This window comes from Xyrauchen texanus, chromosome 25, assembly GCF_025860055.1.
Source record: "Xyrauchen texanus isolate HMW12.3.18 chromosome 25, RBS_HiC_50CHRs, whole genome shotgun sequence".
Lineage (NCBI taxonomy): Eukaryota > Metazoa > Chordata > Actinopteri > Cypriniformes > Catostomidae > Xyrauchen > Xyrauchen texanus.
The window spans coordinates 7,039,068-7,103,887 of NC_068300.1; the positions used below are offsets into that span (position 1 = coordinate 7,039,068).

Below are 64,820 nucleotides of genomic sequence, written 5' to 3' on the forward strand. Positions count from 1 at the left end.
GCGCTATATAAGTGCAGACCATTTACCATTGTTTTGGTAACATCAAAAAGCTGGTTACGACACACTAAAAGGAACTACATACATTTTCATTGACAAAACACAGTTATACCATGACCAAGTATTAATGTTAACTCTTGTGTGACCCCTTCCAAAAATAACCGTTTAAACCGAAGAATGGACGCTGTGAACTTATTTTGCCAGAAACCAATGAGATGTCTTCACCTAAAGAGTTTGGCGCTGTTCCTCTCTTATAATTAACAGTGACTCATGAGTACCAAAGAGGAAGCACCTTTTTTCTGTGAGGGAAATAAATGTAATCTCATTAAACTTTACTGCTTAAGATGAGCTGCGACCCTGTTTGAGAAACACATTTATATTAGAGGCACAACTCCTTGCCTTTAATTTCACACTGAGTGCGTCTTTACGTGACAAAAATAAGGCTTAATTTTCTGCCAAGATTTTTAAACCAGTGAAAACGAAAGTGCGAGTTTCGAAAAGAGAGTGGAGAAATATATCAAGTTTGTTTTACAATGCAACAGTTCAATTTGTGGTCCAATTATATTTTACTACTGCTATAAATAACAGGAAACTGAACCCGGTAGTGATTTATGTGACAATGTTGCTAGTTAAGGCCATCATTATCCACTTTGCGCAACAATTTTGAATGTAACAGGGCTGACAACAACTATGTTTTTTGGGGGGGGGTTTTCCCCAAATTTGGAAAGCCCAATTCCCAATCCGTGGTGCCGTAGTGACTCGCCTCAATCCGGTGGCGGAGGACGAATCTCACTTGCCTCCACGTCCGAAACCGTAAATCTTCTGAGTCTTCTGAGATCTCATTCAGCAGATGCTTCTTGTGAATAGCAAACTCAAAATGTTTGAGTTCTTTTTATAAGTCAAAGTATCTCTAACCCACACCGCCAATCTAGTTTCGTTAATTGGTTGCCCGGTTTGCCAACTCGTGACTCTAATTAGCTTATGTCAACGTTATTACCATAGGGGTTCACATACTTTTTCCCTACTACACTGTGAATGTTTGAATGATGTATTCAGTATGTACAAGTACAATACAATCATTTGTGTTTTATTAGTTTAAACAGATTGTGTTTGTTCATTATTGTAACTTAGATTAGACAAATTACAGTAAATGTAATGTACAGTAAATGTTCACATCAACCATCAGAATGGGGAAAAAGATGATCTCAGTGATTTGGACTGTGGCATGATTGTTGGTGCCAGACGGGCTGGTTTGAGTATTTCTGTAACTGCTGATCACCTGTGATCTCTAGAATGGTGTCAAAAACAAAAAGCATCCAGCAGGGCAGGACTGGTAATCTGGCATACCGGGCATTTTCCCGGTGGGCCAACACACTTTTGGGTCGATCAGGGGCGGACTTGCCATTGGGAGAACCGATCATGCCGGTGTATCGGCCACGAAACGTGCCGAATAGGCCCAGATAAGCTCAAATCAGCTGCCACGTTTAGAACGGACCACAAATCGGCACCACGATATGCAGAAAAGGACAGCGAACCGCCCCCCGCTCAACCCACCCCATCCAGACTTCCCAGTCCAGCCCTGGCATCCACTGAGTGGCAGTTCTGCAGAAAGAAACGCTTTGTTGACGAGAGAGAATGGCCCGACTGGTACAAGCTGACAGAAAGGCAATGGTAACTCAGATAACCACTCTGTACAATTGTCGTGAGCAGGATAGCATCTCCGAATGCGAACCTTGAGGTCGGAAGGGCTCCAACAGCAGAAGACCACGTGGTGGTGGCGTAGTGGGCTAAATAGCAGAACTGGTAATCAGAAGGTTGCTGGTTCGATCCCCACAGCCACCACCATTGTGTCCTTGAGCAAGGCACGTAACTCCAGGTTGCTCCGGGGGGATTGTCCCTGTAATAAGGGCTCTGTAAATCACTTTGGATAAAAGCGTCTGCCAAATGCATAAATGTAAATGTAAATGTCAGGTCACCCTGGCACCATCTTTAAATGACTGTCTTTTTCCTCTGTATATTCATTTGAATATATGTTCAATCCTGAATAAACAGCTGACATACACATATGGTTCATGGTGTTTGTTTTGTCATTTTTGTCGCTGAAGAGCCCCTGTGAACTTTCATTGTATGCTAAAACGCGATCAAACATTATGAATAACATCTCCTGTTTCTGACCAACATGAGGGTGAGTAAATAATTACAGCACTTTTATTTTTGGTGACCACACAACAGCATTTCTGAAACAGTTCATCTGCCCTCATTTCCACAGTTTCTGTCTCTCTCTGTTGTAGTATTAATCAGCGCTGTCACTCTCAGGTGCTGTTGTACTGTAATGTGTGAGTTCAGGTGAGGGCGCGTGTTTTCGGAGCGGGTCTGTCAGTGCGCTCCTCTTCCGTCCGGCCCGCTTTAGTTGTGGGTGTTTAAAATTAGATTTAACATCTATCATTTCTGTTGGCTGAATGGCTCGGTGTCAGGGTTTGGCAGAGGCCATCCGTCACCGACCGCGTGTCTGCCCTGTACCACCACACCATCCGTCATACAAGCGAAATCTAACTAGAGCTGCACAGAGGTGAGCGGAAACGTCACAGCAAACGCGCATGCGCAAACACGCACGCGCACGCACACACGCAGGCTTTGGTCTATATTACTATATTTATTTATTTTTAAATAAATCAATAAAATAATGAGGATGCGCCATAGACTTTTAAACTATATTATTTGTATGTAAAAAAAAAATTAAATGAACGAAGACATACCATAGACTTATCCAAACATTATTTGTATTAAATAAATACATTTATAAAATAATGAGGACATACCATAGAATTAGCTTATACTATTTTAATATAATTAAATTAATAAATAAAATAACGAGGACATGCATTAGACTTTTAGCCTATATTAATTTTATGTAATCAAATGTTATGTAATAAAATTAAGAAATATAATTATTTAGCTAATTACATCTACTATACACTCACCCTAATCAGCCTCAAAATAAATAAAATGCATTTCTAGAATAAAACTCAATAGAATTTGCTGTATTTATAAATACATTTTGCTGAATGTCCCCAAACAGAGGTTTTGTCCCCAGACTAAAGCTAAGCACACACACACACTTTTGTTTTTCTGTCTATAGACTCCAATTGTTATACTGAGTTAATGACATTTTCTATCATCTAAACCTAACCCTCACACAAACTTTTCATCCTTTTAAAACAATAATTGAGACATAATGTAGAATGTAGTACATTTTACGCATAGGGACTGGTTCCATAATGTAAACACACACACACACACACACACACACACACACACACGTTGTGTTTCCATGTTTTATGGGGACTTTCCATAGACATAATGGTTTTTATACTGTACAAACTTTATATTCTATCCCCTAAACCTAACCCTACCCCTAAACCTAACCCTCACAGAAAACATTCTGCATTTTTACATTTTCAAAAAACATAATTTAGTGTGATTTATAAGCTGTTTTCCTCATGGGGACCGACAAAATGTCCCCACAAGGTCAAAAATTTCAGGTTTTACTATCCTTATGGGGACATTTGGTCCCCACAAAGTGATAAATACACGCTCACACACACACACTCACACACACACACACACACACACATACACACACACACACACACACACACACACACACACACACACACACACATGCATTCTTGAGGGGAGATTCAAACACACTGTGAAATATTTCTGGTCATTGTGGCCCAAATATAATGGACAGAGCTGAGATCCACTGACGACCAATGAGACGTTATGAGGTGATGTGTCTATTTCACAGCTGTGCTAGTGTGAGTTTTAGATGAATGAATCGTGTCTCTCGCCTCCATGACTGCAGAGATATTACATCAGAAATTCTTTATAGAGCTTTATGGGAGAAATCAGTCATGGATAAGCCCTCCAGAACCTCTGAGGAATATCAAAATAATGCTCCAAATGTTCCCATTTACAGTCAGTAATGTTTCAAATGAAATGAGTATTATTAGCTTATCAGTTCTGCCTACAAAATAAAGAAACTTTTCCTCTTATTAGTTTTTTAAACTTCTATTTTTGACCCAAAATGATTTCCTGTGTTGCATATATATGACCACAAAGATGTAAAACGATTGTGTGGAGCAGTGCACGCTTATTCATTATGGACGAAGCATGTCCCGTGCATAATAATCACAGGAGCGGATTTAGTGTACGGAGAATGACTTCACAGCTGTAAAACACCAGCACACTTTGCCCAACTTTTAATTACAGGATGTCCACTGATTTTATGGCATGTATACATATAGAGTGGCAAGAAAAAGTATGTGAACCCTTAGGAATTAGCTGGTTTTCTGCATTAATTAGTTATAAAATGTGTTCTCATCTTCAAGTTTCTTTTTAACCTCATTGAGCATTCTGCATGTGCCCTTTAAATCATCTTAACTGGACGGCCACTTCTAGTGAGAGTACCTATAGTACTACATCACCTCCATTTATAGACAGTTTGTCTAACTGTGGACAGATGAATATCTAACAGCCAATTCTAGTGAGGGTACCTACAGTACTAAATCATCTCCATATATAGACAGTTTGTCTCACTGTGGACAGATGAATATCTAACAGCCACTTCTAGTGAGAGTACCCACAGTACTAAATCATTTCCATATATAGACAGTTTGTCTCACTGTGGACAGATGAATATCTAACGGCCACTTCTAGTGAGAGTACCTATAGTACTACATCACCTCCATTTATAGACAGTTTGTCTCACTGTGGACAGATGAATATCTAACAGCCACTTCTAGTGAGAGCACCTATAGTACTAAATTATCTCCATATATAGACTATTTGTCTCACTGTGCAAACTCAAAATGTTTGAGTGCTTTTTATAAGTCAAAGTATCTCTAACCCACACCGCCAATCTCACTTCATTAATTGGAAGCCAGGTTTGCCAACTCCTGACTCTAATTAGCTTATGCTATCATTACCATAGGGGTTCACATAAATTACTAAACCTTCACTGTGAATGTTTGAATGATGTATTCAGTATGTACAAGAACAATACAATCATTTGTGTGTTGTCAGTTAAAACAGATTGTTTTTGTTCATTATTGTAAATTAGATGAAGATCAAACCAGATTTTAATACAATCATTTATACATAAATGCAGGTAATTACAAAGGGTTCACATACTTTTTCTTGCCTCTGCACATTCATCAAAAATGTATACCTGTAAAAATGTGACTGATGAACTTTATCTGCCACAAACTGAACATTTTAACGATGACTAACACATTTCTTGCTTTTTTGAGACTATATAAAGAGTATAAAAATATATATATTTATGATTATATTTGAATGTTTCTTTTAATGCACAATGTACCGTGATTAATTGCGATTGATTGCAGAAAATTGTCGAGGCTGAGATGAGGCTGTCTTAAAAGGTCACGGAAAAGTACTAGACGTTACTCTAGTGTATATGTATATTTTTCGAATTATAAAAAGATTCAATTGCAAGAAATTGCTCTTCGTGAGTCAAAAAAATCAAGTAAATATTATTAAATATAATTACTTTGTCTGGAAGTGTCGTGCACTTAATTCAAAAGTGCATTCAAATATTTGTATTAGTATTTTCATCAAAAAAAGTGGAAAATCGAAGAGTGAAAAGCAATTGCAGTGCTGTGGTTATTGACAACATACAGGAACACGACTATACATTCAGTGAGAAGAGAGAGATGCGGTATTGCCGGCAGTGCTGTGCTCCAGCATTCGTGCTGTGCTTGTTGATTAAATCAGTGTGTGGTGGGGAATCTCTCTGTGTGATATGGAGGGCAACACTGGTTCTACTTGTCCAATCAGACCACATTAAAAACAGCAGCAACACCTCTTCCTGAAATAACACACCTGTGATGAGCAGCTCCTCTGATGAGTGAACATGAACTCAGCGTGTTATCTCATCTGAAATTGCTGAATGGTGAAGAATCCCTACAACCAGACCAGTTAACCTGAGAAGCAAAATTGCATTAGAAATTCAGGATTCTTCCAGATATTAAGAATATATATATATATAATAGATCTCACTATTTAATCTTTCTTTTTATGCTTAAAGGGACAGTTCACCCAAAAATGAATATTCTCTCATCAACGCTCACCTTCATGCCATCCCAGATGTGTATGACTTTCTATCTTCTGAACACAAATTAAGATTTTTAGGAGAATATCTCCGCTCTGTGGGTCCATACAATGCAAGTGAATGGTGACCAATATGTTAAAGCTTCAAAAAGCACATAAAGGCAGCATAAAAGTAGCAATCTAATCGATTATGGTTGAGAAAAGTCCAAAATGAAACTCCTTCTTCTGTGCATCTTACTATTGCAGTCGCTATGCACGATCACGGTTTCAAGCTCGATTACACTTCCTAGTGCTTGACGCATGCAATAGATGGTGCTAGGATGTATAATCAAGCTTGAAATCATGATCGCCAAGTTTTATAGTGAAAAAGGTGATGTAGTTTGATGTGTTCTTACCCCAAACCAACTGGATCTCTTCTGAAGACATGGATTAAACCACTGGTGTCTTATGGATTACTTTTATGCTGCCTTTATGTGCTTTTTGGAGCTTCAAATTTTGGTCACCATTCACTTGCATTGTATGGACCGACAGAGCTGAGATATTCATCTAAAAACTCTGTCTGCGTTCTGCTGAAGAAAGAAAGTCATATGGGTTTGGAACAACATCAGGGTGAGTAAATGGTTACAGAATTTTAATTTGTTGTTTAAATATTGTTATTTTCTATTTCTATTATTTGTATGTACTGATTGTCATCTCTCATGTGGGAATGATTTCTTCATGATGTTCAATGGCTGTTTTCACACTTCTGTCATTGCTGTCATTGGACTCTTTGGTTTCTCTGCCAGAAATACATGGACATAAAAATTCAGTTGACATTTCTGTTTCCTATTTTCAGACGAGTCTTCCATTTACGCTCAGAACACACCTGCAATCATCCTGAAGCGCGGTGCGTGTGATACGTGTCATTTCACCTTTGATCTTTCTCTTTCGTTGCCAAATAAGTTTTTTTCCATGTTTTGTTCACACCTTTTTTCATATGCATATTTTACATCAATCTCTGATTCCATCCCGATGCAGAACCACATTTCCTTCAGTGAACGTGTGCAGAATTGGGGTCAGATTGGGCACTGACTGGCACCAACGCCGGCAGCGTGTCAGTGGAAAAGAGGTATCAGAAATGTCATTGAATTTACATTTACATTTCATCCATTGTGCATTGCTCAAAGTCATCCATTCCAACACATGTCTACTATCATCAGTGAGTTGTTCGGTCGTTACATCCAGTTGCTACATGTTTTTTCTTTATAGTGGCTTTTAGATTAAAATGAGTCGAATAAGGTGTGTGGTTAACATCATTGTAACCCAAATAAGTGAATTTATTATTTATTTTTAAGAAAATGCATTTTTGAATTTCCGTGATGTGAGCGTGAAGTGACCATCTGTGTTCCGCAACTGCTTTCAGGTCCTTGAATAACATATAACATGCGAGTAAGGGCACCCAGTGGACTTTCTAGTGCCCTCCTAGGGTAAGATGGTGCCCCGTAAGGGAGCTGGTGCCCTACGCAGACTGCGTAGTCTTCTTATAGGGAGCGGTGGTACTGAATGCACACAACAACAAGGAGCACGTGACAAGGTTCTTTCAACTATCTCAAAGAGGAAGCGGGAGACGGGTAACAATTCAACGCTTGTTGCATCTTTTATTTCCCACACAAACTTCAAAATGCTTTCCAGCTTCGACAAAATGACCTCACACATGAACACACTGCTGCGTGCAACTCAATTCCTCTCCGCTCTCACTGCAAACACAAAACAGCTGATAGAGGGGATTTTCCACAGGTGTCAATCCTTACCGTACTCACTCTCTCTGCCTCGCTCTTTACAGACGTTGCTTGGCCACGCCCCCAATCATCATTTGAAATAAGTCTATTGGTTCTCTCCGAAACTGTTTATACAGATTCCTCAACAGAAAAGTGATTCTGTATCCTGCGGGGGTTTATGGCTGCTGTATAAATTCTGCACACAGCTTTGAGACACAAAAGCTCCTCATGATGCTGCAGTTAAGCAGACCAAGCAGCCCAGCCGATCGATCGCTTATAAATTGTTGATCAATGGCTGTGTGCAGACTCTCTCAACCGATCTTTACTGATTCTCCTGAGATGCTGCCTCCATAAACCAGAGAACAACACTGCCTCTGAAGCAGGGAACAGACCTGAGATGCATGCGCAAACCTCTCTCTCTCTCTCTCTCTCTCTCTCTCTCTCTCTCTAATGTGGCAGTGCTGTGAAAAGTCCAGTGACCACCATCAGTGCTGTGTAATGTAGAAGGACGAGGCCTGTCTGGAGCATTCTCAAAGCTCTCAGCTCTTTTTCCACTGACACACACCAATAGAGCTGCTGAAAGAGTGAGACGGGTCAGAAGTGAGGAGATTTATATGGGTATAGATCAGTTATAATGTCCATTTTGCTTGCATACAGTATGAAAGAAATGATCTTTCAGTTAATGCTGTCATTTATTACACAGGGGACCTTCTAACTTGTTAAATTACGGACATATCAATTTTAACACTGTTATTTTATCATTAGTAGTGTACACATGTAGTCCATGTATTACATCAATTAATATGGTGTGTTAATATTGCATATATAACAGTATATTTTTACATGTTTGTTATTTACATGCCTAATTTGTACTATTTACAAGTATTTACTTAGATGTGTAGAGCAAGTGCTAAAATGGTACTGTGTCTTTAAGACCTGTGGCAGAGACTTTGACAGTAGTGTTCGTTTGGTCGAATGGCTTCTTTGAAGCATCCATGCTATGTGCGATTAGAATTAAATGTTTTTATTTATTTATTTTATAATCAGGACTGGACTGGTGTGGTGGGGGGTGTTCGCTGTCCTTTTCTGCATATCGCGGTGCCGTTTTGTGGTCCGTTCTGCACAATGCGGCGGCTCATTTTAGATTATCGCAGCCCGTTCGTCCCGTTTCGCGGCTGGCACACCGGACCCATCGGTTCTCCAGATGGCCAGTCCTCCCCTGATCGGCCCCAAAGTGCGTCGGCCCACCGGGAAAATGCCCGGTATGCCAGATTACCAGTCCAGCCCAGATCGCAATATATAGTTATTTGATTGTATCGACGCAGCCCTAGGGGGCAGTAAGCGAAACTTCAGCCATATAGGTAACGCACAGCTTACATAGAGAACAAACCACACTCACCGACAGCAGACAGGACAACACGAGGACACATTCTTGCGGAGCGCAAATCCGGACACAGGGATCTCAAGACTCTTTTTCTACATTTTAAACTATGCTCAACAAAGCCAATTATTGTATTGTCTTTTTTAAACATTTGAATCGATTGGCCGACCCTATGATTGTCTTTAACTGACTTGCTCTTGCTCACTAGAATTCAATGGCCCTCATCAGTGCCGCATTGTGGTCTGCTCCGCGACATCGAGGTAAGCCCGGTTGATGCACGCATGCTCCAGAAATACAGGAGGTTAAAGCAGAGCAGACACCAGGCTTCAGAGAATGAATGCCAATGTACAAGCTACATTTGAAAAATCTAAATGTTGAAATTTTGAAAGGGCTCCAAGCTAATCAAAATGAATCAAGCAACGATTCATCCGAGGAAAGCTGGGAAAAGGACAGACATGAAAGGCGAGGGAACGTTCAGTCCAGTTCTCTCTGTAGTATGTGCGTCAGCTTCAGGTCAGTGCATCTGCAACCGGCACAAATACACAGCAATTAAATCCCAGAATGATAGAAATCAATGTGAAATGTTCTGGAGTTGTGGAAGAGGTGAAACAAATTAATCAAATAATGTTGGGTAAGTGGTTTCATTCTGCTGGCGGCAATTTATCATCGTTACTGGCGAATCAGGAGAGAAGGGAATCAAGGTAATTGGTGTGGAACGCTGACAAGACTACGCTTTAAAAACGCCACAGACTCTGTGAATGTTTTATTCTTTCCTGACAACGAAGAAACTTTACTCCAGTGCTGATGGGTTTACTTAGCTTTTAAAAACGCTACGAAAGTATAAATTCGATCATCTGTTTTTCAAGTAAATGTGCTTGAGTATATATCTTAATTATTTAGTCTAGACAGCAGTGAGATTAAATGGAGAGCTTCTTCTGAGAAAGAGACAAGAATTATCCGTTAGCATTCACATCAACAGCAGTTGCTCAGCTGGCACATTCAGCCCAGTCAGCAGAGACGTTATAAGGCCTTTTTGATAGAAACATCGCAACAGTGGACTTTTTCGAAGTTCATAAAAATGTCGCTTTGCATTGTATGTGAACGCATGTTTTCAAAACAGCTTTCCGAAAACGCCACTGACCAGCGTTCAAACAGTCAGATAGCCCCGCCCCCAACTCATGCCATTGGTCGAGTAATGATGTTGGATGGGATCTAAGCAGGGCGTTCAAAACAAACGCATACATTTTTATAGCGTCACAGAGACACTGGGGCAGATTCACTAAACAGTTCTGCTACCTTTGCGTGTGGTATTTCAGCACAAATACCTGCGTTATATTCTCTTACCACCCGCAATCAAGTTTAGCGGGCGCAACCAGAGCTAAAATTGCGCTGCATCTTCAATATTTAAATGAAGTCATTGTCATTCCTTTCTGTGCAAACATGCCTCCTTTCTATGTAAATTAGGCTCATTAAACGTTGCGCTTCATTCACAAAACTCCTGCACCTGCACAATTTACATCACGCTATTACCACCAAATGAAAGTAGCCGGTAATTAATTATTCAAATATCATCAAATGACGTTAAAGAGCGTTATAACGTCTAGGTTACGTATGTAACCTCCGTTCCCCGATGGAGGGAACGAGACTTTGTGTCGGAGAAGCTACACTAGGGGTCTCTCTTGAGCGCCGATATATACCTCTATGAAAAAAGGCCAATGAGAAGTTGGCAGACGATATTTGCATATCCCGCCCCCGGACATACGGGCATTTAAGCGGGGCGAATACGGGAGTTCATTCAGGATTTTTCTGAGGAGCCGGAAATGGTCCGGCCACAACAGTGGCTCGGCTCAGCGACGTGGCGGGGAAGACACAACGTCTCGTTCCCTCCATCGGGGAACGGAGGTTACATACGTAACCTAGACGTTCCCTTTCTGTCGCTCTCTCCACGTTATGTCGGAGAAGCGACACTAGGGGTCCACTTCAATCATGCCATGTGCTGAGCCGTGTACGTGAACTGCTGATACAAGCGTTGTCGTGACAGCGTGTCCGCTATCACATTGAGGTTGCTGGGGATGTGAGTGGCGCGCAGTGACTTGAGTCGCTGCTGGTTCCAAAGGAGGAGACGACGGGCGAGCTGTGACATGTGGTGGGATATTGGACAGCGAAATGACTACGGGGGACTACCTCAATCAGATGTAGAAGGAACCCTAAAAGGCCCAGATATCTGAATCATTTGGTGCCTTTCAGCAATTTCAGAACACTTATACAAGCGCTAGAGAAAGATTTAATGATTTGCAACTGCTTCTGAGGTTGTACTTTTAATCCTACTTTATTGTGTGTTGTATTGTTTTAATTGTTATATGTGTGTATATGTGTTTGAATAATTGGGCTGCCTATCTTGGCCAGGACACTCCTGTAAAAGAGATTTTAATCTCAGTGAGGTTTTTCTCCTGGTTAAATAAAGGTAAAAAAAAAAAAGAAATATATACTTAATACAAAATCAAACAATGAACGTATATGATGTCATTTTACATTTATGCATTTGGCAGACGCTTTTATCCAAAGTGACTTACAGTGCACTTGTTACAGGGACAATCCCCCCCGGAGCAACCTGGAGTTAAGTGCCTTACTCAAGGACACAATGGTGGTGGTTGTGGGGATCGAACCAGCGACCTTCTGATTACCAGTTTACCAGTTATGTGGTTTAGACCACTACACCACCACCACTCCACGTCATTTAGAACTAAATCTGGCCAAAATGTGTTTTTGCGTTCGTTTCGGTGGAGTGTAACTGCTCGCCTGGGCAAGCTTTTAGGAATACTTCTAACCGTCTGCTAAATGCCTGCTTACTGCAATTGGTCCGTGTCATCGGTAGGTGTGACCTGGAGCACCACCTACTACTTTGTTCACATTTTTCAGTCAGTATTCAACATGATCATATCCTTGGCTATATTACGCTCAGAATCGGACCGCAAGGTCAGAATTGCGCATGCAAATTGCATTCACCAGTGATTTTGTGGATGCTGCATTACCTGACCTGCATAATTCCTTTAGTAAGTCAGGCACTAAACGAGCGCAGTTAGCGCGTCGCAATTCATTCTTAGTGTAGGGAAGGGTTAGGGTAATGTAGGGTTAGGGTAGGGAAGGGTTAGGGTAATGTAGGGTTAGGGTAGGGAAGGGTTAGGGTAATGTAGGGTTAGGGTAATGTAGGGTTAGGGTAGGGAAGGGTTAGGGTAATGTAGGGTTAGGGTAATGTAGGGTTAGGGTAGGGAAGGGTTAGGGTAATGTAGGGTTAGGGTAATTTAGGGTTAGGGTAGGGAAGGGTTAGGGTAATGTAGGGTTAGGGTAATGTAGGGTTAGGGTAGGGAAGGGTTAGGGTAATGTAGGGTTAGGGTAATGTAGGGTTAGGGTAGGGAAGGGTTAGGGTAATGTAGGGTTAGGGTAATGTAGGGTTAGGTTAGGGAAGGGTTAGGGTAATGTAGGGTTAGGGTAGGGAAGGGTTAGGGTAATGTAGGGTTAGGGTAGGGAAGGGGTAGGCTAATGTAGGGTTAGGGTAGGGAAGGGGTAGGGTAATGTAGGGTTAGTGTAGGGAAGGGGTAGGGTAATGTAGGGTTAGGGTAGGGAAGGGTAGGGTAATGTAGGGTTAGGGTAGGGAAGGGTTAGGGTAATGTAGGGTTAGGGTAGGAAGGGTAGGGTAATGTAGGGTTAGGGTAGGGAAGGGGTAGGGCAATGTAGGGTTAGGGTAGGAAGGGTAGGCAATGTAGGGTTAGGGTAGGGAAGGGTTAGGTGTAATGTAGGGTTAGGGTAGGGAAGGGTAGGGTAATGTAGGGTTAGTGTAGGGAAGGGGTAGGGTAATGTAGGGTTAGGGTAGGGAAGGGTTAGGGTAATGTAGGGTTAGGGTAATGTAGGGTTAGGGTAGGGAAGGGTTAGGGTAATGTAGGGTTAGGGTAGGGAAGGGGTAGGGTAATGTAGGGTTAGGGTAGGGAAGGGTTAGGGTAATGTAGGGTTAGGGTAGGGAAGGGTTAGGGTAATGTAGGGTTAGGGTAGGGAAGGGGTAGGGTAATGTAGGGTTAGTGTAGGGAAGGGGTAGGGTAATGTAGGGTTAGGGTTAGGGTAGGGAAGGGGTAGGGTAATGTAGGGTTAGTGTAGGGAAGGGGTAGGGTAATGTAGGGTTAGGGTAGGGAAGGGTTAGTGTTAGTTTTGTGCATTGGGGAACGCATTCTGACTGCGGAGAATGTTACCGTCCGATACTGTTCCCCCCCTTACAGATCTTCAGGGAGGAAACAAAGTTCGACTCAACACCGGCTTCAGTACATGGTATATCGCCGTCTTGTGGTCTCCTACCGCTATTACGCCAGACTGTTCAACAGATGCCCAACTGAGTGAATTGAAAAGCACGTCAATCGGGCTTGTATTTTAAATGTCGGCTAATTTTAATATATCGATGCCTCAGAGTATATCAATAAAATAATGTATGATCAATAATCAAAATATCAATATTTTTAAGACATCCCTACAAATGAAACATTTTCTACTGCATATTACTTTAAATCACATCGATGGGTTAAAACAGCTTCTTTTACTGATCTAGAGTGAATTTTCCTCATAGAATGAGATGAGAGTTGCTTAAATGTAATTTTGCCAGTGTTTAGGAGCAGGGCTGGATCTAGGGGGTGCTGGGGTTGGCTTTGCCCCCGAAATTATCCCTTTGGCCCCCCCAAGTGCAAGTGAAGCAAAGGGTCGAATTGTATTATTATGGCGCTAACCTAACCCTAGCGAAATGTGCTGGAACTGAAGATCCACACAACATCCAGTGGCCATGGCAACCTCGTTCACGCCAAACAACTGACCCGCTGTAATGAATAGGTCAAATGGTTTCTGCTTGGCGTGGAGTCAGATCATCATGAAATTTTCAATCTTCTCCACGCAGCGGACGGGCGAAACCGCGTAATGTGCCGAAACGGAACAAGGAGCAGTTTTTTGATTCCTATTCTAGAGATTTGTTTTCTATGATAATGAAAAAGCCCTCTCAGATAATGGAATGGCTTAATATATATTGATTTTATAATCTAGTGGAAAAGGTTGTTTGTTAATAAGAATTGAATTGGTTTCTTTCTCGACTCATGACCCATCCGTGGCTGTGAGAGGCAATCAGAAATAGCCATGTGGATCTCCATTAGTTGAGAGAAATTTACCCACCATACCCACCCACACACACACACACACACACACACACACACACACAGATGCAATTTATCTCAGTGCAAATGAAAACCCACTGAGAAGGAAAATAATTTCATCACAGCACCCTCAGTGGTCCTGAGAAGAGAAATCTGTAAGTTCATCAGGGGTTAAATATTATCACAGTTTAACTGCAGAGGATGGGATCATTCACTGTCCAACCAACACTCTTAAACAACGGACACAACTAAAAAGTCATTGCATTAGGAAACAAAATATCTCAGTCGTGGAACAGAAAGACATTCAGGTTTGGAAGAACTTAAAGCGAGTAAATGACCTGAATGTCAGCGAGTTCCTGAATGTCATTCCTCTCTTTTATTTTTGCTATTTGTCTTTCATGTTCAGTTTTTTTAATGCAACCAAACATAGGTCTTGTCGTTTACGTTTGTGTGGCAGTGCCTTCTGTAATTAACACAAACACTCGCGCTCTGATGAGCACCTATGATTTAACAGTTGAAGTTGGGACTTGAGCCCTTAACAACTTCAAACCAGACTTCACACACAGCTCTCATTTACATATTAATGACATTTTCATGCAACGTTTCACTTTACGCGGTGTCACTAACTGAGGAAATACAGAGAAAGAGAACAGAAGGAAGCCAGACACATAATAGCAAGCTGTAAAATGCTAAAGGTAACAGTGAACAAACTCATAATTGCACGCTGGTGGATTATGTGAATGTACTACAGATGTGGACAAATAATGAAAATTATAATGGAGACAAAACAGGTGTTAACTGTCACAGATAAACACAAAGAGTGACTAGCATGTGTTATATGAATGAGCGGCTGTCGGCGTGGTTATGATAACGCTAATCCACAAAACACAGTGTTTTGTTCAGCGGAGGAACGAGCAAATGAAAGCGAGGGAAGAAATTCTACATTTTGAATATCTTGTTTATGCAGAAGTGTTCAAAACTTCCCCTCCCCAAAGATTTACCATGTTTCTGCAACATTCTTACATGACTCTCTGGAATACTTGATTCTGATTGGCCAGTGGTGACATACTGCAGGCAAGTAGTTTTGTATTATGATGCTAAACTGTCTAATTGACAGTAATTGACCATTATCGTAGACTATCAATTTAACAAATAGCTATGCTAGTTTCATGTCTCTGGTACAGTGTTGGGTAAGTTACTCAAAAAAGTAATCTGTTACAAATTACTTCTCTTAAATTGTAATTGATTGTTATCGTAGACTATCGATTTAACAAATAGCTATGCTAGTTTCATGTCTTTCATACAGTGTTGGGTAAGTTACTCAAAGTAATCTATTACAAATTACTTCTAAAATTGTAATTGATTGTTATCGTAGACTATCAATTTACTCAATAGCTATGCTAGCTTCATGTCTCTGGTACAGTGCTGGGTCAGTTACTCAAAAAAGTAATCTGTTACAAATTACTTCTCTAAAATTGTAATTGATTGTTATCGTAGACTATCAATTTAACAAATAGCTATGCTAGTTTCATTTCCCTAGAACAGTGTTGGTTAAGTTACTCAAAAAAGTAATCTGTTACAAATTACTTCTCTAAAATTGTAATTGATTGTTATCGTAGACTATCAATTTAACAAATAGCTATGCTAGTTTCATTTCTCTAGAACAGTGTTGGGTAAGTTACTCAAAAAAGTAATCTGTTACAAATTACTTCTCTAAAATTGTAATTGATTGTTATCATAGACAACCAATTTAACTCAATAGCTATGCTAGTTTCATTTCCCTAGAACAGTGTTGGGTAAGTTACTCAAAAAAGTAATCTGTTACAAATTACTTCTCTAAAATTGTAATTGATTATTATCATAGACAACCAATTTACTAAATAGCTATGCTAGTTTCATGTCTCTCGTACAGTGTTGGGTAAGTTACTCAAAAAAGTAATCTGTTACAAATTACTTCTCTAAAATTGTAATTGATTATTATCATAGACAACCAATTTACTAAATAGCTATGCTAGTTTCATGTCTCTCATACAGTGTTGGGTAAGTTACTTGTATTGAAAGTCAGTAACTTTAATCTGATTACAAGAATTTAAATGACATGTGTTACACTACTTTTTGACTAAAAAGTAATTATATTACAGTAACTGATTACTTTATAATCAGATTACACTGCTCTTATATCACTTGGCGATCTCTTCTCATGTAAAACAATTGCAATTCAAATCAATATTTCATTTCTAATTATTCTTTATTATTGATACAGTAAGTAGCTATGGAATAAGCAGATTATGTACCGTTAATCGTTCATTGTCACTATCCAAATCTTATTACCATTTGGGGTTTATTTTGTGATTATGACCAGTTGACTACATTATAGCTTACATCCTTACTACAGTGACATCATCATAAATCAGTGTAATATTACTGTCAAACTCTTCAAGAGTTCAGAGAAGTGTGAGGGCAAAGCTTTGAGATAACTTTAACTTTTAAGTGCCGTATTTGAATTCAGGCAGGTCAGCGCTGACGCTAATCAGACCATCTCTGTCTCGTCCTCATGCTGATTTACCCGATCTGTCAATCTCTCCAACCTATTTATCAATACTTAAGAAGAGACCCTGTCATTTCACAGGTCAATTCACTCTAATTATGCTGTGGTGATTTCATCTGTTTTTAACCTGCCAGACGGACACATGAAAAATGTCATTAACCTCACAATTTTCAATATCTGCTCTTTATTGGACGGAGCATCCGCTGGCTCGCTGATGAACAAAAGTGATTTAGACTCTAGACACTGAGAGAGAAAGCAAGAGAGAGGGATGGAGGGGAGACTGAGTCTCTGTTACAACATCTGACACAAAGGCTGTTCTTCAAAATGTAAGGCAACGTCACACATTGTCCTATCGGAATACAAATATAACAATAAAAGACCACTGTGCAAAAAAGTGTAATTCCTGTACTGCTGTTTAGCAGTGGTATAAATGAATCATTCCAAATGACTCACCAGCTCATGAGTTATCGGTTTAGAGTAGCCCGATTCACGAATAAATGACTCTTATGAACCTGTTCATGGGAACGAATCATTCCAAACGACTCTCCAACTCACGAGTTATCGGTTTAGTATAGCCCGATTCACGAATAAATGACTCTTATGAACCTGTTCATGGGAACGAATCATTCCAAACGACTCTCCAACTCACGAGTTATCGGTTTAGTACAGCCCGATTCACGAATAAATGACTCTTATGAACCTGTTCATGGGAACGAATCATTCCAAATGACTCTCCAACTCACGAGTTATCGGTTTAGTATAGCCCGATTCACGAATAAATGACTCTTATGAACATGTTCATGGGAACGAATCATTCCAAATGACTCTCCAACTCATGAGTTATCAGTTTAGTATAGCCAGATTCACGAATAAATTACTCTTATGAACCTGTTCATGGGAACGAATCATTCCAAATGACTCTCCAACTCACGAGTTATCGGTTTAGTATAGCCCGATTCACGAATAAATGACTCTTATGAACCTGTTCGTTTGGAACGATTCATTCCAAATGACTCACCAAGTCAGGACTTATCCATTTAGTAAAATCTGATTTAAGAACAACCGACTCTTATGAACCGGTTCTTTGGAATGAATCACTCCAATTGAAAGACCAAGTCACGGGTTATCGGTTTGGAGTATAGTCCGATGCACGAACAAATGACTCTTGTGAATAAATTGTCATTTATTTTGAATAAATTATTCCAAATGACTCTCCAACTCACGAGTTATCGGTTTAGTATAGCCCGATTCACGAATAAATGACTCTTATGAACCTGTTCTTTGGAATGAATCATTCCAAATGACTCTCCAACTCACGAGTTATCGGTTTAGTATAGTCAGATTCACGAATAAATGACTCTTATGAACCTGTTAATGGGAACGAATAATTCCAAATGACTCTCCAACTCACGAGTTATCGGTTTAGTATAGCCCGATTCACGAATAAATTACTCTTATGAACCTGTTCTTTGGAACGAATCATTCCAAATGACTCTCCAACTCACGAGTTATCGGTTTAGTATAGCCCGATTCACGAACGAATGACTCCTGTGAACCGGACCTTTGGAATAAATCAATTCAAATGACTCATCATGTCAAACGTTATTGGTTTAGTGTAGTCTGATTCGAAATATTCACTCTTATGATTCGAATCTATTAAATTATTCTTCCCAAAATACACACCAAGTCGGATGAGTACGGCCGGCCGTCCCACCGAGCAAAGTCCTGGATCTCCCGATGGCCAGACCGCTTCTGTCATGAGCTATTGGTTTAATATAGTCTGATTCACAAACAAATGACTCTTGTGAACCAGTTCTTTGTAGTAAATCATTGCAAATGAATCACCAACTCACTAGTTATCGGTTTAGTGTGGTCGGATTTATGAACAAATGAACATTGTGTACCGGTTCTTTTGAATGAATCATTCCAAACGACTCACTGACTCACAAGTTATCACTTTGAATCATGTCCGAAAATCGAATCGAAAACAAAGCAAGAATTGTTTTGTGTATTTAAAGGTTTGTAAAACAAATAAATCTGTCATTAAACCTGTTGTTCGTATGATAACGTGGATTTAAAGATACATGCAGCACAATAAATTATATAGTAAAAACATTAAACATTTAGTAATTTCTAGGTGAACTATCCCTTTAAGTTATACACTTTCTGAATTTGCAAGCGGTTTCTTCTTGGTTGGCATAAATCTATATATCAAAGTGATTTGACAGGTCAGAAGAAGCACATGTAGAGCAGATGAACAAACGCACCTCTGAACATTCAAGGTCAGATTTGCATTCGTCCATGTTATAAACCTGAGGAAGGAACACAGCCCAACCCAACGGTTCCTTATCAGGCTGTTGTGCTTGTTGGATTTTTAATTGAATTTCCAGCGGAGGTCTTATCAAACATTCACACACCTGATCACCTCTGTGACCCTTGAAGCTTGACAGCATCAGTAAAACCCGCAGGGCTCCAGAAATCTTCTAGAGCAAACTCAGATTCTAGATCACTAAAACCCTAAAATGACTGTAAAAAGTAGGATTTAAACAACTTAAGAGCTCAAAATATGTTAACAGAAGATGTTTTTGAGTGCTAAGAGTGCTTTTATACATTTATAAGCTTCACATTTCTGCCTTTAAACCCTCCAAAAATGGTCCCATTCCCTTCCCTTGTAAGTGCGACAGAGTAACCATGATTGAGTCTAAATTAATCAACATTATGCCACAAATGCTGTCGACTGATCTCAACTTGTATTGAACCCGGAATAAATGAAAAAAATGTTTTTGTCCAGTAGGGAAATTTCTGGTTTGAACTGCACTACCCATGATCCAGAAAGATCGACCAATCAGAGATTCGCGGCAAACAAAGTGCGCCAAAGGTGCTTTGCAGCGACCGCCCACTTTCACGACGCACTGTGAATGACACAATCCCAACACTCTCAAACTACTTATGTAATATTTTACAATAAAATATATTGTTTCCATACTTCAGATCAACAACTTTAAATCAATAGTTTTATATTTTTTATTGGATTACGTCATTCGCGATGCTTCATGGAATTGTAGTCCTCATTAAAGACGTTACGCACACAGTCTTGTACTTTCGCCTTTTTGTCTAATTTTCCAATCATATTTTGCTTCAAAACAAAGCGTGTAATGTTGTTATTCACCTGGTTAGTTTGATCCATGGCTTAAAACTCTTTTATTATATATTTTATGTAATCCCATTGGAAAAACATAATTGAGGAAAATACCTCCTGAATGATGGCTGAAACAATAGTCGTGCACCATTGAACTCTTTTGTAAAGGTAATGCAGCATTTCTAAAATCTTGTCAATAATGAACACAGTCATTTAATGCTAGTTCCTGTAAATTTGTAAAAGGTTAAACATTAAAATAACGATTTGGAACAGTAGATTCATTTATTCTGTTAAAGCGTTTGTATTATTTGAGCTGTAAAGTTGTTTAAATTGTCATTTTTACATTTACACTATTACATTATTATGGCAACACATTTTTAAAATTGGATATAACTTTACACAGAATAGTTTAGTAAGCAATTTTATTTCACTAAAATCATGATAACAAGTTTATTGTTTACGTCAGCCCTCTACACTGTGAGTAAATCACTCAAAATGCATACAAATGTTGCGCTATGTGACTAAAATATACCCGTTATTACTCACCGGCTAGCAAATATTCAGGATTTCACACGCTCTCGTGAGCACCAGCACTCTGAAGGAAATTAATGTTTTATTTTTTATGACTTATTTGGCTGCACTGGGTCTGAAAGTGTCGTAATCACACTGTCACCATTGCTTTAGTTGAGCCATGATATGCCATAGTTACATTTATATTGCATTTAACAACGTCAACTCTTATTTAAACTTTTCCACAGACTGTTTTCACAACATTCTCCATTTTGGCTACAGAGCAGTGTATTCGCCTGTTAGACGTCTGTTAGAGGGTAAAAGTGTTGGAAAACTCGAGCTTGTACATTTCGAATTCATACTCATTGTGCAAGTAAAGGTTTCCTTTCGGCTTGTTTCATGTATTTTGAGTCCAAAGACGAGATCCACACACTCCATTTATATTTCTTGTCTCTTTTGATCAAAAAATAAATAAAAACGTTAATTCCAATCTTGCATTGCACGGATGAGGGAAAACCACCATGCAACTTCTCTCTCGTTAATGTGCGCTTTGCTAATTCATCCGTAAACATTTGCTTGCGGAGCTGCCGGTTCTCTTAAAGAGACAGTACCATTTTATCACTTGTTATACATATGAATGTAAACTCAGTTAAATCATGCAAGTGCATATAAACAAACATTTAACAAAATGTAGTAATTTAAGTGTAATTAATGTGTAAATCTAAATATTTATATACATAACAATCATACATTATGAAATGTCTTAACTTCAACAAACATTGTAATTATGGAAGAATTTGATACTTTTAACATATTAGCACTTAAACTATTATTTTTATAATATTAGTAAATTATTGTTATATGTGTAGTTCTATTTCATTATTAGGCTCAAACCTTGTGAATGTTTTGCTAAAAATGTTGGAATTTTAAACAGTGACAACAGCTTGCATCATTAATATAAATGCAGTTTCACGAGATCATAAGAATAGATTGCATGTGAAATTTATACTTTTTTATAAAGCTAAAATGTGATTGAAATGATAATAAGGAATTATGAACTAAAATGTACAATCTTGCATACTTTATATATGTGAAGATTCCCCCTTCTCAGTTTTCATCTGCATTATGCTTGCATGTCGTCAAAAGTCTGTCGAGTAAAAACAAAAATGTACTAGTCTCGTGGCTATACTTTTGAAACAGTGACTATTTTAACGTTTACGGATCGGCCCGCCATCTGTAAACGTTAAAATACTCACTGTTTCAGAAGTATATGGCCAAGACATATGAGTGGTATTATGTGTCTTAACATGATTTTAGTGTGATAAAATCGCACACTAACCTTCTATGTGTGATGTTAGGTCCAGTTTTGCAACTTCGTTGCCATGACGACGTAACACTGTAAGCCTTTAAACCCTAAAACGACGATTTAAACAACGTTACAGCTCAAACAATACAGGAGTTTAACAGAGGAATTAATGTAAGGGATATTATAAAATCATAAGCTTCACATTTCTGCCTTTCAACCCTCTAAAAATTGTCCCCAATCACTTTCATTATAAATGTACACAGATTTCAGTCTTTTTATCTATTTATTTATTTATTTTTAAGAAACGAAGGGACAAGTTATTTTTTGGATCATTTCAACATTATGCCACAAATGCTGTCGATTGAGCTTAAAGGTGCTGAAAGCGATTTTGTCATGGAAAGGTATGCAAAAAATGAGAGATTTCACAGATATCTCACCTGTCTGTCACAGCTCTAGACTCTGTAAACAGCAAATAAAAATGTGTCCACGGATAATGACGCTTTTGACCTGTCAATCATTTTGCACATTCACATAGTGTTGAAGCTGCAGCGAATTATTAAGGCTTAATGCCATTTTTAAGCCATGTTGTTCATTACAGTTGTCTCTAGAGGGCGCTATTTTGCTGCGGTTTTAGACAACCATTTCTGCGCGAGCTAATTTGTTATCTGGAGTACTTGGCGTGGCTATTTCAACAGCTCGGTCTAATGGAAGCAGAACGGCGGCAATTGCATACAGCACCTTTAACTGGTAAACCCGGAGTGTTTCTTTTAACGTTAAAACATTAAATGTGCTGTACACGCTTTTTTCGGATGGAAAGGTATGCAAAACAAATTTCCTACTCCCTGAAAGATATCACTGAAATAAGTGTCGTGAGATATCTCACCGGTCTCTGTGACAGATCTAGACTTTGTGAACAGTAAAAAAATTTGTTCACGGGCCGCAGTCTCTGACGCTTTCTGCCTGTCAATCATTTTGCTCGTTCTCATAGTGTTGTCATTGCAGCAAATGATTTAGGCATAATGCCATATACGGACTCATAATTTGTCAGTTGAGGGTGCTATTTCTCTACTGTTGTGTTTGACAACCGTGGGAACATGCTTTGTGTCGGTTTTTAACGGTATCGATGCAGTGCTTTGAAAAGAGGCGTGGCTAAATCAACGGCTCAGAATTAAATTAAATTTTTTATATTATTTCAATCTCAATAAATTAAAGGCGGTACTAATTCTCAGAATTTGAATTGATATTTTTGATCTTCTGTATTTCATAAACGTCTTTGGAATGCTTTTCAAAATAAAGGAAACATTCTCAAGTGTGAGTGATTTTATTTGAAAGATCTCGGAATTACATTTGAGAATGTTGCTATAGTAACCATTCACTTGGACGTGCTTAAACAGGAGGTGACATGCAAATAACGTTCTATTTCTCTCCCGCCCTCGCTTTCTCAAACTCTCTTTCTCTCTCTCTCTGCAGCACAGAGGTGTGTGTGGGTTGCTGGTATATATATGTGGTGTTGTGTTGACAGGCTTGTATGATTTAAAGGTCTCTGTCTTAATTTTTCACAATACAGGCATTCGTTATACATGAAATAATTCACAGATTTTCAAATGTAGATGTTTTTACAGCCCACTGGAGCTGTGTGAGTTTTATAAGTACATGGACTCAAAGAAATAAAGCATAAAATGAATTTCAGTCACTGCTTAAAGCACATCATATCACAAAGGTTGGGAATACAGCATCATTTATGCCCGTAGCTCTGTTTCAAACCCTAGTGAGTTGCCTTGCATTCTACTGTCTACGTAGGGAACTAACTTATTAGGCAACATCATAACAGCCACACAAATAGTGAATAATACTTTTAATAAGATTGAATTATATACATAAGTATATTTTATACTTCTGTCCATCATCTTTCCTACAAACTGGTTACTACAACAGCTGTGTTATTCTGCTATTTCCTCATTATGAGTCATTACCGTGGTAACCAAAGCCCAACAATTATGCTCACACTGTTAAAACACATTTTGGGTTAATACAGAAACACAGAAAGATAAATCTACATATTTCCCTGCACCACAGAAAATGAACATCATGTGGGTGCCAAAGCAAATTAAATAAATATGCACAACTATAATTTGCATATTTATGTGCTTAAATGCATATTAATTTGTCACACTTGCACAAAATACATGCTTATTGGATGTGTGGGTGAATCTCACGAAAACATGTCCAGGTCACATTTTACCCCCAAATGAAAGTAAATTAACAAGAAATTGTATTTAGCTTAAAAAAAAATTATGCATATTATTTATATACAGAACATCATGGTAGAAATTGTTTGCCTAAGAATTAGTACCGCCTTTCATTTATTGAGACTGAAATAATAAAAAAAACCACATTTAACAATAAATATAATACAATGTTTTATGTTAATTTTATTTTATTTTATTCAAAATAGTAAAATTACTGTATTTTAGTCATGAAAATCTAATGATATTCACCTTCGAGTAATGGAAACAAAAAACCCTCAAAAGTAAAATGTATGGATGCATTGCGGTAATGAACATTGTTATTTTTTTTTTAACAATTACTGTAATACAATGTTGTTTATGTAAAACAAACAATGTTTTTAAATATAAAATAGTAATATTACTGTATTACATTCATGAGAATCACCATTGAGAATAATGGGAATTACAAAAAAAATGTTGACGCATTACAGTAATGAGAATTTGGGGGAATTGTGCTTAATTGTCATGAAAATATGTCACAATGCAAAATTATCTTAATGGCCTTTAAAATAGGCTTCATTTTCTTTATAACACTTTATAGCAATCTGATGCAATATGTGCAAAACACATGAAATATATGTTAATTCAGATATGGTTTTTACTCACATAAAAAGTCACATACTTGTATTGACAGTATATGTAACATATACTTTCGAACAGCGCTGCTGAGTATTCATCTAGCAAATCTTCCCTCTCTCCCTAACAAAACGGACGAAATACATCTCCTCACCTGTACAAACAAGGACTCTTCAAACTCTGCTGACTTGTGCTTCCCAGAAGCATTGCTGATTTAACGGGGGAAATGAGAGGTGGTGGAATGTGCATTTACAACAATTAAAGTCGGTGTACATTTGTAACATTAAAGAAGATACGTTTTCCTAATTTGGAAGCGCTCTTTATCAACTGTAAGCCTTTCTACTCGCTGCAGGAGTTTTCCTCGTTTATTCAGGTGATTGTTTATATTCCTCCACACATGTGTGAATGCAGCACTGCAACAGCTGGCTGATCAGATCACAGACACAGAGCAACAACACCTGGACTCACTTATTACTATTCTCTGCGATTTTAACAAAGCCAACCGCACCTGTGAACTGCCAAAATACAAACAGCACTTAACATGCCCCACCAGAGATAGAAATATTCTGGATCACTGCTACATAACATTAAAGAATGCATATCGCTCTGCCCTTAGAGCAGCTTTGGGACTCTCTGGTCACTATCTGGTTCACCTTCTTCCAACCTATAGAATCTAAAATCAGCTAAACTTGTAGTTAAGACTGTAAAGAGGTGGACATATGAAGCAGAGCTGGAACTACAAGCCTGCTTTGACTGCACTGATTGGAGGGTATTTGAAGCTGCAAATACCAATCTGGACAGCTCAGAGATACTGTGACATCATATATCCGTTTCTGTGAGGATGTGTGCATTCCTACTAGGACTTATTTAACGTTCAACAATGTGAAACCAAGGTTTACAGTTAAACTCAGACATCTTCGTCATGTCAAAGAGGATGTCAAAGAGGATGCTTACAGAAGCGGAATAAAATCTTGTATAATCAGGCCAAAAACACACTGACTAAGGAAATTAAAGTGAATAAAAGAAGCTACTTTGAGAAGCTGACAGACTTGCATCAGTGCGGAGAGGCCTGAAAGACATTACTAACTTCAAGACACCATCCTCCAACACTGTAGGGAACGAACAACTGGCTGACGACCTGTATGTGTTTTACTGTAGATTTGAAATGCCCCCCCCCCGCTATGACCTTCACTTCACCAACACCTAATGCAACCCCCCCCCCCCCGCTACTCAACCTGTACTTAAGATCTGTGAAGAGGAGGTGTGCCAGGTCTTCCTGAAACAAAAGACAAGAAAAGCATAGGGCCCAGACGGTGTTTCTCCCACTTGTCTAAAATCCTGTGCTGACCAACTGGCCCCCATCTTCACACAGATCTTCAACAGATCACTGGAGCAGTTTTAAGTTCCCTGTTGCTTCAAACGATCCACTTTCATCCCTGTCCCAAAGAAACCCAAGACCAAAGGACTTAATTACTACAGACCCATCACTCTGACGTCTGTGGCCATGAAGTCATTTGAGAGACTGGTGTTGGCCCACCTGAAGGACATCACTGGACCCTTTCTATATCCCCTTAATTTGCTTATCGAGCAAACAGGTCTGTAGATGGTGCAGTCAACATGGGAATGCATCATATCCTGCAACATCTGGACAGACCAGGGACATACGTAAGGATCCTTTTTGTGGACTTCAGTTTGCTTATAACACCATCATCCCAGCTCTCCTATGGAATAAATTACACCATCACTCTGTTCCCATGTATATCTGTCAGTGGAATACCAGCTTTCTGACGGACAGGCAGCAGCTAGTGAGACTGAGAAAATGTTATTCCAGCACCTGTAGGATCAGAACTGGTGCCCCCCAGGGATGTGTGCTCTCCCCACTACTCTTCTTCCTGTTTACCAATGACTGCACCACCAAGAACCCCTCTGTCAAGCTCCTGAAGTTTGCAGATGATAACTACTGTCATCGGCCTCATCCAAGATGACAATGAGTCTGCATACAGAAGGGAGTTTGAACGACTGGCCATCTGGTGCAGTCAAACAACCTGGAACTCAACACGCTCAAAACAGTGGAGATGACTGTGGACTTTAGGAGGAACACCCCAACATTGATCCCAGTCACCATTCTGAACAGCACTGTGCCATCAGTGAAGTCATTCAGGTTCCTGGGCACTACCATCTCACAGGACCTGAAGTGGGAGAACCACATTGACTCCATGGTGAAAAAGGCCCAGCAGAGGTACTTCCTTCACCAGTTGAGGAAGTTCAACCTGCCACAAGCGCACTTCAACAACTGTCTGGTTTGGTTCAGCTACGAAATCGGAAATGGTGGTGGCGTAGTGGCTAAAGCGCAGGGCTGTTAATCAGAAGGTCACAGGTTCTAGCCCCACAGCCACCACCATTGTGTCCTTGAGCAAGGCACTTAACTCCAGGTTGTTCCAGGGTGATTGTCCCTGTAATAATTGCACTGTAAGTTGCTTTGGATAAAAGCGTCTGCCAAATGCATTAAATGCTGAAATGGAAATCAGCAGACAACAAAGGACAGTTTGGACTGGTGAGAGGACTATACTTCCCCTATACTTCCAGAACTGAGGAAAAAGGCTGGTAAAATCACTCTGAACCTCACTCACCCAGCCCACTACCTCTTTGAACTGTTGCCTTCTGGCCGATGCTTCAGAGCACTGAGGACCAGAACCATCAGGCACAGGAACAGTTTTAACCCTCAGGCTATCCATCTAATGAACAGTTAAAACTGCCCCATTGAGCAATAATAATGTGCAATACACAGCTTAGTCAATTATATTATTTAACATATCCTACCTCTTCTGCATTACATTCCCTTGCAATGTATATAACAGATTTGTTGTACTCATATTTCTATTCGCTTTTTATTTTTAATAAATGTTTTAATTATTATCTTTGTCTTGTTTTTGTATTGTTTCTGCAGTGGAAGCTTCTGTCACCAAGAAAAATTTCATTCTGATTCTGATTTATTAAAAAATATTACAAAAATGTCCGTTTTCATATACTGTATGAAACATTTTCCCAAATTATAGTGGAATTTGAATATGTAAATACGTTTAAATATGAACAATATATATACTGTATATATATATCTTTAGATTTTTGGTTTAAATGTGATTTAGATGTGTTTGAAATAGCTTCACCCATCTTCTGTATGTCTTTATGTGTAAATATCATGCATGTGAATTTTAGCCAAATTAATTTTCAATAGCAGCTGGTGTAAAAGTGTTTCAGCATATTGAAATATGTCTGAAATAGGAGCAGAAATGTTATGTACTCAAACATCACAGATCTGCCCTTCAGTATGGATTAATTCAGTGACGGAATGAATATTCCATGCAGGTTGGCTGAGGAGGTAAGCGGAAAATCACCTGTTCAGGCAGCATCGCTCTGGATTTATGAGTGTTGTCTCGATAACACCTCTGTCTTGTCAAGTCTCACTACGGCCAGTCATGTGTGACATGCAAAACAGGCCGGACCGAGACGACTAGGTCTGAGAGAGACAGACAGATACGGCAATGAGGTCTTTCCAATCGTTGCCAAATCTATGCATTATTTAAACTTCTTGATTTAGACTATCTGCCATATAGACTCAACATTAATGATGAAAAGAGACTCTATCACATCTAGGCTATGCATACATCTAGGCCTACTACACATTTTATTTCAGCAGTGTGCATACTTAACACAGTATGTGAATTCTTTGTATGGATAGAATAGCATGTGCAGTATATGAATTTAACATCCTCATTGGCCTGCAAAATTAAGTAATGTTACACAAAATTGGATTATAAATGCAAAAAAGTCCAATTTATTTCCGAGATGATAACTGGATGCCACTCATTGAACTAAACAAGCAACAACGAGATCAAGCGACCTCAATGAACCTGTTTACATGTACACTAATACCCCCATAACTCCCAAAAATCAGCTAATTTAAAAAATCTGACAAAGCCAGAAAACTGCGTTTAGTTAATTTATGCTTTTGACATCAAACCGTGAAGAGGTGTGCACAAAACACTTGCGATCATTGGACAAGCCCTTAAGAGTGCCAAAAGGTGTTTACATGAAACGCAAAATCTGAGGATTATGGGCAAAAATATACCCGTGTCTGTCGGTTTATTTTTAAGTGGTTTATGACTGTACACCGATAAAAGAAAGCCATTTAATGTGTTTACATGACCACATATATTGTCGGCTTAATAAGCATAATCGGTGTAAGAATGTGCATGTAAATGTGCTCACTGTAGCATAGGCCTACTACTATTTGAAAATGCAGAATACAGTATATAATGCACAGTAAGCACCATACTAGTACTTAATTTCAAACACAAACCTAGTTTTGGTTAATCTGATCTCATGAAAAGTCATACATAATTTACGAGTTGGCTATTTTGTATGGTCTCGCACAATGTTATTCGCATAAACTCGAACGACGTCATTATGTGTGTGGAAATAAGCGTGAGTTCCGCACACGAGGCATTAAGGACATTCTTATTAATATTATGCCCTTTCCCAAACCATTTATCTAAACTTAACCAAAGATTAGAGTGTGTAAAGATGATAGGAAGCTGTTGTGTGTGATAGAAGCAAGTAATTGTCGTGTATTAGATGGAAACGATGTCCAGCGACGTCATTGGCTGTAGTGAAAGTTGAAGGAATTCAAACTAGTCACAGGATATCCTAAGAATTAGCCGAAAGTCGTACTAATCCTGATGATTGCTGTGGCAGTGTGTTGGGTTTATCATAGACTAACTTTGAAAAAAATTGTGTGAATAAAGAGAAATGTAGCTCTTCTGAGATAAAAATAAAATTAAACAAACCTAAAAAAGTACTGTAATTAGTTAATCTACTAATTATAAATGCAACATTGCTGGAGAGGTTTTTTGGCTAGCCATTTACCTAAGTAAGAAAGTTGAGAAAAGCATATGAGCCAAAAAAGATAGCTAGTATCTTCTTAGCTAAGAAAGCTGAGAAAAGTGTATAGGGCCAAAAAGATAGCTAGCTACTTAGCCAAGTAGCTAAGGAAGTTGAGAAAATCATAGCCTATGGGGCCAAAACGATAGCTAGCTACTTAGCTAAGTAATATAGCTGAGAAAAGCATGTGGGGCCAAAAAGATAGCTAGCTACTTAGCTAAGTAAGAAAGCTGAGAAAAGCATATGGGCTAAAAAAGATAGCTAGTAGCTATAGCTAAGTAAGAAAGCTGAGAAAAGAATGGAGCTAAAAAGATAGCTAGCTACTTTATTAAGTCAGATAGTTGAGAAAAGTGTATGGGGCCAAAAAGATAGCTAGCTACTTAGCCAAGTAAGAAAGTTGAGAAAAGCATCGCCTGTGGGTCCAAAAAGATAGCTACTTAGCTAAGTAAGAAAGTTGAGAAGAGCATAGCCTATGGGGCCAAAAAAGATAGCTAGCTACTTAGCTAAGTATTAAAGCTGAAAAAAGCATATGGGGCAAAAAGATAGCTAGCTACTTAGCTAAGTAATAAAGCTGACAAAAACATATAAGGCAAAAAAGATAGCTAGCTACTTAGCAAAGTAATAAAGCTGAGAAAAGCATGGGGCTAAAAAGATAGCTAGTAGCTATAGCTAAGTAAGAAAGCTGAGAAAAGCATGGCGCAAAAAACATAGCTAGCTACTTAGCTAAGTAATAAAGGTGAGAAAAGCACATGGGGCTAAAAAGATACTAGTAGAATATAGCTAAGCAAAAAAGCTGAGAAAAGCATGGGGCTAAAAAGATGGCTAGCTACTTTATTAAGTAAGAAAGTTGAGAAAAGTGTATGGGACCAAAAAAATAGCTAGCTACTTAGCTAAGTAATAAAGCTGAGAAAAGTGTATGGGGCAAAAAAGATAGCTACTTAGCCAAGTAAGAAAGCTGAAAGCATGGGGCAAAAAAGATAGCTAGCTACTTAGCTAATTAATAAAGCAGAGAAAAGCATATGGGGGAAAAGATAACTAGCTACTTAGCTAAGTAATAAAGCTGAGAAAAGCATGGGGCTAAAAAGATAGCTAGTAGCTATAGCTAAGCAAAACAGCTGAGAAACGCATGGGGCTAAAAAGATAGATAGCTACTTTATTAAGTAAGAAAGTTGAGAAAAGTGTTTGGGACCAAAAAGTTAGCTAGCTACTTTATTAAGTAAGAAAGTTGAGAAAAGTGTGTGGGACCAAAAAGAGCTCTACTTAGCTAAGAAAGAAAGTCCAGAAAAGCGTATGGGCCAAAAACAAATAGCTAGTAGCTACTTAGCAAAGTAAGAAGAAAGATAAAAACATAATTCTTTCTTTCTTCCATCTTTCTCGTGTATGGATGGACAGAAAACTGTTATAGCAATCACATATGGTGTAGTGTTTCAGTTCGTCCTCCGCAGCTGCAGGTGTCGCTAATGAGTATTTGTGCTCTCGTATCTCGCTTGTTCTTTCAGGAAAGAACAGGAATTAAATCGTTTTCTGAACGTGTTGTGTTTAGACACTTTGTTAAAACATTCCTGATCTGAAGGATTAAAAACACACAGAGTTCATCATGGATGTCGTTGAGCTGTTGAATTATCAGGTACAGACGGGATTAATGTGTTTGAGGGATGCTGCGACTCATTATAAGCAGTTTTGCTGTTCTGAGAAAGTCTCATCCATAACAGTCTATTTCCAAACGCGTATAACTGTATTTTATGTCATTTTAAATGTGTTTAAGATGATCTTGTAGGTCTAGAAGAACATTATTTTCTGATTTGTTAGACGCGTTCACATTATCATATTTCTGACATGTAACATGGTATATATAAGGATGGTATTACTCATTGTTGTACCATAGTATGTATTTATTTGTCTTATTAATATTTATATATGCACAATTTTATGTTGTTTTGAAGAAATTTGCTCAGAAACATCATTAAATGTCAAGAATGATTGACATAAACCATGGCATTTACATGGGACTCCTAGGTACTACATAGGTAATAAGATGGTACCACCATCAAATGTAAAAAAACAAACAAACAATCAATCAATCAATCTGTACCTCAATCTGATCAGAACTGAAAAGCACGTGCGAGCAAGTCGGCCTACAAACCGGACTCAGTTACACCAGTTCTGTCTGGAGGAATGGGCCAATATTCCAGCATCTTATTGTGAGAAGCTTGTGGAAGGATACCCAAAAATGTTAACTTGGTGTATGTAAATGTCTGACCCACTGGGAATGTGATGAAAGAAAGAAATAATGGACCAAATGTCCAGTTCTGCTATTATCTGACCTCATGGTCAAATGTTGCGTGGAATCTCATTTACCATCATGTGATCTAATTTTACCAGCCTGATCGAGGTGCCAAGAGACTCCGAAAGGAAGACAGCCATGAAGAGTCCAGAACTAAACACAGGATGACTGGCAGAGACTCTGGACCGGCTCCTCTGAAGGGAGAACCAAACATTGAGGAACAGAGAGGGGGAGAAGCGGGCGAGAAGATTCTCGAGAGACTGATGGACAAAGATGGAGAAGAACCAGAGGTGAGACCAAATTAGGGCTGCAAGATTTGGACAAAAAAACTCATATTGCGAATATTTTGAAAAATTATAGACTGTGATTATGATTGACAAATTTCCAGCCAGGTCTCCATAGTAACCAAATTGGCCCGGTTGCTAGGGAAGGTAGAGTCACATGGGGTAACCTCCATGTGACATATAATTATTAGCCAGTGTAGGTATTAATTTGCTCTAAACCAAGTCTATCTAGAAATCAATATCAATAAATGATCACGTTTATCTAGAAACATTGTTTGTGTGTATATCCATTAAACCCCGGCAGATAGAGACACGGCCCCGAGCAGCTCAGCAATATGAAATAATGCAGTACACTTGAAACACCTCACAGAACAAAGCAATAATTAGTGATCTATCTGAATCATCATGGCAAAAGGAGCGCTGGATGTTTGATTCTCCCATATATAGCCTCTCCGTGACTTGAAATGAAGCGCCCATAACTGTCACATAACTAATGCTTTTTTATGGGTAAAAAGAAAGGAGGCCGTTCATCAACATGTGCACGCCGAGGTCAGTTCTGGTCTTAAGTCGGTGTATACCTGCATGATGGACGAAGCTGAGCTTCAGTCACACTGCGTACAATCGTACTGGAAATATTACCATGTTATTCACGTGTCACGTTCATTTGGAGCGCGCACACACGTGCAGCTGATCAGATCAGGACCAGCATTAAGACAAGTGCTGTGAATTATTTTTCTCCTCCTTATTCAGCCTTTGGTGGATTTACAACTTATCTAACTAGAGCGTTTATAACCAGAAACTTGCAGGCCGCACTGTTTCAAAGCGAAAGCATGTCACGAGGCTCAGTGCATGTAGTCCATTGCAGGAGAATAGAGTATTTTGCATAATTATTATGATACCTGTGCGTGGCGGAGACTGAGATGCTGCTACCGCAGATGAAACTTAAAACCCTTTCACACAGGATGTGCCAGTTTAGTGGAAGTAAAGCACTTGGTGCACGTAAGCAAATGGATCTGAACTCTGAGCACTTCTGTTATTCTAAGCAAGAGATGGAGTTGTGAAGAACAGAACTGCTCTGAAAACACTGTAATAATGCTCTTAACTTAATAAGAAGAAGCACAAATAAGCTTTGAAGCTGTTTTGAAATTGTAGCCCTATGCTGTTTAAAAATCGCACAAGGTCAAATCGCGATTTTAATTTGATTAATTGTGCAGCCCGAGACCAAACTGATATGGCTTTATTTTACACATCCGGTGAAGAGGCTTATGCCCTGGGATTGGGCTATAAAAGCATTGTCTTTTTTAAACATTCACACTTTATCAGCAATTTTACATGATTCGAGTGAAAACAGGCATTGATACATGCATTTTTTGATATCCATAAAAGATGGATAACTGTTTTGTACTTTTGTTTGTTATATGTCGTTGGAAAGCTCTCAAAGAGTAGAATACAGCCTGTCTGTTTGTTTTACTCGCAGACAAAAATATAGCAAATAACAGTGAAGTATATGTCTTTGAAATACATGTTACATGTAAACCGAGTGGCTTATAAGCCGCTATTTTGCTTCTAACGTCACAAAAATAAACAGAACATTAAATATCGCATCACTTTTACATAGAAGAGGCGATTATCTTTAAAACAAGCCCACGCACCGCATAATCAGATGCATAGATCATTAGATAATCCACATAAAGCTCAATATGCACACGGCACATAATGTGTAGTATGTTGTCCAGCGTCATGGAACACTACACCAATCATATTAGGATTCAGATCGTTGTAACCAGAGGTGGAAGTCATCCAAATATGGGTAGAGAGGAATGTTCACTCTTATTACATATGGCCACCAGGAGATGGCGCCAAGTACACAGACTCAATGATGACTCAAATGACACAGAATGGAAGTGAATGAGATCTCGTTACTCTTGCCTGCATGCGTTGGAGAGAGAGCATACCTTCAGTAATTGTTGTGTTTGCATGTGAAACTAGTTCTTTGGTACAATTATTATGTTTGTTTGTTTGTAGACATTTTTGGACACTAGTATAAACTATTTTGGTAATGCTGTAATGTTTGATTGCTTTGTTGTATCAACACAAAATTGTTGTCAGCTACAGGTGTCGTGATTGGGAAGAAAACAAAAGTTTTTCAGAGCCACCTTATTTAGACCCTGAGATATATAATGTCGAATAAGAAAAATAATAATTCTGTGATATTTATTTATTAAATTTTTTCAGCAGTTTCTTAAACGGAGAGTCTCAGAACGTATCAATTTATATCATTAATTGTTTTTTACGTTTTCTTTAAGATTATACCAATCAATTGACCCTCATCGGTTCTTATGTGAAGTTACAAGCCTTTAATTTTGGGCATGCCACTAAAAGAGTTTACAGTTTGATTTAAAAAAAGTAAATGTGATATTAACTGCTTCGGTAACACTTTACAATAACACAGCCTACAACTTTTAAAGTAAAAATATTGGTTTTCGGCCACAAATTATTATTATTATTATTTTTATTATCGGTTATCGGTCATAACAAAAAATGTAGCAAGTATCATTTACATTTACGTTTACATTTATGCATTTGGCAGACGCTTTTATCCAAAGTGACTTACAGTGCACTTATTACAGGGACAATCCCCCTGAGCAACCTGGAGTTACGTGCCTTGCTCAAGGACACAATGGTGGTGGCTGTGGGGATCGAACCAGCAACCTTCTGATTAACAGCCCTGTGCTTTAGCCACTACGCCACCACCACTCACATTATCAGCCAAAAATAAGAAATAAAATGGGTTATTGGCCACAAAAAAAATAAAAAATCAGTTATCGGCTCTAAAAAAAGAAGTAATGGTTTTTGGCCATAACTAATAAAAAAATGTTGGTTATCAGCCAAAAAAAATTAAACATTTTATCGGTTATTGGCCATAACAAAACAAACAATTGGTTAACGTCCATAACGAAAAACGAAGCTGTTATCGGCCATAATAAAAAATCAGCTATTACTTCGTAAAAATCGTATTTGTATTTGTTGAAATTAACCTTACCCAAGAATAATAAATGCTGTATTTTTCATTGTTAGTTCATTATACCCAATATAGTGACGAATGTAAACAAATACAACCTTATTGTAAAGTGTTACCACTTCTTCGAATAGACATATTATAGGTATTATATTAGTTTTTACAATGTTTAACATGTTGTGTTTTGTTTATCTATTATACTGTTTATAATTGTTTGATAAACATATGATAATTGTATAAATAATGTGAGAAAATCTACTTTTATTTAATAAAATAAAAATATTTGGTAATAGTTATTTTTCTTGTTATCATCAACTAAAAGTTGATACTTTTGTCGACTAAAATTTTATTAATTGTAATTGCCGTTTTAGCCTTTAAATTAAATAAAACATTTGACAAAATGACAAGATATGATTTAGAGATATATTAGAGATGTGTGCTGTATTACAGAGCAGTATATTTAGGAGTCGTAATTAATGTCTGGTGTTATAAGCAAGTTTTGTACAGAATAAAATCTCTTGACCTTGTGACCTGCTGTGTAAACAGGGGGAGATTGTGGATGAGGGCACAGTGAAGAAAATGATCCTGACCTTTGAGAAGAGGTCCTACAAAAACCAGGAACTGAGAATCAAGTTCCCGGACAACGCCGAGAAGTGAGTTTTCCAGAACGTCAATTTAACACTTATTCAGTGTGAAACAAACAATTCACTGCAGAATTCACAGTGGCTAAGTGGCACAAAGAGTGACATGACTTCACTTTCCTTTGTTGCAGATTCATGGAGTCCGAGCTTGATCTGAATGACATCATACAGGAGATGCATGTCATCGCTACTGTTCCAGAGCTGTATCATCTGCTGGTGGAGCTTAACTCGGTTCATTCACTTCTGGGTCTCCTGAGTCACGACAACACTGATATCCTGATCATCACTTGATCTTCACCTTTACATTAATGCAGTAATCCACAAGAGACAGTCTTGTATAGTGATTTTACCACTGGTAAAAAGAATTAAAAAACAAAACCTATCCGTGGTAAAATCACTGCATTGTACAGAGACTCTTGAGTTTTCCTACTCTTGTCTATTCTCTCTAAAGTTATACTTCTGGTCTACTGTACTTTTAGTGTTGTAATACCTGATTTCACTTGAGTTAATTTCACAATTATGGATTGTGGCTCTAGTGTGAAAAAAATTATTATCGATTATTGCCCATAACAAAAAAGTTATCGGTTACTGATGGCCAAGTACTGTAATTGGCCAGTCAGTTATCAGTCATTACTAATAAAAAATATTGTTTATTAGCCTAAACCAAAAAATTATTTTCTGTTATCGGCCATATATATATATATATATATATAAAAAATCTATTATCTTCTATAACGTGAAAAATTTGCAGTTATCAGCCATGATAAAAAAAGTTATCGGTGATACCATTTTATTTATGGTTTTTGGCCATAATTAATAAAAAAGTTTTGGTTATCAACCACAAAAAAAATTATTACAGTTTATTGGCCATAACAACAACAAAATAATATTGGTTATCGGCCATAATAAAAAATCTGTTATCAGCCATTACTAACAAAAAATATCGGTTATCGATTGTAATTTTTTTTAATGGTTTTTGGCCATAATTAATAAAGATTACAGGTTATCAGCCACAACAAAAATTTTTACAGGTTATCGGTCATAATAAAAAATCAGTTATCGGCCATTACTAACAGAAAAATATCGGTTATCGGCCACAAAATAAGAATAATCTGTTATCATTGAGATTGTTTTTTTTTTTTTTAATAACAAATATTAATAACAAATATTACAGGTTATCAGCCACAAAAACAATAAAAAAATATCGGTTATCGGTCACAAAAAAATAATAATCAGTTATGGTTGAGAATTGTTTTTAATGGTTTTTGGCCATAATTAATAACAAATATTGGTTATCAGCCACAACTGAAAAAAAATTATTACAGTTTATCGACCATAACAACAACAAAAATATTGATTATCGGCCCAAAACAAATAATAAAAAAATACGGTTATCGGCCATAACAAACATTGTAGCAATTATGAGCCAGAACTAATAAATAAAATCGGTTCATGCTACAAAAAAAAAAGATCAGTTTAAAATGAGAGGAATGGTTTTCATCCATAACTAATAAAAAATGGTTATCGTCCATTACAAAAAATAAATGCATTGGTTATCTTCTATATATCGAAAAAATACCTGTTATTGGCCATTCCAACAACTGTATCATATATCAGCCAAAACATATAAATAATGTGGTTATCGGTCATTAAACACATGGATGATTTAAGTTTTTTTTTTTTCATTACTAATTAAAAATACTCGTTATTGGTCACAGCAATAAGAAAAATAACAGCAAGCGAAAACAAGAGTTTATATCTGTATCGACTTCATATTCATATCTACTTTATATGGCTTTTGTCTTTTAAAAAAACATTTATTTCATGCTTTTTATTAAGTAATTCAGCCCTTTTCCTTTTGGTCCATATTATAAGTCCTTAACATGAGTCACATATCAGCATCGCTGTGGTGGATCTACTGCAGGAACTGACCGACATCGACACCCTTCATGAGAGCGAGGAGGGAGCGGAGGTGCTCATCGATGCGCTGGTACAAAAATGTTTATTTCATAATCAGAGAATAAACATCATCAGTGGTGTTAGAGGAGCTGATACAGTGTGACAGTGAGATTATTATGAGCAAATGACATGATTTACTGTGTGTGAGGAATTCAGCTGTTTATTGGCCTGACATTTTTGGGTTCAGCAGCGAGACAGCATTAATATTCAGGCTGTTTTTATGGCTCTGTAAACCGACAGTTTGAATCAGGAAATATGAGCAATCAGAGGTTTATTGAACCGTGTGGGTCTGATTGCATCCATCTAGTATTTAAGTTTGTGTGCATCCATGGAAAAGCATTTACACACCAGAATAACTGTTTATATGGACACATCTCAAAAGGACTGTGTTGTATGCTCAGAAATAGAAAATTCTGGGTAATCAAAGAGACACGTTGCATTTCATCGGTGCGTTTGGACTGTTCGTTTTGTTGGCTCTTGTTCGTTTTACATGAGCAGAATTAATTTATTTGTCACTCTTGTAAAATGTCACTTTCAGTTCAATGCAACAATTGATATAAGAATGGCTTTATAAACAATTTGCACTAATTTTGGTGTAATATTATAGTTCAAAGGTGCTGTAAGGGATTTCAGCCGCTATACATCCGCGAGATTGAGCCGTTGGATTAGCCACGCCCCCTCTTTCCAAAACCGTGCACTATAGACATAACAAATGAGCTTTATTGAGACAGACATTGTGCAGAAATGGTTGTTAAATACAACTGCAGAAAAATAGCGCCCTCAACTGGCCACTGTAGTGAACACAATGGCTTAAAATTGGCAATAAGCCTCAATTTGCTGCAACTACAATGTTATGAGAACGTGATTGGCAAATTGATTGACAGGTGAAAAGCGTCGATGACTGCGGTCCGCGGACACATTTTTGTTTGCTGTTTACAAAGATCTCACAACACTTATTTCATTAATATCTTTCATGGAGTAGGAACATTTTTGCATACTTTACCATGAATGAATCGCTTGCAGCACCTTTAATGTAGGAGATTTAATGCAATAGTTAATGCTGCTGTTTTTTACTGTTATTGATTACGTAATTATGTCAAATATTAATACAATTTCAGGCCCAAACTTGCAGTTCACTTGCTATTTATTTAAAAGATAAAATCAACACAACCAAAACGGAAGGTCTTAAAGGTGCACTCAGTATTTTTTCCTCATTAAAAAAGTTACATTCACGTCTCCTAAATAACCAATATATGCAGTAACCTTATATAAGATGTTTTATTCTACATGTGGAGGGTCCGCACATGGGGGCTGCCATATTAGGATCACATGACCAGCCAAATTCGACTTGCTTAATCTCAGTAACCGTCCTGTTATTTGACACTTTCACTCGTTGATTAAAGTAATCATGGCTGACTGTGAATACTTATAAAGCTTATAAAGTGACTGTCTTGTCACTTTATAACTGGCTGCTACCTCAATAACTGCTATGTGCATAGAACACCATCTCATAGTATGTTATGTTTACGTTTTTTGCACTACTGAGTACTGGTCGGCGCTGCACTGTGTCTATTGTCCTGTTCATTGTCAGTAATTTGTTGTACTGTCCCATACTTTGCACATGTTTGCACGTGCACTTTATATAGGTATATATAGCTATTTTATATAGGTATTTTATTTCGTTGTGTTGTCTCATGTGGTCCTATGTTGGTCCTTTGTTGTTTTTATGTAGCACCATGGTCCTGGAGGAACGTTGTCTCGTTTTGCTGTGTACTGTACTAACTGTATATGGTTGAAACGACAATAAAACCACTTGACTTGACTTAATTTCTACAATGGCATCTGAAATTGAAACTATTGATTTTAAATGATGCTGCATCCAAGCCACTAGGTGTCAGCGTAAGTCCAACATGACACAAAGACAAAAGTTACTGAGTGCACCTTTAAAGTAGAAGTAAATGGTAAATGGTCTGCACTTGTTTAACCTTAGCGGTTTTGAAAGCGCTTCACACGGTGATATCACAGCATCACATTCACACACCAATGGTGGCAGAGCTGCCATACAAGGTGCTAGCCTGCCATTGGGAGCAACTTGTGGTTCAGTGTCTTGCCCAAGGACACTTCGGCATGTGGACTCGTGGGCTGGGAATGGAACCACCAACCCTGCGATTAGTGGCCGATCCGCTCTACCACCTGAGCCACAGCTATATCAGGATCGTTCAAATAAAGATCATTATTAATTGGAAAATCGATCTTTTTACCCGCCTCTAATTCCAACATGTCTCCTAAACCGTTTTACAGTTAAATAATTTACAAACGTTTACAAATCGTTTTGACTTTGATTTGGTCACAAATTGGATATCACTATTTCAACACATGGTGTTTACTTTGAACTACTTTTTGTGTTTTAATTTGGTTTGTTGTTTGTTTGTTTTTTAGTTGGAGGGTCAGGTCGTCGCTCTCATGGTGCAGAACATTGAACGTTTAGATGAAACGGTGAAGGAGGAGGCAGATGGAGTTTACAACACTTTAGGTAAGACATAAAACTTTCAATAGTCTAAAAAAATACCAAAGTGGCAAGAACTTGATAAAATCACAAGCTTATTGAAATATTCCGGGTTTAATGCAAGTTAAGCTCAATCGAAAGCATAATCGATTGAGACAATAATGGAGTAGAGTGGTGGCATAGTGGCTAAAGCACATAACTGGTAATCAGAAGGTCGCTGGTTCGAACCCCACAGCCACCACCATTGTGTCCTTGAGCAAGGCACTTAACTCCAGGCTGCTCCAAGAAATCTGGGTTGCAGTGAGGCACCTACAAGGGAAGTAAATGGCGTAAATTTCAAAAGTATAGCCACAAGACGTAAACAAAATGCGTGTTAACATGATTTAAGAATGATAAAATCGATTACTAATCTTTTCTTTCTAAAGCTATAGCCAATTTTAAAACGTTTTTGCCATGAAGACAAGCACTATAAATCAGTAATCATGCTTTTATAAAATTATAAGCTTCATATTTCTACATTTAAACCAAAAATTGGCCCTGTTAACTTCTGTTGTAAGTGCATCAGTGTAACCTCAAATGTAGCTTTACTTTTTAAAGAAAAGGAGGGATGAGTCACAATATTTTTGTGGTAATCAACATTATGCCACAAATGCTGTCGATTGAGCTCAACTTGTATTGAACCCGGAATAGTCTATTAAATCTGATTGGTTGGCTTTAAGCAACTTCTGGAGTCAGGGTTTATGGGTTTGCATCAATCTGCTGGGAACCAGTTGTAGTTATAAAAAAAATTCCCATTAATCTAGTCATTGGATTTAACAAAGTTTGCAAAGATCTTGTGTAATCGTTAGCTGCATTTCCAAAGGTCAGCGACAAATGGGTAAAAGTTAAAGGAATATCCCAGGTTATCTCATGTTAAGTTCAATCGACAACATTTGTGGCTTAATGTTGATTACCATAAAAGTTTATTTCGACTCGACAAATCGAAGTTACAGTGAGGTAATTGCAATGAAAGTGAATGTGGCAGATTTTGAGGCTTTAAACACATAAATATTTTTTTATAAAAGCGCTTGTTAATTAATTCTGCTTTTAAAACTCATGTAATATTTGTTTAAGTTGTTTAAGTTGTCATTTTTACAGCCGTTTTTGTATATTAGGGTTTGTTGACAATTAAAATTTGAACATTCATTGAATTTAAGAAACAAATGCACATTCGAATGCTAAAACGGTGTATTCTGGGCATCTGGGTAGCTCAGTGAGTAAAGACGCTGACTACCACCACTGGAGTAATGAGTTCGAATCCAGGGCGTGCTGAGCGACTCCAGCCAGGTCTCCTAAGCAACCAAATTGGCCTGGTTGCTAGGGTGGGTAGAGTCACGTTGGGGTCACCTCCTCAAGGTCGCTATAATGTGGTTCTCGCTCGCTCTTGGTGGGGTGCGTGGTGAGTTGTGCGTGGATGCCTCGGAGAATAGCATGGATGCCTCGGAGAATAGCGTGAAGCCTCCACACACGCTATGTCTCCGTGGTAACACGCTCAACGAGTCACTTGATGAGATGCGCAGGTTGACGGTCTCAGACGCGGAGGCAACTGAGATTCTCCGCCACCCGGATTGAGGCGAATCACTACGCCACCATGAGGACTTATAGCGCATTGGGAATTGGGTGTTACAAATTGGGCATAAAAAGGGGAGAAAATATGAAAAAAAGCTAGACACAGTGCATCAAATACAGTTTAACTGGAAGCAGGTGTCTCACGATGCTATTAAAGTTATTTTTAATTAGACACACACCTAATAAAACAGCGCTCCTGTACGAGACGCTGAATAAACAAAAACAAAGTGAAACAAAGACGTTCGTCTAGCACACGTTTACATACAAAAACAAATGGATGGTTGCAAAAGCATTCAGTGTGAACAGCACCTTACAGTTGGTGGAGGTCTTTGGCTGTTGCGTCTTGCACTCTAATAAGTGTTTCTCAGATTAAGCAATGAGTTGTTTAAATGCTTTGTCAGGAAATATGTTCAACTTAGAAATGTGAAATCCTCACGCTCGGTTGCAGTCTGCTGTGTTTTGTCTGATTGAACGGCCCCTGACCTGTGCTCATAGTCTGAGCCGCTTCACCACCGAGTTCAGCCGGATACCACTGCTATCTGAGAATATTGCTACTCTACATACAACTGTACTGAATAAAAATGATATGGTATTTCGCTGTTATTATGAAGCTTGAGTAAACTTGGCAAGTGTAGCACCATGTGTACTGCATATTGAAATTACAATATTATTACAATTTTTTAAATATTTAAGGTCAAAATTCAAACTTAATTTCTCTGCCCAACTGACAGCCCTAGTTGACATTACATTATCATGGCAATGAATTTGTAAAATTGGTTATAACTTCACACAGAAAAGGTTAGTAAGTGAATTTTTTTGTCATTTAAACCATATACAGTTAGTACAGTACACTGTGAAAAGAAACAGTGTTCCTCCAGGACCATGGTGCTACATAAAACAACATAGGACAAACACAGAACCACATGAGACTACACAGAACTAAATAAGACCTACACATTACTACATAAAGTGAATGTGTGCAAGACGGTGCAATAATTGCTAAATGTGCAAATTGCAAAGGGAGTCGGATGGTGTTCTGTTGTGTGTGTGTGTGTGTGTGCGTGCGTGTGTGTGTGCGTGCATGCTGTTACACAGTCTGGCCGTGAGGGCCCGAATGCTTCGGTATCTTTTGCCAGACGGCAGGAGGGTGAAGAGTTTGTGTGAGGGCTGCGTGGGGTCATCCACAATGCTGGTTGCGTTGTGTGGAAATATCCATGATGGAGGGAAGAGAGACCCCGATGATCTTCTCAGCTGTCCTCACTATCCTTTGCAGGGTTCACCGAAACGGTGCAAGTCCCAAACCAGGCAGTGATGCAGCTGCTCAGGATGCTCTCAATAGTCCCTCTATAGAATGTAGATGGGGGGTGGGAGATGTGCTTTTCTCAGCCTTCGAAGAAAGTAAAGATGCTTCTGGGCTTTCTTGGTGATAGAGCTGGTGTTGAGGGACCAGATGAGGTTCTCCGCCAAGCTGAACACCAAGGAATTTGGTGCTCTTGACAATCTCCACAGAGGAGCCGTCGATGTTCAGTGGAGAGCGATCAGTCTGTGCTCTCCTAAAGTCAACAACCATCTCTTTTGTTTTGTCTAAGTTCAGAGAAAGGTTGTTGGCTCTACACCAGTCCGTTAGCCACTAGACCACCTGACTCATCGTTCTTGGTGAGACCCACCACGGTCGTGTCATCGGCGAACTTGATGATGTGATTCGAGCTGTGCATTGCTGCTAACAAGCATATTGTTTAAGTCTTGTGGCTATACTTTTGAAAGAGTATTTTTCTTATTATTTACGTTCTCTTGACGGTCTCTTGAAGTTGGCTTCGATTAGCTCGTGTTTACAGGTTCAGTTCTGGAAAGATGCTGCTCGTCTGCAGGAAGAGATAAATACTGTGCTCTGAATGAACAGATTTAAATGCCACAATTCCTCCCTATCTTCCCCTCTCTGTCTCTCGTCCACTGTGATATTTTGCCTGAGATTGAGTTATTGGGTCTCTTCAGAGTCGTTTCTAATACAGCTGTGTCTCAAACTCCCCTGTGTCGTATAGAGTCGTCCACTTCCTATGTCTTTCTCTGTCTTTCTTTTGTCTCCCGCGCTCAACCGTAAGGATTTTCTTTGCCACGTTTTCTATAAAAAGCTATTTGTCCATTTATACTTGCCTTGATATAATTTTTACTGGCCCTGAGAAATTGTTTTAACATTTTGCTAATTATTAGAAACATATCTTTAAATTAAGCAAAGAATATTTTTATAAAACTGCAACTGTTGGTCTGCGTCAAACTGTCACGATTCTTTGGCCGTCACATCGCAATGAGCTTCGTTTATAAATGCTGTATGAAGTTTTAAAAATGTGAATCAGATTAATTTCACTATCTTAACTTTCTTTAGGAACGTGCATTCAAATAATTGTGATTTTTGTGGTTTCGCTTAGTTGTGTGTCACAAAATCGTTGTGAATAGCGCTGAGCATTGATTCGGGTTTCCCGATTGTTTCTGATTCACAAGCTCACGATTCGATTTTGAGTCGATTCAATTAGATATTTATTAATTTGGATATTTTTCAGTTATAATGCCCATTTTTGTGACATTTGAAAGACATTATCTCCCAATTAATGCTGTTAATTAAACAGGGGACCTACTAACTAGGTTACCCTATTCCAAAGCGATGGGTGCTTCAGGGTAAGAAGGGAAGTGCATGATGAATCCGTCATGCATAGTGCCCAATGTACAAGCCTCTGAAGGCGGTGTTATGATCTGGGGTTTCTTCCATTGGTCAGGTCGAGGCACAGCAAAGTTATGTGAAAATAAAATGAAGTCAGCTGACTTCATGAATGTACTGAATGAACAGGTTATCCCATCAATGGATTTTTTCTTCCCTGACGGCACAGGCATTTTCCAGGACGACAATGCCAAGATGCATCAGGCTCAAACTGTGAAAGAGTGGTTCAGGGAGCACGAGGAATCATTTTCACACATGAATTGGCCACCACAGAGTCCTGACCTTAACCCCATTGAATTATTTAAACTCTCCCAATATCAATACAAGATCTCGAACAGCAATTAATGCAACTCTGGATGGAAATAAAGGTTGTGATGTCGCATAAGGTTGTCAAAACAATGCCAGAACGAATGCGCGCAGTAATAAAAGCTAAAGGTGGTCCAACGACATATTAGAGTATGCAGCTTGCAAGGCAGTGTATATTGCATATTATATTTTGTTCCATGTTTATTGTATTTACATTGATTTGTAGAACATATGCTAAAAATCAGTACTGTCTCTTTAAGAAAACCAGCAGTTTTGTAAAGAGCATCTGGAAAGGAACGCATATCTGTTCTGTTTGTTATTAGATTTAAATGTATTTTTTTTTTTTATTGTTTTTGATCAATTGACTGTAAAGAACAGAAAGGGTATTAAAAGAGACATAAATCAATGACAAATTCATTGAGTGGATCTCATCTTTGGACACAAATTACACAAAATGAGTCCAACCAAATTTTTACTCTCAACACGCAGTGAAAGGTCTCGCTGCTGAATTCACCGCAAGACTACTCAATCACTGGCGAGTGAAATCTGGACATTTACCAGCCAGTGGCGAATCACAGGCATTTTAGTCGCATTGTGCGAAAATTGTTCACAAACGCAAGTGATTTACTCACATTTTATAGTGTTGCGCGTGTAGTAAAAGATTGATCTGAGCCTCCAATTTAGCCTGAACAAACTTGTCATACATCTCGCTTTGAAAACAGAAATTGTTTACGGTCAATTGACAAATCTTTTGTTAGATGTTAGAATTTATATAAGGGAAATTTAACACCTCTTTATCCAAGCAATTGGTGTAATTGTAAAACTGCCAATAATTGCCAATTATGGGGTGATTAATTGGCCTGGCCGATATACCAGTCAATCACTAATCTCTAGGCGATATTCATTATATCAACCAGCCGTGGTATGATGTGTTCTCCTTTCACTGCAGTTTGCATACGTTATCATGGCAACTGGGTGAAGCTGACATAGAAAAAAACTAGGTCACAACACGCAATTCACCTAATTGTTTGTGTGTGTACGACAAGCTTAGAGTTCACTCTTTCTTTCTTCCTGTCAGCGGTGATTGAGAACATGGCAGAGTTTCGGCCTGGTCTGTGTACAGAAGCTGCTCAGCAGGGTTTGATGCAGTGGCTACTGAAGAGAATCAAGGTAAGACGATCCATCACATCTGCTCAAGCAACCTCACAACATTGATGAAGAGTAAATAACTAAAATAGTGATGTTACTAACTTCATTTTCCGGTAATGAGCTACATTTTCCAACACGAAGAAATTGTAGCGTTACATTTGTCATATTATATTGCGAACGCAGCAATGGAGCCGAGAGAGTAATCAAATGCGCTCATTTAAACCAACCCCTCTCTCTCTCTTTATCAGTAACGCTGGGAAAACTAATTATTTAAATTAATTGGTTCTTTCTTTCGTGACATCATCTTAAACACGACACAAACTGACCAAAACAATAACACGACCACTAGCTGTTAGCTGCTAGCTCATTGTGCTGCATAAAGCAATTGTTGCATGGTGATTTTACACAAGTGTAACAGTTAAATTGTCCTGGTTGTTTTAGAAGCTTCCAGTAGCTGCTCAACTAAATAAAGTGAAGCTTTCAAGCAGAGTATCGAGCTAACGTAACAATACGTACCATCCTCCATCATGGATCAACGCCAGTCCAGGGCACTCTCCCTCCCATTGCTCGCCGGTCTAGAGAGTGTCCATTTGGTCGAACCACTTCCACTTTCTTCTGTTTGAACCACTCTGGCTGTTGTGGTCCTTGATGGTTCTGTAGTCACTTTTAAGTGTTTTTAACTTTTCCCTTCACTGTTGGTAGGTCCGGTGGTAGCCGTGTGCGACCAACAGCTGAGACGCTTCCTGAGAGACTTTATCGTTTTGCTCATCGCTAACGAGTGGACCGTCTGCACCTCGTTTATTGACCATGGCGTGGTTTTGCGCACAGCCATTTCTTTAACCATTCGAAAGTTATTTTTAATAATTTAATAATTATTTTCATAATTATTATTACTTTCCAGAGCTCCATGTTTTAAAGTTGCATTTAATTTCATCATCAAAAAGGTATTTTAATTGTTCAAATGTTTAGCAAGTGAAAATAGAACTTTTCAACATGTCATTGCATTTATTTAACAGCAGTCTCGCTTATGATATATTGCTTAATATCATTTTTATTATTATTACATTGAATATTATATTTCACTATACAGTAATATATTTCTGGCACTATGTCTTCCTGTTCAGTCATCTAGCTTTTATTATGAATCATACTTTTATTGTGACATGTTTTCTTATTTAAATAGTTAGATGTATTTAGATACTTTTAGTAGCTTAAGGTCTAGCTAACTTTTAAAATAGTAGCTTGACTGTATTTAACTACTTGCAGTTTTGAGTAGCTTGGTATTACCAATCTAAGGGGTGAGAGAGTATTAAAAACAGGAAATAATTCCAGCTCAACTGCCAGCCCAAGTAATGCGATAGACAAGAGGTGTTAACTCTGTTATTTAATTTTATTGGGGCAATTCTTTAGAATTAAGAGTAGCAGGTTTTCTTTTGGCTTCAGAGCAACCACAGGCTCAAAACAACAAACAAAATCCTGCCTAGAAAAATAAGGTAAAATAAATAATCTATCAAATAAAATAAAAATTACATTCAACTTAACCTGTCTACACTAAACAGTTCTCAAAGGAAAATGGGCATACCAAGCTGCATGGTGGTGGCGTAATGGGCTAAAGCACATAACTGGTAATCAGAAGGTTGCTGGTTCGATCCACACAGCCACCACCATTGTGTCCTTGAGCAAGACACTTAACTCCAGGTTGCTCGGGGGGGGGGGGATCGTCCCTGTAATAAGTGCACTGTAAGTCGCTTTGGATAAAAGCATCTGCCAAATGCATAAATGTAAATGTGAATGCATTAAACTAGTAAAGTGACAAGATAAACATGATTGAAAACAGCACAGATCTCTCTCGATCTCTTGACGTGGCACTGTTGGTCTGATGGTTGATCTGGAAGCGAGATGTGACCAGCCCAAAGTCACACACAACTCGTCTGTGTCAATCAGATATGGCTCTTTTATGCACGCCATGTCAATTAGCCATCAACCCGCCGCTGAGAAGTGGAGCTGTTCAATAAACCTTTCAATTAATCAATCAGGAGTCAGCAATCCGTTCCTGAGAATCGCACGGCAGAACAAGAGAACACACTTTAGAAGAGTGAACAAAAAATACAAAACGAAAGCAAATCACATTAACACTGAATCTTTACACTTGGTGAGCTTACAGTTTAAGAATAGCTTTCCCAACACTGCATCACAACCAGGGCTGGACTGGTAATCTGGCATACTGGTCATTTTCCCGGTGGGCTGACGCACTTTGGGGCCGTTCAGGGGCGGATTTGCCATCGGACCAGTGGGTCGGCCGCTATAAGCTAAAATGAGCCGTCGCGTTATGCAGAACAGACCACAAAACGGCACCGCGATTTGCAGAAAAGGACCGCGAACACCCCCCGTTCCTGTCTATTCCATCCATTAATATCTTGAAATTGCATACATTAAGTTGCATATATATTTTTGTTATGCATTTATTGTTTACTTGCATTATTTGTACAATTTTATGCTGTAAGTAATTACATTGATATGTAGAACACGTGCTTAATCGGTACCGTCTCTTTAAGACTAGCGGTATCAGCCAGTAAGCGCATATAATGACAGAGGATGTGCATGATTTCTTTAATGCATCTATGTGTGATTTAGAACGAAATGTTTCTTTTTTGTTGTTTTAATAAACAAACGACTTTAAAGAATAGAAAGAGTAAACGTATATCAGTATATCTGAATTATGTTGGAATTATAATTGTTTCCAAACAGGTTTCCACAAACACTTTGTACCAATAGTTGGCATGTCGGTGCTTTCTTATGGTTGCCTTAACCGCTGTGTACTTAACCATTTGATACAAAGTACTTATTATGTACATACATGTTGTTGCATTGTAATTACATTTAAAGTACTTGCATTTAATTACATTTGTAGTTACAGTGTTAACTTGACCTCTAACCCACCCTTACCCCAAAACCTAACCCCTAATCCTAAACTTAACCCTACCCATACCTCAACCGCAGGTATGGGTAGCAGCAAATGTGTAGTTACTCAGTAAATACATAGTCTTGTATATATTTAATGTTGGTACATAGTAGTTAAGGCCACCTAATATATAAAGCGTAACCCCCCTATACTTGTCTTGGCATATTAAACTGTGGTAGGAGAACATATTTTAACATCCAAAAAATGAAACACTTAGCCCTTAAGATCATTTCAGGAACTCAAGTCAAAGTGAAGTTGGCTGTACGTTATAATGGATTTCATTTGAAAAATGTATGAGCTGGATTTGAGATTTCCGTAAGCGCTGTAGGGATCACACCAGAATTCACAGTTGTAATCCAAGTGAGGTGAAATCCCTTCAGATTTAAGACTGCACGCTGACGATAGAAACACCGACTGAATGGGACTCTGCTGCCAAACCAATTGAAAATGCGTGTTTGTTTCTCTCCCAAACAGTCCAAGATGCCTTTCGATGCCAATAAGCTGTACTGCAGTGAAATCCTCGCCATTCTTCTGCAAAACAACGACAGTGAGTTTAAAAAGACATCTTTAAAAGAAAGAGGAACTGCTTTTGAGTAATCCCGCTTTCCTTCTCTATGTCAAAATGTTTTGTTGCCTGGTTTGTTATAAAGAACTTAAGAATCTAAGTTGGAGATTAAGAGTGAATGCAGAAACAGATGAGACCGGATTGGTTTATCATTTCAATATAATAATTATTGGCTCTAGTTATCTTATATGACAGTCACATTTAAACTGACTTTGAAACTTTTTACCAAGCCTTCATCAGTTCTTTAGGGTACTTTTTCAAATGCATTTTATGTGTAGATTTTATTGTTTTAGTCCCACACCCAGACGTTCAATGTTAAACTAAGAAAGGGGCTTGGGTAGCTCTGTGAGTATTGACGTTGACTACCACCCCTGGATTTGAGAGCACCAGGGCGTGCTAAGTGACTCCAACCAGGTTTCCTAATGCCTCCTACACACTACACGACTTTCAAAGACGTCGGATCGTGGCACCGTTCATATTACACAACTGTATGTCTTGTCAATGAAGTCGTAGCATTTTGAAATTACACGACGAATCTGCGACGGGTGAAAACATTTCACTATTGACGAATCTCCGACGACTCTGCCTGGACTCCAAAATAAGTTTGACAACAGAGTACAAGCCGAGAAGTGATACGAGATATGAAAACAAATGCAGGATCATATGTTATGATCGTATGTGTATGTTTTTAATCATATATTTTATTGGTTACAATATGAAAACGTTCCTCCTACTGTATAATCTGCCTATTTGCTGAGCTGACCGTCCAAGAGAATTGGCGATTTCTCTCCAACTCTTCTCTTTCTCCACGTGCTGAGTGACTCCAGTCAGGTCTCCTAAGCAACCAAATTGGCCCGGTTGCTAAGGAGGGTAGAGTCACATGGGGTAACCTCCTCGTGGTCACTATAATGTGGTTCTCGCTCTCGGCGTGGTGAGTTGTGCGTGGATATCGCGTAGAATAGTGTGAAGCCTCCACACGCGCTATGTCTCCACGGTTACGCGCTCAACAAGCCACGTGATGAGATGCGTGGATTGACGGTCTCGGACGTGGAGGCAACTGAGATTCGTCCTCCGCCACCCGGATTGAGGCGAGTCACTACGCCACCACGAGGACTTGGAGAGCATTGCTTCTTTCTCTTTTACATGTGTAAATAAACACTAGATAGCATGAAATGCTTGAGACAAACATGCCTTAGTCCATACACGATAACCAGCGTTATCTGCACTAATGTTTTCAAAAGTATGTTGGAATTTACAATAAAACTTTGTTCAACTTTTCCAACAAAATAGCCATAAAAAGTCTTTATTGGACTGTTGGTAGCCTATAATATGACTTTATCTGTTTTGTAGACTTGCTATGATATATTTAGTTTTACTTTTACATAAACTAATTTTTTAACCACTTCACAGATTTCATATTAGCAAACTATAGTTTTGGCAAGTCGTTTAGGACATCACCTTTGTGCATGACACAAGTAATTGTTCCAACAATTGTTTACAGACCGATTGTTTCACTTTTAATTGTCTATATCACAATTCCAGTGGATCAGAAGTTTGGAAAATTCCAGAAAAGGATATCAAGACTTTAGGCAATTAGTCAATTAGCTTCTGATAGGAGATGTACTGAATTGGAGATGTACTTGTTGATGTATTTTAAGGCCTACCTTCAAATTCAGGGCTTTGCTTGACATCATGGGAAAATCAAAAGAAATCAGCCAAGCCAAATCAGACCTCCACAGGTCTGGTTCATCCTTGGGAGCGATTTCCAAATGCCTGAAGGTGCCATGGTCATCTGTACAAACAATAGCACTCAAGTATAAACACCATGGGACCGCACAGCCATCATACCACTCAGGAAGGAGGCGCATTCTGTCTCCTAAAGATGAACATAGTTTGGTGCGAAAAGTGCAAATCAATCCCAGAACAACAGCAAAGGACCTTGTGAAGATGCTGGAGGAAACAGATAGACAAGTATCTAGATCCACAGTAAAATGAGTCCTATATCGACAGAACCTGAAAGGATGCTCATCAAGGAAGAAGACACTGCTTCAAAACCGCCTGGTATCTTTCCATTGGCTAACATCCACTTCAACACCCGGAGAATTTAAAAGACTGTAAATAATGGGCTCACAGGGCAGATTCACTTTTTTTTTTTATATCATCATTTTTTTATATCGAGCTGTAATTTGGCAAAATTAGGCAAAAAAGTGTGAGAATATAATTTAATTGTGTGTATTTAGGATATATATATATATAAATGTTAACTATGAGCCTCGGTAAGACAAAGGAGTCAGATATTTTATTACAAAAATGTTCAAATGTGATTTCCATACAGAAATTGAGACGTGCTGGAAACGACACTGTGACGGGAATTTTCATGACAAAAATGACAAATGTCCTTTGATGCATGTACAGACACTGTTGGACATTGTTAGTAAACAAATTAAATTAACTAGTGAGAGTGTGAAAAATGTTTTAACAAGACTTTCTAGACTTCCACAGGGCTTAAAAGTGCCCGAAACCTCCATATACAGTTTAATGATACTGAATGAGATGTCAATAAAATTGCAGAAATTAAATTTATTTGACACCATTTCAAAATATTCAGAAGTAATATATAACATTTTGAGTGACTTCAGTGATTCATGTTTAATTCACTTGTAGCTGTTTTTGTGTGTGTGTGTGTGTGGGGGGTATTGCTTTTCCTGTGGTGTGTAATTTTCCTCTTGGTCTAGCTTAGCTCACTCTTTCTCTCTCTTTTTAGGATATTATTATCACACTGAGCTATCATTTATCTTTTCTCTTTATGTCTGTCTGTCTCTCACTCTCTCACTAATTTCTCCTCCTGTCTCTCTCTCACTAATTTCTCCTGTCTGTCTGTCTGTCTCTCTCTCTCTCTCTGTCTCCTCCTGTCTCTCTCTCACTAATTTCTCCTGTCTGTCTGTCTGTCTCTCTCTCTCTCTCTGTCTCCTCCTGTCTCTCTCTCACTAATTTCTCCTGTCTGTCTGTCTCTCTCTCTCTGTCTCTGTCTCCTCCTGTCTCTCTCTCACTAATTTCTCCTCCTGTCTCTCTCTCACTAATTTCTCCTGTCTGTCTGTCTCTCTCTCTCTCTCTCTGTCTCCTCCTGTCTCTCTCTCACTAATTTCTCCTGTCTATCTGTCTCTCTCTCTCGCTCTGTCTCCTCCTGTCTCTCTCTCACTAATTTCTCCTGTCTGTCTGTCTCTCTCTCTCTCTCTCTCTCTCTCTCTCTGTCTCCTCCTGTCTCTCTCTCACTAATTTCTCCTGTCTATCTGTCTCTCTCTCTCGCTCTGTCTCCTGCTGTCTCTCTCTCACTAATTTCTCCTGTCTGTCTGTCTCTCTCTCTCTGTCTCCTCCTGTCTCTCACTCACTAATTTCTCCTGTCTGTCTCTCTCTCTGTCTCCTCCTGTCTCTTTCTCACTAATTTCTCCTGTCTGTCTGTCTGTCTCTCTCTCTCACTAATTTCTCCTGTCTGTCTCTCTGCTCTCTCTCTCTCTCTCTCTAATGTCGTCTCCTGTCTCTTTCTCACTAATTTCTCCTGTCTGTCTCTCTCTCTCTCTCTCTCTCTCTCTCTCTCTCTAATGTCTCCTCCTGTCTCTCTCTCACAGAAACAAGGGAGCTGTTGGGAGAAATGGACGGTATTGACGTTCTGCTGCAGCAGCTTTCAGTAAGACCCTCTGTCTGTCTCTCTCTCGTCTATCAGGGCAGCAAACCTCTTTAAATCAGCTTTTATGTGAAATCTCAGTCTGTGAGACTCTTCCGAGTCCATCATGACCTGGAGATCATTGGCATTTAGTATACAGTTATCACACCCATGCAGGTCACTTGGTTATGCAACATTAAACTGCCTTCTAAGATACCTAAAGTCCAATTTATAAAGCTCAGTGAAATAATTCAAAATAGCAGATGAGTTGATTTACCTTAAATTTAGTTTTAAAAAAATTGTTCCATCTAATTAAAGGAATATTTCAGGTTCAATTCAAGTTTAGCACATTTGTGCCTTTTAACCCTTTATAAATGGGCCCCATTCACTTGCATTGTAAGTGCCTCACTGTAACCTTGATCTTTGCTTCTTTGTTTTTTTTTTTTTTAAAGAAAAGGCGAGATAAGTCAAATTTATTTATTTGTTGTAATCAAAATTATGCCAGTAATGCTGTCGATTGAGCTTAACCTGCATGGAACCCAGAATATTTGTTATTTAGGCTTCTTACAGTATCATGCTATTAGCTTAGCAACATGCTAACATAACACCCTTAGTTAGCATAAAGAGTGCAAAGGTGATTCTCAAAAAAAAAGTCGTATTTAAGCCCAAATCAATGTGCCAGATACGGGTCAGGAGCTTCAGTTAATGTTCAGATCAACCATCAGAATGGGGAAAAGATGTGACGGTGTCAGATGGGCTGGTTTGAGTATGTCTGTAACTGGTTTACATTGTTTAATTGTTGATTTTACCATAGAGTGAATATTTATTTATTTTTGGCCTGATCAAAAAAGGTTTATTTACTTTTATTCGTCATTAACAACATGTTTTAATCAGTTATTAACGTTTTTGCCACAGGTGTTTAAACGCCACAACCCGTCCACGGCAGAGGAACAGGAAATGATGGAAAACCTGTTTGACGCTCTCTGTTCCTGCCTCATGCTGCCGGCCAATCGCGATCGATTCCTCAGGGGGGAGGGGCTTCAGCTCATGAACCTCATGCTCAGGTGTGTTTCTGATCATTTGGGAGAGTTTCCTCTAATTTCAGGAAGAGGAAAGCATTGATGGGCTGTTCTCAGTTTTTAAAACTTAGTTTTTTGTCCAGACGATATAAACCTGTGCACTCAGACTCGAGGAAATTGCGTTCATATCATAACGTGACTATTATGGGATCACTTTTTCCGTAAAGCTTTAATAGATTTATAGATTCATTTTTTAAAACCGATTGGAATTGAGTTGATATTTTATTTTCAATTATCACGTCACTTTCTCTGTGTTTTTATAGTCTCCTAAAAACGTTACTTTTTATATATTTTGTATTTTATTGTACATTTTTTATTACATAAAGTCGTCTAAAAAAACATTTTCTTTTTTATTTGATTTGTTTTTATATTCATCTGTATGTTTCATTTTTCTTTTTTCAGTTGGCACCTTTTTTCCATATTTTAAATCGATTTTAATGTAATTATTAATTTTCACATCACAATTTTAAATAGATTTTTTTTTCTTTTTTTTTATTTGCCAGGACAATGCATATTAACAACAGTACGCCTGTAACATGCCAGAGTTAGCCAAAGGCTAATTTTCATCTGTAGTCCTGTTTGCCAGTTGTACAATGGCACCCTAGAGAAAATATAATTTTAAAAGTTTGTAAGTACATATAAGTACAGCTCTGTTTGTCTGCTACAGCGTAGCTGCAGTGGACAATAATTATGAAAATGTAAAATCTCATTAAAAAAATTAAATTCTGAGAAACAACATAGTTATACGCACAGGCAGTAGCAGCAAATAGCATGCACTGTCAGTGCAACCAGTTAAAACATTTGTTAGATGCATATAAAGATAATTTTCAACATCATTGGCACGGTCATACAAATAATAAACAAGGAAAGATTCACGACTAACACAAACGGTCAACAGTAAAACTTCAGTGTTGACAAGTCTGATTACTAATAAGCCAACATTTCAGATGAAATCGAAATTATCACGTCACTTTTTCAGAATTATTATAATGTCCTAAAAACTTTCATTTTATATTTTTATTATATTTAATAATTTTTTTTATATTAATCTGTAAGTTTCTTTTTTTTTATTTTCAATTATGTCACCTCCGTAATTTTAATAGATTTAAATGTTATTAGTCATTTTAAATAAAAAAATATATTTTATTTTCAATTATCACGTCACTTTTTCTGTATTTCCTAAAACGTAATTTTATTTGTTATATTTTTTATTTTATTATAGATTTTGTTATTATATGGAGAATTTTTATTTAATTAGTAATTTTCACGTTTATTTTCAATCACGTCACTTTTTCTGTATTCATATAATCTCCTAAAACGTAATTTTATTTGTTATTTATTTTATTATATTACATTTTTTCATACTGAGTCTTCTAAAAACTTTCATTTTATTTATTTATTTTATTATATTTAATTTTTTTATAATGAGTCTTCTAAAAACTTTAATTTTATTTATTTTAATTCATCTTCAAGTTTAATTTTCATGAGGTCATTCTCTGTATTGTTAATAGATGTTATTTTCTTTCAATTTTCACATCACTATTTTTAATAGATTCTTTTATCAATTGATTTTGTATTTATTTCTAAAATGTTCTCTTTTTTTGATTATTCTCTTTTTCACTTCTTCTGTCCTGCCTGGACATCTTGAATATTTTCCCCCAGTGTAGATAAACCGTGTAGTTTGTCATTGGCGAATGAATGAAGTGCCAGAATGATGGACAGCTACATTTCCCCTGAGCGGTGATAGTCGTCTTCTGTCCTCTCTCTGGGAACTCCAGTTTTCATAGTCAAAGCTGGTGTTTAGATCAGTTTCCTGTTTTATACACGAGAGGCCTTGGGATTGATCAACCATTTTTAATTGACATTTTTCTAATCTGTGTGTTTAAATTCAGAATTAACAAACAAAGCACCCAAATTGTGGTTTAAATCATAATTTTTAATTGCTATACACACAAATGATTTAGGCTAAATTTGTTCTGCAAGTTTCCTGAATGAGGCTCGATGTCTGTCGCTCAAGTCGAATTCATTTTAGTGAATCAGTGTTTGATTCGTTGTTCATTTCTTATAGCAATCTCTCAGGAATGTCCCCAGAAGCTTGAGTGGCATTTTACATGGTTTTGTAGTGAAATAGTTGATGCAATACTGCTTATTATCATTGTTTTGAACTCATTTAGATGCATTACTTGTATAAATTTGAATTTATGCATCCAACTTGATGCCGACACCATAATTGAGTCTCTTTGATTTTGTGCTAGAATAAAGTGCTTTTGGTTTTTTAATAATAAAGATATTTTTCCCTTCAATAGGTTTAATGTACTGTTGTTAGTCATTTGTAGTGTAGCTAACTACTTTTTCAAAAGTTTAGCTTGCCCATGGTTTGTCTACTTTAGATAATGTGTTGCACGTAGCAACACTTTTAAAGTAGCTTCCTCAGCGCTGCCAGATAAAGAGCTGTGATTGACCCAGTGTAATAGTGTTGCTCTTCATGATTTGTGTGCAGGGAGAAGAAGATGTCTCGGGTCAGTGCTTTGAAGGTTCTGGACTATGGAATGATCGGTCCAGAAGGTTCTGATAACTGTCACAAGTTTGTGGACATCCTGGGCCTCCGAACGATATTTCCTCTCTTCATGAAGACGCCCAAGAAGATGAGGAAAGTCAAAATCTCAGACAAGGCACATGAAGGTTTGTAAAAATGTCTCAAGTATTTAACTTCACTGCATAAGAGGACGTGCAGATCGAACTTGTTTTTGTGCTAAAAAAAAATCTAGACGCTATGAAACAAATGGAAAACAATGCAGGGGTCTTGAGATGCGTTTTGCAAAGCTAATGTTTTTTTTAACACAACATCTAAAACATGCAGAACTATTGTGGAAGACGCTGAAAAATCAGCTGTTACATTTGTGTAGCACTTTTCTGACAGTACACTCAAAGCGCTTCACACAGTGAACAGGGGACTCTCCTCAATCACCACCTGTGCGCAGCATCCACCTGGATGATGCAACAGCAGCCATAGTGCACCAGTATGCCCACCACACACCAGCTAATGATGGAGAGGAGAGAGTGGAGTGTTAGAGCCAATTAATGGATGGGGATTATTAGGAGGCCATGATTGAGAAGGGCCAATGGGGGGAATTTGGCCAGGACAGTTCTTGAAAAGACTAGGGGTGTAACTCTGGATTTTTAATGACCACAGAGAGTCAGGACCTCGTCCAAAGGACGGTGCCTTTTACAGTATACGTAGTGTCCCCTATCACTATACTGGGGCATTAGGGCCACACAGTCCGCAGGATGAGCACCCCCCTGTTGGACTCCCTAATACCTCTTCCAGTAGCAAGCTTAGTTTTTACAGGAGGTCTCCCATCCAGGTACGGTCAAAATGTCCGTCTAGCACATTTATTTATAAGAACGATTAAAAAACAACGCAAACGGACACAAAAACACATCCTCTGTGAATGATCCCTTACTCGTCTGGCACCAGTTATGTAACAGACATGAATGATACCTCTAATCATGTGACTTGTTGAGGAAAGATGAGCTATTACATTTCTCAGCAGTTTTACTTGTGAATTTCTTGCCTGGCGGATGATAAAACGGTAAATGGTCTGCACTTATAGAGCGCTTTTTTTTAACATTAGAGGTTACCAAATTGCTTTACACTGTGTCCCAATGATCCATTCACACACCAATGATGGCAGAGCTGCCATGCAAGGCGCTAGCCTGCCATTGGGAGCAACTTTGGGTTCAGTGTCTTGCCCAAGGATGCTTCGGCATGTGGAGTCATGTGGGCCGGCAATCGAACCACCAACCCTGCGATTGGCAGCCGACCCGCTCTACCACCTGAGCCACAGCTGCCCATAGACTTGTACTGAAAAAAAGGGACCCAAGGCATATCTAGAGACCAGAATATCATAGAGGGGAATCTTTTGACTTGAACCAATGAGTGAATGCACGGTAACAAGAGCTCGATCGATAGTGGTTTTGCCGACACTGATAACTAAGGTGGTAGAAAAAGGTTGATAACCGATTAATTGGCCGATGGTTTTTTTTTTTTTAAATGGATTTGTAGAATAATTTATATAAATGTTATGTCTTTCCTTACTATGACAGGCACACACACAGAAGCTACTGGAGTCCAAAATAAATAAAATCCCAGAAGTTGCATATTGCTCAACCAAAACCACAATAATAATAACAATAATAAGAAATATAGATGCAAGCAGCATTAGACAGTTCTTTATTTTTTAGAATCATCAGGATAGGTAGCTCCGAGATATGACAGTTATTACATTCTTGACCGTTATAGCGCCACCAAGAGGCTGAAATCCTCAGTGTGACTTCCTCCACAAGTGTCCAAAATTTGGTGATAAGAGCTCATTTTCGTTTAAGAGTTATAACAATTTAAATAAAAGTCTCCATGCCCACATATGTTTTGTTGTAGCGAATATGAAAGTTCAAAGTTTTTTTAATATATATATATATATATATATATATATATATATATATATATATATAATATATATATATATATATATATATATATATATAATAACAATAACAATAATTCTATCTATCTATATATATATATATATATATATATATATATATATATATACAATAACAATAATTCTATCTATATATATATATATATATATATATATATATATAAATTATTGTTATTTGGACATAAGAGAATCTCTCTGCACTGGTTTGTTTCTCATCGGGCGAACGGCCTAGGACTAGTTTGAAAAAGTGCACAATGTAAATTAAAGGTTATTTGAAAAATCCCAAATATTTTAACGAATGTTTTGATTCACACCAATGGTTCTTGAGGCAAAGTTGTTCATAATAAGGAGATCTATCATATGATATGAATAAGGAGTGTCTGCGTGAAAAACCGCAGTATATACAACCATTTAGACGCGTGTAAAACGCGAAAGCACCGCCTGGTGGACATTTGTTTTGTTTTATTTCGCACAGACCTCTTGGGCTAAGAGACCATTTTTTAAAACCCTGTCTAATAGCTGCTGAAAGTTGATTGGTCGATGGCGGCCATCTTTTTCAAGATACACTTGATTCAAAATCCTCATAAACCTTGATGAAACCTCGGACAAATACACCTCATGGAAAGTTTCCAGTAGTTCGGACCAAGGCTTCTGGAGTTAGAGCCATTTATATGTTTTGCATTGGTAAAGCGCCACAAAGTGCCCGAGGTGCACAATTATTTCATGTGTCGTCACCTTTCAATTGACCTCATTAGTGTCCCAAATTTGGTGACAATATCTCATTCCTTTCAAGAGATATAACCATTTAAGGAAAAGAGGCCACGCCTACTTCATACGTTTCAAACTTTCAAATACTTTTTTTGATTATTATTGATATTGGGACTCCAGTGTGTGTGTGTGTGTGTGTGTGTGTCATTATTATTCACGAGATAGGAAGTTGGGCACGCATCCATATAGTCCCATCTATCGGCATATATTTTTGCTGATAACGATAGTCCCAAAAAGCAACTATCACAGTGATTTATCTGTGAAAGCTAATAGTAACCACCCAGAACACCCGAGCAACCGCACTGATGTTTCCATTGGCAAGAACCACTCTTATTTCCTTTAGAAAACACAGGAATCTAGTTTGTCAATATTATTTTCTCTTATCCATGCAGTCTTGCTTAGATTAGCAGAAAATAAAAGCTGTTTTGCAGGCAAAGTTATTACAGATTTAAAAAATAACATTTAATAAGACAAGCGACATTTATTCAGAATGTAAATAGAGCTTCATTTTGATTTCATGTGGCCATTAATCTCATACAAAGTGCTTGTACCTCCATGAAAAACCAGCCGCCCTTATTTTCTTTGGTTTCAAGCAAGTCCAGAAATTCTCTGTTTTGCCTGAAATCTAATATTTTTCTCACCACTTATATTCTCTTAGAAAAATTGATTTAGTTTGGCAAAGTTGCTCAATTAGCAGGAAACATGCACTCACACTCACACTCACACACACACACACACACACACACACACACACACACACACACACACACACACAGAGGCATTTTAATATCACAAGGAGTTCACAGTAATATCTTTTTCTCAGCCATTATTTACAGTTCAGTCGGCGGTTTTTCCACAGGGACTGAACTCTGTGGCAGCTGCCGTTATTGTTTTGCCACCGTGGTACAAATAACCGTCTCCTTGCACCGTTCGTAATGGTTATTAAAGCCTGGAATGAGAGAACCAGAGACAGAGTGGCTGTGTCTCAATTCGACTTCTACTAAACCTTAGGCTCTGATGGAGTGTTTGACGGATAGAAATACATAAGATGCTGTTTGAGAATGTGGGAAAAGCTAAAGGTCTGTTTGAAATCAAGCTGAAATAGACCTTTTGTCAGGGTATAGGTCAAATTGAACTGTACGAGAATAAACCTGTTTTAACAGGTCCAGGTCTAATTTGAACAATCTGTGCTTTCCAGTGTTTATACACTCGTCTATACACATGTACAACATTACAAGTGTATAGACGACATTAAAAGTACATACTTCGCCGGTGAGGGGCAATACCTTTGGGTATGTATTAAGCCAATACGTTATGATTGGGAAGTACAGCTAATCATAAAAAGTGTCTTGATAACACAAAAACCCTTTGTCGTGTACTTGTTTGCGTTTGAATATGTGTTAGCATCTAGCTAAACTCATTACCATTAATTATTAGTTTCAGACCGTACATGCAGCGGGGATTTTCCACATGCGCAGTGACACGATTTAAGCATTTTCATATGTTTCAGTGTGGACGAGCAACTTTTGGAAAATGCTTGAAAACGTTAGTGTGGACGGAGCGTTTTGAAAAGAAAACGCCGTTTTCAAATGTATCCGGATTAATGTAGACGTAGCCTTATATTACATTTAACAACGTCAACTCTTGTTTTGTTTAAACGTTTCCACGGACTGTTTTCACAGCATTCTCCATTTTGGCTACAGAGCAGTGTAACGCGCCTGTTAGACGTCTGATAGAGGGTAAAAGTGTTGCAAAACTCGAGCTTGTACATTTCGAAATTGAGAATGTAAGTCATTCTCATTGTGCAATTAAAAGTTTCCTATTGGCTTGTTTTATGTATTTTGTGTCCAAAGACGAGATCCACACACTCTTATTTCGTGTCTCTTTTAATATTATTTATTTTGTTTAGAGTCAGCTGGTGATCAAAAAACAAATAAAAACATTATTTCCAATCTTGCATTGTACGGATGAGGGAAAAACCGGCATGCAACTTCTCTCTCGTTAATGTGCACTCCACTAATTCATCCGTAAACATTTGCCACGGAGCTGCCGGTTCTCTTAAAGAGACCGTACCATTTTAGCACTCGTTATACATATGAATGTAAACTCATTAAGAAATATTAACTTCAACAAACATTGTAATTATGGAAGAATTTTCATAAATAGGCTCTTGCAGCATCTATGCAGTTTTTAATTTTTTTTAACATTTTTTTTACCAAATCTAATGTATTTACATGTTAAATTTGACACATTATTATTTTTATAGTACAGTGAGTAAATTATTGTTATGTGTAATTCTATATAAACCGTGATAACAGCTTGTATCATTTCATTAATAAAAATGCAATTTCATGACACCATATGAATTAATAGGATGTAAAATGTGATTGAAATGAATGTCCAAATATTTAACTTCAATCTAGAAAATGCAAAAGGTTGATATATGACCTGATCATTTCTTTTAGATTCCCCTTTTAATCTGTCAGAAAAAATTGCCTAACAGCTCCAATATGCTCTCAAATATCATTGTACCATTTCAATAATGACATCACAAATGAGAGATTCTCATGAAACCTGTCAAGAGAAACAGGGCTTCTTATTTGACTCCAAAATCAAAAGAAACAAAAATTTTACCCCCCAACTTCCCTTGCCGCAGTGTAAAAAAATAATATCATTATGCTATTCTCATTACCGCAACATTTAAATTGCAAAGTATAAATACATTAAAGTGGTAATCTCTAAGTACAACCTTTAATTTTCGCTGATTGTAATCTAGAAAGACATCGTAGAGACATTCTAATCTAGATAGGCATCGCAGAGCCATTCTAATCTAGAAAGGCATCGTAGAGCCATTCTACTCTAGAAAGACATCGTAGAGACATTCAAATCTAGAAAGACATCGTAGAGACATTCTAATCTAGAAAGGCATCCCAGAGACATTCTACTCTAGAAAGGCATCGCAAAGACATTCTAATCTAGAAAGACATCGTAGAGACAGTATATTCTAGAAAGACATTCAAATCTAGAAAGGCATCGCAGAGACATTCTAATCTAGAAAGGCATCGCAAAGACATTCTAATCTAGAAAGACATCGTAGAGACAGTATATTCTAGAAAGACATTCAAATCTAGAAAGGCATCACAAAGACATTCTAATCTAGAAAGACATCGTAGAGACAGTATATTCTAGAAAGACATTCTAATCTAGAAAGGCATCGCAGAGACATTCTAATCTAGAAAGGCATCGCAGAGACATTCTACTCTAGAAAGGCATCGCAAAGACATTCTAATCTAGAAAGACATCGTAGAGACAGTATATTCTAGAAAGACATTCAAATCTAGAAAGGCATCGCAGAGACATTCTAATCTAGAAAGGCATCGCAGAGACATTCCAATCTAGAAAGGCATTGCAGAGACATTCCAATCTAGAAAGACATTGCAGAGACATTCTAATCTAGAAAGGCATCGTAGAGACATTCTAATCTAGAAAGGCATCGTAGAGACATTCTAATCTAGAAAGGCATCGTAGAGACATTCTAATCTAGAAAGACATCGCAGAGACATTCTAATCTAGAAAGACATCGTAGAGACATCGCAGAGACATTCTAATCTAGAAAGACAGCACAAAGACATTCGAATCTAGAAAGACATCGTAGAGACAGTATATTCTAGAAAGACATCCTAATCTAGAAAGACATCGTAAAGACATCCTAATCTAGATAGGCATCGCAGAGGCATTCTATTCTAGATAGGCATCACAGAGACATTCTATTCTAGAAAGGCATCGCAGAGGCATTCTATTCTAGAAAGGCATCGCAGAGGCATCCTAATCTAGAAAGGCATCGCAGAGGCATCCTATTCTAGAAAGGCATCGCAGAGGCATTCTATTCTAGATAGGCATCGTAGAGGCATTCTATTCTAGATAGGCATCGCAGAGACATTCTAATCTAGAAAGACATCGTAGAGACATTCTAATCTAGAAAGACATTGTAGAGACATTGCAGAGACATTCTAATCTAGAAATACATCGCAAAGACATTCTAATCTAGAAAGATATCGTAGAGACAGTATATTCTAGAAAGACATCCTAATCTAGAAAGGCATTGCAGAGGCATTCTATTCTAGAAAGGCATTGCAGAGGCATTCTATTCTAGAAAGGCATTGCAGAGGCATTCTATTCTAGAAAGGCATTGCAGAGACATTCTATTCTAGAAAGGCATCGCAGAGACATTCTATTCTAGAAAGGCATACAGTAAAGCTTTTTTACTTTTTTGTTTGAGTAATAAGAATAATCATTGAAAACAATGGGAAAAGTACAAGTAAAATATCCAGATGCATTACAGTAATGGTAACTGGGTGGTTAAATGTACTTAAATGTACTTAAAATAATGTCATAAGAAAAATAAATTCATGTCTGTTTTTTGTGAGAATCACCCAAATGTTAAGCTTAAGCAAGTTGGTTCTCAGCAGTAGCTATTTACCCTTGGAAACAAGTACTTCTGCAGCTTTCTGTTAAACTAAGTTGCGTTTGTTGTCTTAAAAACAACCGTTTTGTTTTGTCGTGCTCATGTGAAATATGGTTGGTTTCAGATTACACGACCATCAGTCATCTCTGTCCTCTTTATCTTCTTAATTATTGACGTCTGTGCGGAGACAAAGAGTCTTTAGAAGGCCGCAGCGGTGTCGAACAGATTAATTAATTATCAGCTTTCAAGACAGAGAGTTTGAGTAATTAAACAGCTAAGCTCTTACGCCCAATAGTGAAAGTACAGATTGATTCCTGGAAAATCCCCTTTGAAATTTACTCGACTCCATGTGGAGGGACTGGATGCTTGCATTTGCATTCATAATGAGCTAATTTGGCAAATCTCTTTCACTTTACAAACATAATGGAGTAGAAACATTTACAAAAGAAATATATTTGCTCTGTTCTAATATATAGAAAGCTCCCTTTATAGGCCACAATCTAAGGTATCATAGACGAGCTCTTGTCAGTAAGCATATTCATTATACTGCCTCCTAAAGGCCAAAGTATAGTTTGGTTTTCTGCTTGCCACCAT

General features: G+C 38.1%; 1 protein-coding gene across 1 annotated transcript; it reads left to right on the forward strand.

Moving 5' to 3' along the window:
- Positions 1-31,254: 31,254 nt before the first annotated feature.
- LOC127618964 (beta-catenin-like protein 1) lies at positions 31,255-57,181 on the forward strand. The gene is made up of 11 exons (XM_052091669.1): positions 31,255-31,385; positions 32,141-32,332; positions 35,892-35,998; positions 36,118-36,257; positions 37,879-37,976; positions 40,385-40,478; positions 46,154-46,245; positions 49,661-49,733; positions 53,378-53,436; positions 54,328-54,476; positions 56,992-57,181. Exons 1-11 carry the CDS (start codon positions 31,356-31,358, stop codon positions 57,179-57,181), a joined length of 1,224 nt encoding a protein of 407 aa, XP_051947629.1. The 5' UTR covers positions 31,255-31,355.
- Positions 57,182-64,820: the final 7,639 nt, after the last annotated feature.

Excerpts from the sequence above, each read along its gene's own strand:
- LOC127618964 (XM_052091669.1), top strand. The coding sequence starts at position 31,356 with ATGGATGTCGTTGAGCTGTTGAATTATCAG. Across the intron at positions 53,437-54,327 it reads TTCTGCTGCAGCAGCTTTCA|GTGTTTAAACGCCACAACCC; the intron begins GTAAGACCCTCT and ends TTTTTGCCACAG. Across the intron at positions 54,477-56,991 it reads CTCATGAACCTCATGCTCAG|GGAGAAGAAGATGTCTCGGG; the intron begins GTGTGTTTCTGA and ends ATTTGTGTGCAG.